Genomic DNA, 72,089 nt, shown 5'->3' with positions numbered 1-72,089 from the left:
CAGGGGAATAATTTGAGCAAATTTGGTAGAGGACTATTAGATGTCACTACATACCAAATTTAGTAGCACCATAAATTTATGAACAAGAAGATTTTTTAAAGTTTGCACAAAATAGGCCTTATTTAAGCATATGTTCATTTTTGTGACCCCCAGGGCAGGGTCAACTTTGTCCCCAGGGGCATAATTGGAACAAACTAAGTAGAGAACTATTAGATGTCACTACATACCGACTTTGGTAGAAATAGGCCTAATGGTTATGGACAAGAAGTTATTTAAAGTTTGCACAAAATAGGCCCAATATAAGCATATGTTCAATTTTGTGGCCCCTGGGGAACGGTCAAATTTGATTCCAGGGGCTTAATTTGAACAAACTTGGAAGACAACTATGAGATGTCACTACAAACCCAATTTGGTAGCCCTATGCCATACGGATATGGACAAGAGGGTTTTTAAAGTTTGCACAAAATAGGCCTTATTTAAGCATATGTTCAATTTTGTGACCCCCAGGGCAGAGTCAAATTTGACCCCAGGGGCATAATTTCAAGAAACATGGTAGAGGACTAAAAGATGTCACTACGTTCCAAATTTGGTAGCCCTAGGCCTTATGGTTATGGATGAAAGGATTTTTAAAGATTCACAAAATAGGCCTTATATAAGCAAATTTTCAATTTTGTGACCCCAGGGAAGGGTCAAATTTGACCCCAGGGGCATAATTTGAACAAATTTGAAATGTTCACCACAGGAACATTCCTGTGAAATTTCATCAGAATTGGACCAGTAGTGTAGGAGATGTTTATAGAAAAAGTTAACGCACACACGGACGCACGCACGACGGACACAGGACCATGACATAAGCCCCGCTGGCCTCTGGGTAGTGGAGCTAAAAATCAAAATGGCCGACCGAAGCGGTGTATCAAAGCATAGAAGGCACAAGAGCCATTTGAAAATTCCACGCTGCATGCATTCTTTCAATCCGATTTTAAAGAACAAAATAACCAAAGCATGGTTTCGTAAATAATTGATGAACTTATAAGCTAATTCGTTAATGACTGTGAATCTAAAGCGGTTATAATAAACATTCAAGCTCAGTGTCCGGAAGAACAGCTGAGACAAGGAAACAGTAATACATCAGGCTTGAAATAAATAATTAAACACATACAGAGATATATAATAATTAATTTTATAAATAGGGGGTATAATAAGAATTAATTGTTAAACTATGCAGTAAAATAAGAATTTGATCCAAATGTTATCTGGAGCTCTAATTGGTCCTCTTTCTTTAACGAAACACCTTCAAGAAGTGCTGGACAGTTAATGTTTTTGTTCAATTTAATGTATTTGATGGTTATCCATGACTATTACAACAATAATTGTCATGACCTCCGGTTTTCGTTGGAAAGTAGGTCATGTTTATGTCAGTGATGCTATATAATGCTTTTTAAAAACATAACTCACAATTATGTTAATTTATTTATGGATTAATAGTACTTTATCAAATGCTTTATATGCTGCTTATTTTTTAATAAGTCCAGCCAGTATGCTGTCAAAACATTGCCGATTCAAACTCAGTTTTTGTTGTTATGTCCAATAATACACAGTTAACTATAGGTTGACATATGACACATGCATGTTTTTCTAATGTTTCACTTCCAAAATTCGTATGTATTCATTAAGATGGCCGATACTACGGATAGACATGATAATGAATAGCTAGTTCATTAATAGCCTGTATTGCAAAAAGGATCGTATGGCCAAAAGACGAATAATCAAATGGTAATTAACAAAATGATGATTTGTATAAATGAGAGTTAAGTCACAACAGATGATAAGTGTATTTTTAGAAGCCACAGTAAGAAACAGACAAAAAATGTATCTAGGTAGCAATTAGCTACCACAGCAATTTGCCTCAACATGATTCTTATTAAGCATGTTATCAATAAGACTGAATATTGCTAGTCACTTTTGCTTAAAGCGGTACAATTATTGGTATTGAAATATACATTACAATTGAAGATGGTAATATATATTTAAAATACTTGTGATCAAAGTCAACACATTTAGAGCAGCACAGACGACTGTGGTCTTGGCAGAATTTAGTTAATTGTTCATCTTTGTGAACATCACATGTTATGAGATAATTCTCCATTTTCGTGAAAAGTGGCCAATTCATGATTTCATCCTTTCCATAAAGTTTATTAACCCTTTACCCAATAGATGCGTATAATCCTGAGTCTATCGATTCCCCGATACATGCGTTTATTACCGTCTCTATCGATTACCGCATACATGCGAATTTTTCCGTCTCTATCCATTACCAGATAATCCCGTATATTCCCAATGTCCATTTTCAAATGCAAATTCTGATTAATATTGACAACAAAAGTGCTCAAGAAAACTCATTAACACAGACATCCAACATTTTTCTAAAGTATCAAATGAATTTCAGCATATGTTTCTATTTAAAGATTTGATGAAATAGGTGTCCAATCGGTACAAGGATAGTCCAACACGAGTAAATAACTTAATGTGGTGTGCGCGCATCGTGTACAGTTCATGTAATTTACAAATTGTAGCAGCAAATAAATACATGTATATGCCCATGATAATTTCATGTCCAGTGTTGGTCTTGACAAAAAGCGCGCGAAAATTGGCGTGGGTGTATTTATTTATACACAAAAACTGCGTAGCGCCGACAACATTGTAAAAGCTTCGTAGTAAATTTCCATTTGAGTATCGGGGTATCTCGCAAATGATTTTGACATTTTCCTGAATAAAATAAAAGCAATAAACACTGTATCATTTTCATAATTTAGTTCCTTCAATATTGCAACAATTATTGTACTGTATCTTATTGCACACAAAGTGCCGTGTACAGTTCATATTCTTTTACAACGACCAATTAACAGCGTCATCTATATTTAGATTTTATGCAACATGTACAAGTCATTTTCTGGAAATTGGGAGAAAGTAAAAGTGATTTTTCGAAAATAAACCAACGTTTTTTTTTCCATTTAATTTGTCATAATTATTAATATTTTGTGTTGTCTGTGTATGTTTGTTTGGTTCTCATTTGTTTTTAGCAAATCTTATGAAAATTAATATCGTAATGGTTAATGTTTAAAGCAAGTCCCGTTTCCGAGATCATATACGAGAATTACTTCGACATGTTAACTGACGTATATAATTATTGTTTTGACAGACGACACGCGTTTATCTAAAGTTTGTGTTTTTGTAATACACAGGATATTGGATTATCGCTGCTTGATTGAGCAATAAAACAAAGACGCAGTCGGCGGATTTCAGTAGGCCTTTTGTATATATATACTGACCAACATAATAATAAATAGTGCACGTGCTTATCTTATATTTAGGGATAAAACACACAGGATACTAGACACTTTGTGCTTGTTCGGGCCATAAAACGCAATCCCGGTGGCTTTTTTCAGTAGCACACGTGTCCAGAAACTAACGAGTTCGGGTAATTAAGCACAGAGATTATGATCTGAAAACTGCATGGAGCCTGAAATGAAACAAAATGCCGACAAATCAAAAGATTAACCGCCTAATGTTTCAGTATTTATTGTCAACAAAACACTGAATACATTTATGTTTTACTTGAAACAAGAAATATCTTTAAAAAAGATATACGGCGTTGATTGTGGTCGATGTTTATGAACGATCAAAAGTTATCTCTATGAGATAAAAAGTAGCGGATGCCTTTTTTGTGCGCAGTTCTTAGCTACATCATAAGCAAATCAATTACGGGGTGTTGCGCCAGATTTCGTGGCTTATTTTGCTTTATGTGATATTATTACTCAGATATCTATATTTACAGAATAGAAAAACACAAGAAACATGAAAATAAACGAGTGCATATAGGTCAGCTGGCAATACTCGAATCTTATTTAATTGCATAATTATAGTATAGCGAATTATTGTGCTCATGCTTAATAAACTGGTCTAAATGGATAAATATTTCTAATTAATTTTATAAAAATTGGTCCTTATCATGCAAATGTTGAAACCATATCAAAAATCGATGATTGACATACCACAATAATATCGCCGAATATCTTTATTTAGTATCTTTCTGATCAAAACAGACTTCAAGTGCACAAAGTTTACGAGACGGCGTTTATATAAAGATTTCTGCAACTGACCGCAAACTGACCTTGATACCTTGCGGATTGGAATGCAATGCATTACAGTCACTACGTTATTGTCAGTAAGACCGGTGTAACACAATGATCGCTACCCCTTCTGCGAACTCCGGTGATGAACTGTATATAAACTCTGACTTTCACAAATGGCCGCGCATTGACCCGAACCTCGCGGGTTGAAATGCAATGCAAGTAAGTACTAAATATGACAACATAGCCTTTAGTATAAACGCTTTTGCGCTGGTAATTCTCTGAAAATAAAAGGTGAACGCACAAACTGTATTTATGTCGAAAATTGATTGTAAAACTGTTCTATCTATTGAGCCTTTTAATTAGAGATAAAATTGTTTCATGCAGTAAAACAGTGTTACAAAGACGCGGATATGTTTCCAATGTTCTGGTGTTATACTCAAATCAGCCAATGGAATAAATGAAGTGTATTCATTCGTACCTAGCCGCGGGAAATTTTATTTGAGTATTATTGGACACTTACAAAGTTCAAGTCAGGGTGAAAAGCTGGCTTAATACAGCTTACGCCGAAAAAAGTGTGACTTTGTTGTTCATTCAACATCATGCGTTCTTTAGAATACAAACTTAAAATTTATATGGTTGGAAGGAGAATTTATTTCTCTACAATATTTACATTGACACAAATGATGTGAAATGCAAGGAACTAAGTGAAAATTAAGCCTAAACAAGACAGGTGTAACAGTTGAGAAGTTTTCCAATATTTTTCAAATAAACCTATTGAGATGGTGTAGTCAGGCTTATCAGCTGTATATGGAATCACTGTTATCAGAACAGCAGGACTGGTATTGGCCTGGGGTGGCAAATCAGATGAGGGGTCTATCAGGGAAAGGGTTAAACCACAGACGATGCTTTCTGTGATCCTTAATACACTGTGCACAGTCAAAAGTATTGCATTTTTTACAGTAAAATACTGCATTAATCTCCTTATTATGCTCTTGGCAGATTGAACAACAACATTCTTTATCCACAACATGGCCTTCAGCAACAGAATCTACAGAAATTGTTGCAATGTTTAATAATGAAATTTAAGCAAACTTAAAGGTTTTACTATAGCCATATAAGGAAAAATGCCCCGCCCCCTGGCAGCCATGTTTTTCAATCAAAGGGCATCATTTTTTTAACTCTTCCAATATATTATTAAGATAAATCTCCTGACCACGTTTCATGAATATTGGACAATAAATGTGGCCTCTAGAGTGTTAACAAGATTTTACTATAGCCATATAAAGCCATATAAGGAAAAATGCCCCTCCCCTTGACAGCCATGTTTTTTCAAGCAAAGGTTACCATTTTCATACTCATCCAAGATATCATTTGGACAAATTTTCTGACCAAATTTAATGAAGATAGGAAAATAAATGTGGCCTCTAGAGTGTTTAACAAGGTTTTACTATAGCCATATAAAGAAACAATGCCCCCCCCTTGGCTGCCATGTTTTTCAACCAACCGGCATCATTTTCAAACCCTTTCAAGATATTATTGGGATATATCTTCTGACCAAGTTTCATGAAGATTGGACAATAAATGTGGCCTCTAGAGTGTTAACAAGATTTTACTATAGCCATATACATGTATTCATCATTTTTAACATTTTCTGTTTGATGTTGGCAACACACAAGTTTTTGTCAGGTATTATGGCTTTGTATAATGTTTAAAAATCAATAATCTTGAGTTTTCCTGTTATTCTAGTCAGTTCTTTTTGTATTGAAATTGCCTACAATTATGTTTACATGTTATTTGAACGATACACATCTTTATGATTTGAGCATTTTGTATTATTTCATTATTTTGCAAAGTACTGAGCAGAATAAAGATATAATGGTCAGGACAAGTTGCTTTTTGGTCAGGACAAGTGAAATTATGGTCTACTTGTCCGACTGGACAAGTGGCTTCAAAAGTTAATGTCGAGCCCTGGCATAATACAATGCAATAATTTACACTGATATAAAATAAGTAATAATACGCTACCTGTGATTAAGCTCAACACATCTAGAGCAGCACAGCTGACTGTGGTCTGGGCAGTACATTGTTAATTGTTCACCCTTGTGTATGGCGCATGTTAAAAGAGAAGTCTTCATCTTCTTAGAAGGTGGCCACTTCATTATTTTATCCTTTCCATAAGGAGATTTTTTGAAAAACAACCAACCATGCTGTCTGTGGGAGTTTATACATCTTCTGCAGAAGTATTTAGGGCATGTTTCACAGTAAAAATCTGCATCTATTTCTACAGACCGCTCTTCCTCGCAAATTGTACAACAATAATATTTAGCCGCCATTTTGATTATAAAAGTTCAACAAATATGATTTTATTACATTAAATCAATAGATAAATTAATGTTAAAGTATATTTCTTACAATTAATATCCCAGAAAACACACACTTTTAATGTTATTAAATACAGTCAAGCTGTAAGGAACATCCAACTGAACCGAAACCATATAAAATGTAGTTCAGTATGATAGCAGTGTTACTATATATACTTTCATGGGTTTATAGGCTCATGGGAGTATTGCTAACTTTAACCTTCTAAGAAGAACTATGGAACGCCGTCACTGTCTTATAATAACAAAACTTGTGATATTACGTTAATCTGACTGTGCATGAATGCATGTAACCATTATATATATGCATTATCACAATATAAATACATACAGATCAAGCATTAATATATAAAGATTTAATTTTCTTATGTATAGATAAAATGTTAAAATACACAGATATGAATGTATTATACACAGATAATCTTCCATTGTATAAAGGCATTACTTCTTTATATGAAGGCAAAATATCTTTATATGAACATATATCATTATGTAATAATGCATACATGCCATAATTTTTCAGACCAATTTCGGGACATTGAGTTAAATTGTCCGGGACTTTTGCCGATTTTCCGGGACATGTATAAAATGTAGCGATATTAATAGACATATGCATTTTTGGTACGTTTTTTTTGTTTCGCATCGTTAATTGCAAAAGTTCGAAAGCCGATTCGAAATACACTTGATCTATTTACGTCAAATTAAACATTACTACTTCCGTTACTAGATACAAGCCACGTGTTTTCAGTGTAAGCGTTCTAAACATAGATGGTGATGTCACTGCGTTATTGTTATTAAGACCGGTGTGTAACGCGTAGTTGTTGATACACCTTTATTCATCTATAACATTTATATAATAAAAAGAATGACGTTTGTATATGCTTACTTTTTTACTCAACTTCTTTGTCGGTTAAACGTGCGAACATAAACTGCTTTTAATTTTTTACTCAGCGATGTTGGACTTCAGATGTGTGAACAACTATCCTTTGCCCTTACGCAGCGGGAAATAATGACGTAGTAGATTAAAGTCAATTAACAACCACATTAAACAATGCCGCCTTTTCGGTTTGACTGCGAACGTGAGACAATCCATATGATAACAGGACCCCTGTTATTTGATCGATTTTGACACGTAGCGTAGTCTGCCTATTCGGGTAGGCATTGTCATGGAGACACTGCAGTTAGACACAGATTAGAGGTGCAGTTAAGCCTAAGATAAGGTACATGTATATATGGATTTTGTAAATTCCGGGACATTTGACAGATTTCCGGGACAGCGGGACAAGTTCTTCATTTCCGGGACTTCCCGGACAATCCGGGACATATGGCATGTATGAATAATGATAACGAATATTTTCTCATTATATATAGGCATAACTTGTTTATATAAAGGCAAAATACCTTTATATAAACATAAATCGTAATTATATAAACACATATCGTCTTTATATGCAGATAAAATTTGAAAAATACGTTAAAAATCTTAAATTAATTTATGTAAATATGTAATCTCAATATATTAAGATAACTACATTATTAAATAAATCCATACTAAGTTAAGATGCTGATGAACATCGAAATAAATTACATTAATACAAAATTGCGTAAGCAATATATATATATATATATATATATATATATATAATCTTAATGAATTAAAGATAACATTAAAAATATACGAAGCTTTTATTACACACGGGAAAAAAAATTGATTTACATCATTTCACAACAATGGATAATGGATTTGATACTTGAGAGAATTGGAGTGAAAGAAGTAGTGATACAGCGCTCCAGACAGGAGAAGATAACAACGGACATCATATCACTTATGTCACTGTGTGACTTTAATTGCTTGGGTGTAAATGATAAAACAACTATCATAAAATTGCGTTTTGAATGTGTTTGTTATCAGAGTAAGCCCTGGCAACATAATACTAATTTATGTTCATATAAAGATCTTTTGCCTTCATGTAAAGAAGTAATGCCTTTATAAAGTGGAAGATTATATATCTATATATAAGAAACGTATATCTTTATATTTTAATGCTTTATCTGTATATATTCAAAACATGTATTTATATATTGTTATTATGCACATATATAATGGTTACAGGCATTCATATAAAGATATTTTGCCTTCATATATAGAAGTAATGACTTTATATAATGGAAGATTATCTGTATATAATACATTCGTATCTGTAAATTTTTACATTTAATCTATATATATAAGAAAATTATATCTTTATATATTTATGCTTTATAAGTATATATTTGAATTATGTATTTATATATTGTGATTATACATATATATATATATATATATATATATAATGGTTACAGGCATTCATGCACAGTCAGATTAATGTGATATCACAAGTTTAAGTATTATAAGACAGTAAAGACGTTCCATAAAAGACCTGGTTTGCAGATTGTTACACAGGCCAAATCTTTAAGTATTTCTACAAATGATATGTTACGTTGTTTATGATAATGTTGATTCTAAGCAGAGGAGATAATCATGTGATAGTGAAGATGGCATTTCCATGCTTAACTAAGACAAACATTGTTTGCCGTTTTATACCCTTTATTACTTTTGTTTATTTTTTTTATGACGCTCACTTTCCAGCTCAAATCAAGGTGATATGTGTTTATTTCGTAATGAAATTTGCTTTATACCTGGAATTTCCTCAACGCAACTTTTCTTAGTGGATCTAAAATTAGGTCATCCAGCTAAGAAATTTTGCAGCGAGTAAAGTCAAGATATAGAGCAAATAACAATAACATATAAAAGCTAGTAACTGTCTTGCTATCAATGTGGTTGGAAATTGAGCGGTATAAAAAACAATTTATACAAGTTATAAAGGGTAAAATCTGGTGAAAAATACCTTTCTATGTATGGATGTCTCCATCTTGATTATCAGGTGATTAACCCCTCTGCCACGGCTGACTGTTTTAATGCCAATTGTCAGCTTTTTCCTCGAACGGTATTCACACTGATTTTTCATATTACTAATCTTTTAAACAAGGGCTGTTTGTAAAACATGCATGCTCCCCATATGGGCTGTCAGTTGTAGTGGCAGCCATTGTGTGAATATGTTTTTGTCACTGAGACCTTGACCTTTGACCTAGTGACCTGAAAGTCAATAAGGGTCATCTGCCAGTCATGATCAATGTACCGATAAAGTTTCATGATCCTAGGCCTGATTATTCTTGAGTTATCATCAGGAAACCATTTTACTGTTTCAAGTCACTGTGACCTTGACCTTTGACCTAGTGACCTGACAATTAATAGCAGTTATCTGCCAGTCATGATCAATGTATCTATGAATTTTCATGATCCTAGGCGTATGCATTCTTGAGTTATCATCCGGAAACCATTTTACTGTTTCTAGTCACTGTGACCTTGACCTTTGACCGAGTGACCTGAAAATCAATAGGGGTCATCTGCCAGTAATTGTATGTACATTACCAATGAACCTATGAAGTTTCATGATCCTACGCGTAAGCGTTCTTGAGTTATCATCCGCAAAGCATCTGGTGGACGGAGGGACCGACGGACGGACCGACATGTGCATAACAATATACCCTCTCTTCTTCGAAGGGGGGCATAATAACATAGCCTTATTTACTTTTGTAAATTTGACAGTCTGCGTGAACTACTGTACAAACTTTGTGACATTTCTGTACAGAGTCTGTAACACACCTGGCCAATATGAATACATTATTCATTTATTTTGTTCAGAGCGTACACAGTCCCAGAATCTGCCTCAAACTTTGTACACATAAACAAATTGTTGCAGAGCAGATTCACAATGAAGCAGAGATTAACTGCATATATTTTCATACCAAACATAAGTTTAACGCTCTTCACTTTTACAATGCAGAATTTTAGCACTATACATTTTAGAATGGCATAATTTTAGAATTTGGTCCAAAAATGAGGCTGATTGTTGGACTTTGAAAACTATTGATACAGTACTTCAAAATGAGACTGATTGTTGGACTTTGAAAACTATTGATACAGTACTTCAAAATGAGGCTGATTGTTGGACTTTGAAAACTATTGATACAGAACTTCAAAATGAGGCTGATTGTTGGACTTTGAAAACTATTGATACAGAACTTCAAAATGAGACTGATTGTTGGACTTTGAAAACTATTGATACAGAACTTCAAAATGAGACTGATTGTTTGACTTTGAAAACTATTGATACAGAACTTCAAAATGAGGCTGATTGTTGGACTTTGAAAACTATTGATACAGAACTTCAAAATGAGACTGATTGTTGGACTTTGAAAACTATTGATACAGAACTTCAAAATGAGGCTGATTGTTGGACTTTGAAAACTATTGATACAGAACTTCAAAATGAGACTGATTGTTGGACTTTGAAAACTATTGATACAGAACTTCAAAATGAGACTGATTGTTGGACTTTGAACACTATTGATACAGAACTTCAAAATGAGACTGATTGTTGGACTTTGAAAACTATTAATACAGAACTTCAAATGAGACTTAGATAATTAAAAAAAAACATACTTATGATTCTGGCTTCTAAATGTTTATTGCAGGTAACAATTGCCATACACAAGAATTACAACATGTACATGTATGCTCAATTCATACATTTATAGTTCACCTGTACAAAAAATTAAGACTGGATGATGAGCATAAAATGACAACATGGGACTGAGCCACAAATTCAGCCTTACAATATTCACTCCTGAAAATTCAGAATTACTTAAATTGATAAATACTGTTAAAGATGAAAATGACCAGAATATTTGGGCTAAGGATTGACATTCAGACGTTATGTTTAAATCACTTTATGATAGTTTACCTTGAACCACTTAAGTACATGTAGCTGACAAAGAGCAAGGCAATGGAGAGGCAGGTATATATACCCCACGGTGATTCTTTTGACTCTTAAATGGTGACCTTGACTTTGAGTTTAAGTGTTTGATAAACTTTTAACAGCAATCCCTCAATGGATATATAAGAGATAAGAAGCATTTATAAAAAATGAAATCTAAACTATTGACCTTCAAGTGTGATCTTGATCTTTATTTAGCATGACTAACTCATGTTTTCCGTAAATCACCCACAAACACCTTAACAGTGTCACCAAGTTTCATGAAAACCATTGAAACGGTAGATGAGATATTGAGTGAAAACAACAAGAAAAGGCTCAAACTTTTGACCTGAAGTATGGGTTAGCTTAACTGACTCGTGTCTTTTGCACATCGTCTCAATTACCACAACATTAAGGCCATGTGTCATGACAATCCCGGATTGGTCATAGAATATATTGAGAAAATACACAAATAGAACCTCTAACTTTCGACCTTGAAGTTTGACCTCAACCTTGAGTCAGCATAATTGTCGCATACTTTATTCACATCATCTTAATATACATGTTAGCCTAGTTGTATAAAATCTTCCAAAGGGTATAGAAACTATTGGGCAAATACTAAAATAGAGGTTCGAAATTTAGACCTTTAAGTGACATTAACCTTTTCTGTAACCAACACAACTGCCTCAAGCCTTATGAACATGATCTCAATGCTCTTAACATTTACGGAAAGTTTAATGAAAATCCTTTAGAGTGTATAGGAGCGGATACAAGAGGGCCACGGATAGATTGAAGGAAGGACAGACAGCTATAAATGATTATATAACGTCTTGGGAAATATTCATTATTATTTAACATGAACTTCATTTTATGGTGATAAACTTTTTTAGAAAAGGTGCTCATGATCAGATAAAAAACAATTTGTGTTAAGGAGATGAAACCATCAGGTTCGGACACGTTGATGGAGTGACAGAGTAACCGACAGTTCAGAAACGATATGCCTTCTACAAAGACCATACATATACACTAACTAATTTAATTTTGGTTGAGCAATGCATATGCTATAAATTTAATATGAACCGATACTGAACAGTCGTTTATCTGATAAGTGTCACATTATTTAAAGTTTATATCAGTAGGACTGTAAAATCTCACAACTAGTTACCCATTTACACAATTTAAACACAATCCTGAAAACTGCTAGAGTAAATCTGTAAGTCTCTAAGGGCCCATTACTTCTCCCAAAATCAATACACCGGAAAAAAACTTGAACTTGACCTGTAAGTCATGCAGGTAGACTCACACACCAATAATAAGGTAAATATATAAAAGGGTTAATGAAACAAACTCTTGAAACAGATGCCTGACAGACACACTGAAAGACAGAAAGTTCAACTGCTCTATGCCACCATACTAAGAGCATACAAATAAGAGAAGAACTGATGCCCTCACAGCTAAAGGTATATAAATGCTTGAAGACATATCCTTTTTTATTTTTTATACCACATTTATATAGCGCCCTTTTTATACTCGAGATGAGCGTTCAAAGGCACTTTATAGTTTTTTCCCTGATCACTGGGTCATAAGTCGTCCGTTAACATCTTGGCACAGTATGCAGCCACGGCATATTGGTTTATTTCCCTCACAGGTACCCATTTATACACCTGGTCGGAGAGGAGCAGATGTGAGATCAATTTTTTGTTCAAGAAAATTCCAGTGGTCGGGGCGGGATTCGAACCCGGGACCTCTCGTTCCCTACGCCAGCGTCCTACCATTAGACCACTGCTCCCACAATCCTAAGTTTTTAACACCACTTGATCCAGATTCCAACATGCCTTGATATTATGCTCAGGTAGCGAAAAACAAAACTAACTGTAAAGCATACTTTTGTTGCACACATATTTAAACAAGAGGGCCATCAGGCCCTAGGGCGCTTACCTGAAAGCCAAAGGAACTAGACTATTCTGAAAAAAATGCAAGGTGATTCATGAAGATTATTTTGGACCAAAAAAGTGACTTTTAACATGTTTTTTTATATTTGACCTTGTGACCTAGTTTTTGAGCTCATATGACCTAGCTTCAATCTCTGACAAAATTTCATTGGGACAAATGTTCTGGCCAAGTTTCATGAAGATTGGCCAATAAATGTGGCTAATATAGTGTCAACAAGTTTTCACTAAAGCCATATAAGGACAACTGCCCCCCCTGGCGGCCATGTTTTTCAACAAACCATAACCATTTTCAAACTCACTCGAGCTATTGTTAGAACAAATGTTCTGATCAAGTTTCATAAAGATTGGATAATACATGTGACTTCTAGAGTGTTAACAAGGTTTTGTAGTAAATAGCCATTTAAGGAAAAATGCCACGCCCCCTTGCGGCCATTTTTTTAACTGATCTCAACCATTTTTTAACTTAGCCCAGATATTATTAGTTCAAATATTCTGACCAAGTTTCATGAGCATTGGACTACAAATGTGACTTCTAGAGTGTTAACAAGGTTTTACCATACAGTAATATGCAGCCATATAAGGAAAACTGCCCCGCCCCATGGCGGCCATGTTTTTCATTCAACTGGAACCATTTTCCAACTCGTCAAAGATATTATTGGGACACATTTTTTGACCAAGTTTCATGAAGATTGGACTAAAAATGTGACTTCTAGAGTGTTAACAAGGTTTTACTAAAGCCATATAAGGAAAACTGCCACGCCCCCTGGCGGCCATGTTGTTCAACCAACCGGAACCATTTTCGAACTCGTCCAAGATATTATTGGCACACATGTTCTGACAAACTTTCATGAAGATTGGACTACAAATGTGACTTCTAGAATGTTAACAAGGTTTTTCTCTAGCCATATAAGGAAAACTGCCACGCCCCCTGGTGGCCATGTTTTTCAACCAATCGGAACCATTTTCAATCTCGTCCAAGATATTATTAGGACACATGTTCTGACAAAGTTTCATGAAGATCTGACAAAAAATGTGACTTCTAGAGTGTTAACAAGGTTTTACAATAGCCATATAAGGAAAACTGCCACGCCCCCTGGCGGCCATGTTTTTCAATCGACCGGAACCATTTTCGAACACGTCCAAGATTTTATTGGGACACATGTTCCCACCAAGTTTCATGCAGATTGGACTAAAAATGTGACTTCTAGAGTGTTAACAAGGTTTTACTATAGCCATATAAGGAAAACTGCCACGCCCCCTGGCAGCCATGTTTTTCAACCAACCGGAACCATTTTCAAATTCGTCCAAGATATTATTGAAACACATGTTCTTACCAAGTTTCATGAAGATTGGACAATAAATGTGACCTTTAGTGTGTTAACAAGGTAAATGTTGACGACGCACGATGCACGACGGACAAAAGGCGATCACAATAGCTCACCATGAGCACGTTGTGCCCAGGTGAGCTAAAAATATATTTAATAATTAACTTTAGGAATATTTATTTAATTATTTAACAAGTAATTTTTTGTGCAAGAAATACATTACTTTCTGTCATAACTATAAAATGCCAGACACACTATTTTTTTCCAGTTTGGACATATTATTATGAAGTTTTCAACTGTAAATAAAAACTTAACACAAATACTAGTACTGTTTGTGCTTTGTAGATAAATCGGTAACTATCCCCTGTAATACAAGAGATAAAATAAAATAAAATGCAAATTAACTTTCAATTCACTTTGTTAAAACAATTATTTATAGTTGTTCATTTGTGTTTTGTTTTACATGTTTGCTTAAGCAAGTAATCACTACCCTAGTAAAAAACTTTCAAAACATATAAAATCTTGATAAATTAAAAACAAGAATAAACAAGGGCTGTTTGTAAAACATGCATGCCCCCCCCCCCCCCCCCCCCATAAGGGCTGTCAGTTGTAGTGGCAGCCATTGTGTGAATACGTCTTTTGTCACTGTGACCTTGACCTTTGACCTAGTGACGTGAAAATCAATAGGGGTCATCTGCCAGCCATGATCAATGTACCTATGAAGTTTCATGATCCTAGGCCTAATTATTCTTAAGTTATCATCAGGAAATCATTTTACTGTTTTGAGTCAATGTAACCTTGACCTTTGACCTAGTGATTTGAAAATAGGGGTCATCTGCCAGTCATGATAAATGTACCTATGAAGTTTCATGATCCTAGGCATAAGCATTCTTGAGTTATCATCAGGAAACCATTTTACTGTTTCGAGACACTCTGACATTGACCTTTGACCAAGTGACCTCAAAATCAATAGGGGTCATCTGCCAGCCATGATCAATGTACCTATGAAGTTTCATGATCCTAGGCGTAAGCATTCTTGAGTTATCATCAGGAAACTATTTAACTGTTTCGAGTCACTATGACCTTGACCTTTGACCTAGTGACCTCAAAATCAATAGATGTCATCTGCCAGTCATGATCAATGTTCCTATGAAGTTTCATGATCCTAGGCATAAGCTTCCTTGAGTAATCATCTGGAACCATTTTACTATTACGAGTCACAGTGACCTTGACCTTTGACCTAGTGACCTCAAAATAGGGGTAATCTGCCAGTCATGATCAATGTTTCAATGAAGTTTCATGATCCTAGGCATAAGCGTTCTTGAGTTATCATCCGGAAACCATTTTACTGTTTCGAGTCACTGTGACCTTGACCTTTGACCTTGTGATCTGAAAATCAATAGGGGTCATCTGTCATTAATGTACCTATGAAGTTTCATGATCCTAGGCCTAAGCATTCTTGAGTTATCATCCGGAAACCATTTTATAAGAGAAAAAAAAAACGTTTGTAAACATATTTTGTGTTGAAAAGTTCCACTAGCAATACTAAGTGTGTGTGTATTATTATGTCTGTTTTTAAAGATTTGTCACTAAGTTATGCATGTCACTTTTCCAGAGTCTATTAACGTACTTTGGCCCCCTGTGACTTCTTTGTGATCACACCTCTTCAATTTCTTTAATTTAGAAGTATATACAATAGGTTTACTGGTACCTTAGTACGTATACTTTTTCATTTGTATTTATTATTTCCATTTGTTTGTGAACAACTTCGTAAACGGTATTGAAGATATTACAAAATCACAAACATATTATATTGATGTAGAGTATTTTTACGAATGTTCAAGAATCATACCTCCTTTCAGTCTATTAAGACACAACTAAATGTAACACATGTTTATTTAAATGTATTGAAATACACCAGTCTACTATCATAGGTATGTTTTCTGTATATCAAGCTGATATTATCAGCAGCTAATTGCTACCTAGAAGTATCCAGTGATGATTGAATCAAGCGTGTCACCTATCACTCACAAGATGCGATTGACACAATTGAGGACACTTCATCCATGGTCAATAAATTTAAATAAACTCTTGTTTACATCGATTGATTAAAATATTTTTAGTTTTGAAAAATATGGTTTTGTTTGCGCAAATAGCACGATACTAGAACTTGACTGAAAAGTAACGAAACAACCCCTACTGCGAGATCATGAAAATTGAGTCATAACGTTATTTTTAATTTTTTCACTAGGTTTTATATTTTGGGGTCAGCGTGTCATTTGTATACGGCAAATCAATGAAACGATTGAATATCCATGCACAACATTAAATGCTGACTTGGCTAATAGCTTGCAACCTTGATCTGAATATCACATGTTATAGAAAATGACACCTTGACTTTATCATCCCGCGTTCTATAAATTGAATATCTTCAACACAGATACTATTTGAATTATCTTATGTTTAGGTCACCTCGTCACATGAATGATCGCATGTTGTCAAATCACCTGCTATGCATATACAGGTCAAATGCAAGGACGTCAACAACACGTGTTTGGGGTTTGTTTATCCAAATTTATCTTGATACAGTCTATTGACGAGTGTTTACATCATTTATTTATCTCAAACTAAGATAGTTTCAATATAGATTGCCATTTTATCAGCCAAGATACATATTCAATATAAAGCAATCTTCGGACTATGAGTTTTCATACTCTGCATTGATTGTAGGGTGTATGTAAACAGTACCAATTACAATGAAGTGCCAGTAAATGTCTTAATAAGATCATACGTTTAATCATACCATAGTAAAACACCCAACGATCCTTAAACAATATATGTGAATAAAGAAAGTTTATATACATTATATGGAGAGAAGTTCAGAATAACCCTGCTTGTATTTCAAACTCAATTAAAAGTCAGTAAACAAGATTGATCACACATAACTTAGAGTCAATAAATATAAGTCTTCAAGTAATGATGTTGCACCTCTAGATTTACAATCAACTTTTATTAAGTTAATAATCAAGTTCAAACTAGTCTTTATGACAAAGGTGATGATTGTGGTTTATATTGTGTTATTTTTATTTTTTGGAAGGTACTGTCCAACAATTGACACCAATAAATCCATAATAAGCGCATCCCTGGGTATAAAATAGTTTTTTTTAAATGCTATATATACTTATTTATTCAACATGTTTTAACACTGATGTTTATGTGTGCCATACATGTGTTATATTATAACTTTATTGTGATATATACGTACAAATGTGGTTCACAATTATTGTGCAAATTGCAATAATTTCAATACAAATGTACAATATTTCACATCTAAATGTCAAAGAAGAATAAATTGTATATTTTAAACATTCTTAACAACAAAGCAACCTGAATAATGTTTGTTTTCATTAGTCTCCGAGTGCAAATACCTTGATTTTCAATAAAAATTGTATACACAATTATGTGGCCGCCATTTTGGAAAAAAAAGGCCGCCATGTTATTTTTTTTGGTGGCTAACAGGTTTTTTGGAAAGAGCACATATTAAGGTACATTCATGGAAAATTTGGTGCTTGCTTACAACTTTGCAAGATTTTGCTGATAAATGAACCTAAATCCCCAAGCTATACCTTTTGAGCATCATTATTATAAGTGTCTCAGTCTGACATGTTATGCACTGGTAACAGTGTCACCGTCTGACCAGCTACAAACTAGTACCATTGTCTCAGTCCGACATGTTATGCACTGGTACCAGTGTCACCGTCTGACCAGCTACAAACTAGTACCATTGTCTCAGTCTGACATGTTACGCACTGGTACCAGTGTCACCGTCTGACCAGCTACAAACTAGTACCATTGTCTCAGTCTGACATGTTATGCACTGGTACCAGTGTCACCGTCTGACCAGCTACAAACTAGTACCATTGTCTCAGTCTGACATGTTATGCACTGGTACCAGTGTCACCGTCTGACCAGCTACAAACTAGTACCATTGTCTCAGTCTGACATGTTACGCACTGGTACCAGTGTCACCGTCTGACCAGCTACAAACTAGTACCATTGTCTCAGTCTGACATGTTACGCACTGGTACCAGTGTCACCGTCTGACCAGCTACAAACTAGTACCATTGTCTCAGTCTGACATGTTACGCACTGGTACCAGTGTCACCGTCTGACCAGCTACAAACTAGTACCATTGTCTCAGTCTGACTTGTTACGCACTGGTACCAGTGTCACCGTCTAACAAGCCACAAACTAGTACCATTGTCTCAGTCTGACATATTATGCACTGGTACCAGTGTCACCGTCTGACCGGCTACAAACGTGTTCCATTGTCTCAGTCTGACATGTTACGCACTGGTACCAGTGTCACCGTCTGACCAGCTACAAATTAGTACCATTGTCTCAGTCTGACATGTTACGCACTGGTACCAGTGTCACCGTCTGACCAGCTACAAACTAGTACCATTTTCTCAGTCTATGTACTGGTACAATTGTCTCAGTTTGATGGGAGACATACTGGTACCATTGTCGCAGTCTGACATTCTATTATACTGGTACCATTGTCACAATTTGACATGCTACATACTGGTACCATTGTCACCATCTGACATGCTACATAATGGTATAATTGTTACAGTTTAACATGCTACGTACTGGTACCATTGTCACAGTCTCACATGCTACGTACTGGTATAATTTTCACAATCTGACAAGCTACGTACTGGTTAAATTGTCACAGTCTCACATGTTACATACTGTCTGGTAAAATTTTCACAGTCTGACATGCTTCATACTGGTACAATTGTCACAGTCTAACATTATACATATCAGTACCATTTTCACAGTCTGACATGCTATGTACTGGTACCATTGTCACAGTCTCACTTGCTTCTAAGATATACTGGTATAATTTTAACCGTGTGACATGCTACGTACTGGTAACAGTGTCACAATCTGGCATGCCACATACTGGTACAATTATCACAGTCACAGATGCTAAGCACTGGTACCATTGTCACAATCTCAAATGCTACCTACTAGTACTATTGTCACAGTCTCAGATGCTAGGTACTGGTACAATTGTAACAGACTGACATGCTACGGACTGGTACCATAGTAACCAGTCTGACATGCTACGGACTGGTACCATACAGTACACTCCACCCGTTTTCCCCAATTTCCCTCCATACTCCGCGGTGATTGACCTGGAGGGAGATTAAGAAAATCCCGCCAGACGCGGCGTTTGCATGATTTTGGACGCGGCGTTTAACGATCAGCAAAACTGATAAGCCGACGCGGCGGCCCTCGGCGTTGGAAACGCGGGGGAAACTCCGCGTTTTACGAAATAACAATCAATTTCATTTTGTTTGACTTCCTGATTTTCAAATAAAATTACATTTATTACAAGTACATACATGTACATGTAGTATAATATTTACAATTAAAAAAACAACCAAGATAGATTGATCCCGATGTGGTTGTAGAAGTAGTTGTTGTTGTAGAGAAAACTCGTTGATTTACGACAAACAAAATGTCGTCTTTTAACTAATACTTACCAATTAATATAAACACAGTTTGCAACATTGTTTTTATTTTGATAATTTAATCCAAAGTTTTCAGGTGAGCAGGTGATTTTCTATACTGAACATGTAAACAAATTACCAAGGACCCTAAAAATCTCGCAAATCTGTGTGAATTGACAGTTTGACGTAATCAAAGAAAAGCCGCTTCTTGTCTAACTTACTCAAGTGAACACGTTCAACGAATGCATAAGGAATGGTTTTAATTGTCGGAACAAAGTCAATTCTCTGCTCGCTAATGCATTTATTTTCTCTTTGAAGTTAGGTTATCCCATTGATTACTAAAAGAAGGTGGTAACTATTGAGTTGATAGCTGCATTTAATATTCACAGTTGTATTCTTGTCGCGTAGACATTCAAAACAATGTTTACCAGTAATTATGGACCACATCGGCAGAGTGACATTCACACATGTTAATCCCTTTTGTCAAAACACCGCAGACAGCAGTCTGCACAATAGGTCAGTAGACAAGCTTTGCGTGTTTTCATAACGTCAAACACTTAAAATCCAGTTCCGCCCAGATGTCTTCTTTAATCAGTTTACAGTACAATAACTGTTAAAATAAATACTCTACTAAAATACTGTAACGATAAAGATTCGGCGTGTATGATTTGAAATTATTTTGGAGGAAATATCAACTTATTCGCTATATAATTTTGTTAAAAAATACCAAAGAAACTTTTAACAGAAATCAACAAAATTCAATGTTCTCTGCGCTATAAAGTTTGTATTAAAAAAATCAATACACGCACGCTTTGCAGGAGTATACCTTGTGCATTGCAGCATAATTTTCGCGCGCTTTTGTGGGGAAATATACATGATGACTGTATATTGGAGGCATTTGTAAACGTCGTGTTAACATTAAAAATCGTAGTGTGTTTCGGATTACTAATTATTATTCTCATTTGGAAATTTTACAGAACATTTATTCTTGTCTTATATGTGTTATGATTTAAATATTAATTTGTCAAATGTCTTATATTCATTCATATTGTAGACGTTCCTGTGAATTAAAAAACATAATTTTTATACGTATTAATTCTCTATACAATTATCTTTCTTTTATACATGTACTACAGTATTTAAACAATTCATTATAACAATGTTTTTATTTTTTGGCATGCCCAGTAGCACACTGCTAACACAGCGTTGCGCAGCGGTCACTGATAAGAACAGAAATTGTCTGCATTTACCGACTAGGCTAAAGTAATACACGCCGCGGGAAGTAGAGAAACCGGCGTAACGCCGAGCGTTTTATCGAGTTCACCTAGCTCTCTCAACGCCGCGTGAACACTCGCTAGCAGAAAAAAAACCGCGGAGGGAGCGCGTTTTTTGGGGAAAACGCGTGGAGTGTACTGTAGGAACAGTCTGACATGCTACGTACTGGTACCATTGTCACAGTCTCAGATGCTACATACTGGTATAATTGTAACAGTCTGACATGCTACGGACTGGTACCGTTGTAACAGTCTCTTCATGCTACATACTGGTACAATTGTCAGGGTTTCAGACGCTACGTACTGGTACCATTGTCAAACTCTCACATGTTACATACTGGTATAATTGTAACAGTCTGACAAGCTACGAAGTGACACAATTGTTACAGTCTCACATGCTTAATACTGGTATAATTGTAACAGTCTGACATGCTACATACTGGTACCATTGTCACAGTCTGACATGTCACGTACTGGTACCATTATCATAATCTTAGATGCTAAGCACTGGTACCATTGTCACCATCGGACATGCTACGTACTGATATACAGTAGACTCTGCCAATACCGGACTCTCTGAATACCGGAACTCTCCCGATTCCGGACGGTCGGGCCAGTCCCGTATTTTCTCCTTATATTTCTTTGTTAAAAAATGTTGAATAAACCGAACTCTCTAAAAACCGGAAACCGGACGGGTATCTCCGTAAATTTGGTCATTTTCAACGTAAAATACATTGAGTATACCGGACAGTCTAAATTCTCAAGATGCCCGAGGCTTGAAAATAACAATACCTAGTCAGCACAGCGAGCGCGGTGTCACACATTTTGCTCGCGCAATTATCGATAATCGGATTAAACATGCAATAAAGGTGTCAAGTCGTTACCGCGCTATGGGAGTCCGATTAAGTAATTATGTAAAACAAACTGTGAATGTCTATAATAGACGTGCGGTAACACCAAAAAGTGATTGACTCGATCGTTTTATTGATTATTTATTATCGCCTATGATAAACAATTAAATTAAAAAAATTAATGCATGCCGTTGCGACGATCACTTTCTTGTGATCTTCTCGGGTATTTTAAAAGATCTTATAGCCATGTTTTTAACAATATGGCTGTTAGATATCCATCCATCTGTATGCAAATTCATTCATTGCAGACGCGTAGAGCTTACAATAAGATAAAACTTTAAGAATTAGAAGGTTTTGAGATTATGAATATCTTAAAAAATAATTATGACACTGTTTTTTGCTTGTGTGTATGTTTTATGAAATGTGGTACATGTATGTATTGAATAATAAATCGTGTATCTACAACAATCTTATTTGTGTCGTCACTCGCCTATATGACGAATGCCATGTATGTACATGTATAAAGCACCACGCTCACTTTGGGAGTAATCAAAACAAGTCGGTATGGATTTTTTTTGCTTTTAATCGATTAAAAAAAAACACATTTTTTAAGAATGCAATTAACATCATCAGTACCTGCGTTAGAGTTATCACAAGGTACATGTAAATGGTTTGTTTTATTTTTATGTGATTCTGTACACAATGCATACCATGTTTATTTCGGCAATATGCATACTCTTGGTAAACCGGAACTCTCTGAAAATCAGACGATCAGGCCGGTCCCGAGACCGTCCGGTTTACAGAGAGTCTACTGAAATTGTAACAGTCTGACATGCTACGTACTGGTACCTGACATGCTACATACTGGTACCATTGTCAAAGTCTGAACTGCTACTTACTGTTACCATTTGCACAGTCTAACATGTTATGTACAGGTATTATTGTCACAGTCTAACATAAGACATACCAATACCATTTTCACAACCTGACATGCTCCATTACTGGTACCATTGCAGCGAAAAAACTTTATATAAAGTACAGGAAAAATGGCATTTTTCCAGTAAGGAAAAAACTAAAAATTTCCCAATTGCTGTCAAAAAATATCCCAATTGAAGAAAACTAAAATAACAATGCAACTGCAACTTTTAACTAGTTTTCTTATGCAGCGTTATGGCTAGAACCTAAGTAAATATAATATTGACAACTTTACAACATTTAATTGTCAATTTTCAAGTATTTGGGAGCAAACAATTCAAATACACAAATTTTCCCAATTTCTGGGTTTTTCTCGCACAATTTTCTGAATTGGACTGGTACCAGTTCTTTTCCCAGTGGGTTACAAAAATCACAGCATTGTCTCAGTCTGTATGTACTGGTGCAATGGTCACAGTCTGACATGCTAGGTACTGGTACATGTACCATTACACTATAATGTTTGTATTCATTTTCAGAGCAAAACGGTTGCAACTGCACAACTGTTTTGCAATGAAAATAATTTCATTTTTTGTTAACACCCCGCTTCAACTTACATACATTTAGATCACTTTCGAGGGGTTACACAATGATTGAATGATCATCAGTATGTTTCTCAGTATTTAACATTCCTGCCAATCCCTCTTAGAGTAATATTTAAGTCTACCTTTAGTTTCAATTAACATCACACACATCAGGGTGTTTTAATTAATAATACATGTATCACTGCTTACACATAGGCTTTTTATATAATATTTAAATGAATAACACTACCATAAAAGCCCATAAGAAACATTGAAATATGATTGAATATAAATAATGCTAAATTCATGTAAAAATATATTACGGTAAAACAGTATTAGATATATATAGCAAGACAGTATAAAAAATACTATTCTGCAACAGAATGTGTCATTATTTGTTTCAAATTTTGTTTACTTACATGTAAGTTCAAAACCTTCTTCAAAATGTGAATCAAACAGAAGAAAGGGAGAATAAACCAATGTTTCTCTCATACAAGTGTATAATACACAAAAAATTACTACATTTAAACAAAGTAAGCATACTAGTATTACGCATTTGGAATTTGAGTTGAAGCCTATGTTACTATTGTTACTATTTTGTATACCAGACTATTGGTATATTTAATATTCTAGTCTGATCGGGATATAGATTAATCCAACCTCATGGCATATTCACATCATTCAGGGATTTGTTACAACATTTTACCATTGGAAATGGTAGTGAGATATATTAGCAACGCAAGTCCAAGGGAGACCACTCAAAATTAAAACATTTTACCAAACTTTTACCGCTGAAAGTGAGATATACGAGTACAGCCATTCAAAAGATAGATCACTGAAAATAAAATGTACAAAACATCTCTGTCTTTTAGACATGAACTAAAGACATGAACATGTCATAAACATGCTTTGATGTTGGTGTTTAATTTATGAAATTTATGGAACACTCATTCAAAATAATTTGACAGATTAAATCAGGTGATAAATACCAGTCTTGATAATTATTTGATAATTGCTGAGAACAACTTGCAATTAATAAATTACAATGTTCAACACAAATTTACAGCACACAGTATAACATATGGATTTCTTCTTAATTGGGTTAGAACTGAAAACCCTTGTCCAGTTTATTTAACTTCTTTTATGTGGTTACAAGGAAGAGATCAAAAAATGGTACTTGAAAGGACAGGCAACACACATTTGACAGCAGACAATGACTGACCATTATATAAATAGCATATATCTACGAACTTTCACTTTAGTTGAGCATGCAATATGTGATTGGGCTGCATGCCACTGAGGCTGTGACTGGTATTGATATCAATATAATCTTACCTGACCCGACTTTGCGACCTTGCGGCTTGTAATTCTTGACTTGACAACTATTCCAGGCACTGTTACTTCCACTTTAACAGAAGGTTGTTCAGTATAGGGTCAAGTGTTTGGATTGAGTTACAGTCCCACTGCTCATTATACAACTGTTTCATCTTTAATCACTTTTATCACAACAAGAGGGAGGTAAGTACATGTCCAGTGTCTAGCTAGAATTATATTTATGTAGCCTACTAGACAACTATTCCAACCACAGTCACTTCCACCTAGACCAGGGGTTTTTATCTGATTTTGGGGAAAGGGCCTGGCCTTTTTTTAGAGGAAAAAAATCGCGCAAAATGCCGGATTTTGGGGGAAAAATCACGCGAAACGCCGGATTTTGGGGAAAATAAGGAAAGTCTTAAATAATCAATTCAACATAGGTTGCTGTTTTAAAAACAAAATCAAGGCAACAGATAATTTAATTATGCAATATGTTATATTTTCTACACTGGATCAGGTTAACTTATGTATTTAAAGTTTAAAAAAAAAAAATTTTTTTTTTTTTTTTTTAGGGGAAAAAAATGAAGTCTGGGGGAAAATTTACCTGCTGAGGGGAAAAAAAATCTGAGGGGAAAGGGCCGATTTTCGGCCGGTCCCAAAGAGGGAAAAAAAGCCCTGACCTAGACAGTTTGGATGTCAGTACATGTCTAGTGTCTGACTCGAGTTTTCTGCTGCTTACTAGATAACTATCCCAACCACTGCCACTTCCACCCAAACAGGAGGGGCCAGTATAGTGTCAAGTGTTTAGCTTGAGTAACAGTTCTGCTGGTCACTTTATAACTGTTCCAACAAAAGTCTCGTCCGCATAGACAGGATGGAGTTCCGTGAATGTACAGCAACTGGCTCAAGTTCTATTTCTCTTGCTTACTATGCTTGAGACCCTTGCTTGCCAAAGTGCCCTCTGTACATCAACTGTGTATTTGAAACAGAAAAAAATAATTAGCTCATTAATTATTTCCCAAAAAGGTAAACACAACTCTGTGAATACATACTATTAATGCGTTAAAACTTCTTCAGCCACAAAACAACCTATCAGATTCTCAAATCAAGTGTGAAAAACATGTAATTGAAATCAACTTACCAACATTGCTACCCGATTGCTACCCAATATAATTTCACTGTTTTATTAAAGTTTAATTATAAGTTAGTATAAAACTGAACTCAAATAAAAATGATCTCAATAAAATGTGTTGCTATGTCTGCTTTACATAAAAGCTTTAAATCATGGATACAGGATGTTGAAGTCTAAATCACAAGTGAAAAATTGTGTTTTTTTAGAATGCAAAAAAAGAAGCTCAATGAAAATATTTGTGTTTTGTGTGTTCCTTGGCTATTCAAGAGCTCTTTAAATATTACATTTATCAGCTACTGAGGTGTTTTCATGGCTCTATTGATAGTGAAACAAAATACCCCAATTAAATTGATGAGATGTCATCAGGGCATTCTCGTTCTTAATATAAATAAAATCATTCTCTACTTGCTTGGGTGACGTAGTATTGTAGTGAAAATAAGATCACTTCCAACAGCCTTGCTGTTGGGCTAGCTGTTTAGCGACATGGTTTAAGTGTCTGACTACCACTCTGGAGGTCGTGGGTTCAATCCCCGGCTTGAGCGCAGTATTTTCACATTAGTATATTATTATTTCACACATATAATTCACTGCTTGCTTGGAGGACAAAGTATATCATTATGTCACACCAAAGGAGAGTTCTCTGTTGCAATAGGCATTAGGCCATCTGAACTTAAAAATTTTATTCACTGAACATATTTTTTATATAATTGTAACAGTGTTGTTTTTTGTCATTCACATTCGGGTCCGGTAAGTAGACCCATTCCCAATGGAAAAAAGTATATATTTTTCCCAAATGGAAACTAAAAATTCCCAATGGAAGGTTTGCAAAAAAAATAATTTTTTTAGATCTTAATATTTTGTTATCTCCTATCCAAGTTCAACCATAGTAAATATAATACTGTACAAACTTTTAATCTCAATTTTGAAGCCTATTTTGCAAAACAATAACACCAATTTCCCAAATTTAGTCAAAACGCCGCGAATTTCCCCAATTCAAAGGGGCCTGGGCCTAGTATCACCAACGTTCTCAGCTTTGAAACTCAACTCAGAAGTTGAGATTTGAGTCTGCAATCACCTGAGAATAGAGATCGATGGAGAGCTCACGAATGAACTCAAAACTCATCTCAGTTGAGACCGACTCAACTTGCAAACTCGACTCAAATATTTATTATATGTTAAAGATGTAAGCATCGTTCCTCAAAAGGAGATTAATTTTAACATTTTTACGGGAGATAGTGTCAATTTCTTTTCGTCTGCGACAATGCCTAGGTCTGATAATTTTTCCGAAAATGAAAGGCTCTGCCTGTTTGAAAAAATTATTAATCAATAGATGAGCTTTACGGCCAGCTGAAAAGGCTCAAACGGCAAGGCGATGATAGCTGAAACGTGGAAATCTATACTTACAGATTTGCGAAGGTAATTAGATAGTGCGTGTGCAAATTATAATAACAAAGCAAACTATTTACTGTGTCTAACATGTGATATACATCTAGATGAAAATGCTTTAAGGCCTTCAAAAATAATGAATGTATGCATTAAATTCAAACATAAATATGTTCAGTTTTCTGCCTCACTGCACTAATTTATGCATGTTAAACCCATCACATGCTACAAACTCATAGAACTTAGTAGGAAGACCCAGTTAAAACAACTTACATCACTTAAAATGATATGGTTGCTGAAAATGTATTATATTCGTCACCTCACAGTTTAATCCATGTTGTTTTCCACTTAAGTGTAATGGTTTGTATTAATTGTTTGGATTCTATTGGAAATATGTATTTATTTAATGCATTTCTGTGGTTTATACTTGTGGTATGACATCATCATTCCAAAAGGAAACTTACTGTAGATTAACAGTTGAAAAAACATTTTAAAAAATGTCATATTTTGGAACATGAAATATTTGTACACATTTTCATTGAAAATACAGTCCACTCTCGTTATGTCCAAGTCGGCAGGAATAAGAAAAAATATCGAGATAACGAGAGTTCGAGATATCCGATTTGGCGTTTTTAAAGAAAAAATAAGACGAATATTTACCTTGTTTTTAACATAAATATACCTGCTAAGTGGTCTAACTAAAGCCGTCACCGTGTGGCGTAATACTCTCTACCTGATATACATGTATACATGTTTTTACGAGGCATAATTAAATTTAAATGCTTAAAATGACATTTTAAGTATTACATAATTGCATGAACACATGCGGTTATAATTTTTCTAAACTGTCGAGTAAACATCCGGTAATGTTGCTATTTATAGTTATGATGCAATTGACGTCCAATCAAGACGAGGGTTTTCCATCTGAACATGCGTAAATCACGTTCCAGAATACTGAACATTTTGTAGTTTGAAATGCAAAGTTCAATCGGTTATAAAATAAAAAATAAAAAGCCATTTTGAGTCTTTATTATCTTTATTATCTTTATTACTCAACATCCCCAGATCTAGATACAGGCTTGAAGAATTCAGTTATGCCCTTCTGCTTAGAACAGACACTCTGCAGAAATTGTCTCTGAACAATCAATTCCACGTCGGCGGCCTTCCTCTGGCCGTCGGAGTGCCAAGAGATCTGCTGAAGATAGCGCCTGATTAAGTCACATGCCTTCAGTGCCTCGCTCGCAGTGACAGGCACTGGTGCAGGATCCTTATCATCTTCGTCGGACTCATCGGTTGGTGCTGTCTTGGAATTGATGACGTCGCTGATGATGTCGGAATCCGTCAGTGATTCTGTCGAGGTGAGATCCCTGTCGAAGTCGACGAACTCGCTGATGTTGACTGAAGAACCATAGGCAAGGATCAGCTGTGCCAGTGGGATGTCGTCCTCGGGGTCTTCCTGGTCCGAGTCCAACTCGTTGATTGCCGTCGGGTCTGCGCTGAAACCGGCGTGTTTGTAGCAGTAAGCAATAGTCGCTGGTGTGACTCTATCCCAGGCTTCTCTGAGCATGAACATTGCGTCCAGGACGGTAATGACCACCGTGTTGTTGTTCTCAATGGCCACCAGCTTCTTGGAAACAACACGTTTTCTGTAGTGGATCTTGAGGTTCTTGATCACGCCCTGGTCCATCGGCTGCGTGATGCTGGTGGTGTTTGGTGGCAAGAAGACGAGACGTATAGCCTTCAGGTCTGAGACGTCCGGGTGGGCGGGGCAGTTGTCTACAATCATGGCGATCTTGCGACGTTTTCGGAACATCTTCTCGTCGAGGGTCCTCAGCCATTCGGTGAACACGTGTGACGTCATCCACGCCTTTTTGTTTGCCCGGTAGGTGGTCGGTAGATGATGGATGCTCCGAAAACAGCGAGGCTTCAGGGACTTGCCGATGATCAGCAGAGGCAACTTTTCTGTGCCGCTCATATTGGCACAGACCATGACCGACAGCCGTTCCTTGCTTGCCTTTCCGCCGTGACACGCTATTGACTTAAACTCTAAAGTCTTCTCTGGCAGTGCCCTGTAGAAAATGGCCGTCTCGTCGGCGTTGAAAATGTCGTCGGCAGTGTAAGTCTCTAGGATAGTCTGTAGCCGGGACTGCCACATGGTGTACGCTGCATCGGTCTTGTCTACGGAGTTTGCTTCTCCGCTGATTTTCTTCATACACAGGCCGTGCCGATTTTTGAATCGCTCTAACCAGCCGCCGGAACAGTCGAACTCGGTGCTGAAGACGCCGAGTTGCTCAGCATACAATCTTGCCTTTGCCCTCATGGTCTCGCCGTCGATAGGTGTATTCTGCTGTCTGGCGTTTTTGAACCACGCTAGCAGGGCCGCTTCTATATCAGGGAATTTTGCTGTCCGCGCCTTTTTTCTTGCGAGCTCGAGATCGCCGGTCAGGAATTTCGCCTTAATCTTGTCCTTATTCTTAATCCACGTTGATAGCGTATTTTGTGGGATGCCAAACTCTTCTGCTATCTTCTTCTTGATCTTGAGACCTTTCTCGACTTCTATGATGGCCTCGTACTTTGCCTTAAACGACTTATTCTCAAGCTTCCGCTTAGTCTCCCTCTTGGCCGATCCAGATATCCCCCCAGGTTGGATACTGGGTCCTTCTCTGGATTGCTCGACCGACAAATCAAAATATTCTTTCAAGTTAGCCATAATAATGACTGTTCGAGTTCAATGACAGAACAACATTCTGTAAATTTGCGACGGTTTATATACGCACACATATAACTCAATGCATTTTGGAATGTTGTTTGTAAAAACAATTAGTCTTTCGGCCTTTCGGCAGGTTGTGCATTAATTGCAGTTAATTGATGTTAAAGTGACAGTAAAAGTGACAGGCCTTACTCAAGTTTTAATTGCTAACGACATTACACACGTGTGATCATTGATGCAATCAACGGATCGATTTCCTACCGCACAGTATCGGGGGCAGCCGGGCGAAGCGGGGCGGTGAAGTATCAAAGAAAATTTTTCTCACCTTTTGCCGACACGGGGACAGTTATTCGCACTTCGAGATAAACCACAGTAAATACATGTAAAATCGGGACTCGGGACAAAATTTTATATCGACATATTGAATTATTCGACATAACGAAAATCGAGATATCCGATATTTATTTATATAGATAAAGAAGGAAAAAAGTTGGGACATTGAGCTTACTTCGACATATCGAGAATATCGAGATATCCGATGTCGACATAACGAGAGTGGACTGTACTGTAATTAAATCATAGACTGCTCCACTCGCAAACAAATTAAATTCTCTCATCACTCATGTACTAAAATTTATAATGTACTGGTTAGCTAGTATTTGTCGGACAGCAGTTTTTACCAGACGTTCTATTTATTTTGTGTATTGTAACGCTGAAACACAATTTGCTTAGTTGTTTTCTTGAAGTTGATAGAGCAATGTTTTAAAAAGCTGCATTATAGTTAAACAATTGCAATTGTTGCATTTGCTTGTAGATGACAGACCCAGAATGTATCATTTCATATTCATGCAATATTTTTTATTATTAAGAGAGTATTTCAAGAAAAACGCTATATTTAGTTAGAGAAATACTCGTTGACCAGTACTGAAACCAAAAAATATCCTCTAAAATTTTGTAATGACAATATATGAATGAAAGAGTCAGAAGTAATTAAGACTGGTGTGGAATGCCAGTATGTAGCCTATGTTTCCTATGGATACATTTGATATAATTTTATTTTACATGTTATTTATGTTATTTGGAATAATTGGTACATGTAATCCCATGCCTGTTGTACACACACATATATATATATATCTCTTTACTCAATTTTACCATCATTTTTAATTGGTAAATAACAATTCACTTGTTTGATTTTCAGCACCGGGAGCTGCAATGCGATAGGACTGTTGAGGAAATTATTAAAATGTTTTCCAATACCAAAACAAGAGGTACACTTTTTAATAGTGAATAGTTAATGCACACAATGTAACAGTCTTCAGCTTAGTTATTTCCAAAGCACTTGTCTGTTTGGGCGAGTTGCCTTGCAGTATTACTATCCATAAGCACTTTCAACAAGCAAGTGTCTTGGTGAACGCATGAAGCACATTGAAAAAACTGGAAACCATACAGAACTATGGTGTTTTGTGTTTTATGATAAAATAGCAGTATGTCTGTTATATTGAATTGTGGATTTTGTGGTATTTTGTGGTATATATATGTGGCATAATTTTTCGTATAATCACCAACAATTGTTGGATCAATTACTGAAATTGGTTAGAACTTATCATTCTTTTTGTATGCCCCCTTCTTCAAATAAGAAGGGGTATATTGTTTTTGGCCTGTCTTTCAGTGTCTGTGTGTGTCTGTCCCCAAACTTTAACCTAGGTTAAAGTTTGGTCATAACTTTTGCAATATTGATGATAGCAACTTGATATTTGGCTTGCATGTGTATCTCATGGAGCTGCACATTTTTAGTACTGTAAGGTCAAGGTCATCCTTCAAGGTCAAAAAAACACAATCCAAGGGAAGTTATAAGCTTCAAAGGGAGATAATTTCTATACCCACCAAATGATAAATAGAAATTTTATTTCAAAGCATTGCAGTAGGGGGCATTGTGTTTCTGACAAACACATCCATTGTTTTTAAATAATGAACATGAAATGTTGTTGTCTTGTAAAATACAGTACAGCCAAAGCGGAACAAACGTATTTCGCGATCCGCAGCGGCAAGGCAAAACGAGTCGATGCCGCATCAGTTGTTGAAGCCGCGTCAGTATGCGGCGGCAAGTCGCATTTCGCCAGAAAACTTCGCATCTGTCCGCCATGGCATGCCGCGATCCGCGACATGATGCGGGGTCGATGCGCATTATGAAATAAAAACTCTTTTTGAAGTAACATTACTATTCCAAATCAACGAACATTTCGTACAATTGTTCGTAAAAAAAACTTAACCAATAAAAAATCAGTGTTCCTTATAGCAATTGCTGAAATTTCAACGTCAGATGTGGTCTGGTAAAATAGATGTTTGTAGATACAAAATGCTCGTTTTTATTATTATTTTGCATATCTATTCATACGACACGTGAACACTAAAATGGAGTTCCTGTGTCGTATGAATAGATGTATTCGCGGGAATTTATTGTGGCCACAAATAAATAAAAACGAGCATTTTGTATCTACAAAAATCTATGTAATCATACTACATCTAGCGTTGAAATTTTGGCTATTGCTATAAGAAACACTGATTGTTAAGGTGTTAACTTTATTTAACGAAATACTTAACGAAATTTTCGTTGATTTTGAGCGTTACACATGTAGAGACTTTAAAATTATTAGTTACATGTAGCTAACAAATTTTGAAAGAAAAATTATAATAATAATTAAAATCATAATAAATTTATTGTGCGCGGATTGTATTAGCATGTGTAAGCATAGTTAATGTGTCTGGCCAATTAAGTTTGTTTCCTGCCCGTAGTGTATGTATTTCACACATAAACAAGGTCACGTAATTATGTTATCGCACATACAAGTGGTCAAGGCTCCAGCATATGGTGGATTTATAATTCAATTGCATGTTGGTTTTGCTTTTATATTTAAGCTGAGAAAATTAGCAGTTTGAAGCCACATCAATAATTTAAGACGGTGACGACGTATTTGTTGTTTTGTTAATTATCAGCTTATTATAACTATTGTTTGAATATGCATATATAAACACGTTTTATTTTGTTCATATTATACAGTTAATATCGCTACTAATTACAGGATAATCCCGTATATTCCAGTTTTAAAGCAAATGCTAGTAAATATTTACGATACACAAACATTCTCGATAATTCCTTAAGTATCAAATACATTTTGGCATTTGTTACTATTTATAGAGATGATGAAATAACGTCTAATCGTGGCGTTTTTTTCCCCACTAAACACACGATTACGCCTGACGTGCTGTTCATGTATTTATACAACACAAAATACACCCAAACTTTCCAAACAACGTTCTACATGTGTGAAAAATTTTCGCGCGCTTTTTATGAAACAAAGGATATTTTAGCACTGTTTATTTGACGCTAGAATTTGCCATTAAAATTTGAAAGTGTGTTTCCGATTACAAATGATAATTTGATAATCGAACGAAACATTAACAGTTGCGCGTAAATAATTCTACGCTACACATGTATGTACATGTAGGTGGATATCTTTTCACTCGATCCGCCGCGTATGTATGCGGCGGATTTACTCCGCGAAAGTACGCGAGGTTAATACAGACTCGGCGTCGTTGCGCAGATCGATGCCGAGTGCCACGGCGATACGCCTCGTTCACACACGATTCCGCCGCCGCGTACTAATAATCTGGCCGTGGCATAGCCGCGGATTATGTTTGTGCCCATTGGCTGTACTGTAGCACCATCAATTATTTTTCTTTACTGTTTCAGTATGGGACAAATTCAAAAGCTCCCAGAAAACAGGAGGTGGGCCTGCCAAGCCTTTAAAAGCCTTTGAAGAATTAATTCTTCAATTTTTAATAGACAGGCCCCAATTAGATGGGATTATTGAAGGTCTCGATACTTCAGGTATATTATTGTTATGTCAGTTATGTTCTTTGTGGAGGTCCAGAAGGCCAATACGTCTTGGTCGTATGCTTATTCATATACAACATGTATAGTATTGCACTAGTATTTTTGATTGGGTGTTTTGAATCGTATTTTTTTTTTGATTCTATAAAAACAAGGGCTGTTTGTAAAACATGCATGCCCCCCATATGGGCTGTCCGTTGAAGTGGCAGCCATTGTGTGAATACCTTTTTTGTCACTGTGACCTTGACCTTTGACCTAGCAACCTGAAAATCAATAGGGGTCATCTGCGAGTCACGATCAATGTACCTATGAAGTGTCATGATCCTAGGCCAAAGCGTTCTTGAGTTATCATCCGAAAATCATTTTACTATTTCGGGTCACCGTGACCTTGACCTTTGACCTTGTGACCTCAAAATCAATAGGGGTCATCTGCGAGTCATGATCAATCTACCTATGAAGATTCATGATCCTAGGTATATGCGTTCTTGAGTTATCATCCGAAAACCATTTTAATATTTCGGGTCATCGTGGCCTTGACCTTTGACCTAGTGACCTCAAAATCAATAGGGGTCATCTGCGAGTCATGATCAATCTACCCATGAAGTTTCATGATCCTAGGCGTATGTATTCTTGAGTTATCATCCAGAAACCATTTTACTATTTAGGGTCACCTTGACCTTTGACCTAGTGTCCTAAAAATCAATAGGGGTCATCTGCAAGTCATGATCAATCTACCCATGAAGTTTCATGATCCTAGGCGTATGGGTTCTTGAGTTATCATTCAAAAACCATTTTACTATTTTGGGTCACCGTGACCTTGACCTTTGACCTAGTGACCTCAAAATCAATAGGGGTCATCTGCGAGTCATGATCAATGTACCTATGAAGTTTCATGATCCTAGGCCCAAGCGTTCTTGAGTTATTGTCTGACAACCACCTGGTGGACGGACCGACCGACCGACAGACCGACCGACCGACCATCATGAGCAAAGCAATATACCCCCTCTTCTTCGAAGGGGGGCATAAAAATCAACACATTTATATGTCATTTAATCAGTCATAAGGCAGAGAAGGCAACTGCCTATGGGCCCGCAACTTTAATGGGCCCCATGAGACCTTGATAAATAGTTAAATATGTAAATATACAGACTACAGTGAATGTTTTTTTAAACTCATAATCCAGTTATTATAATATGGTACATGTATTGGAATAACAGTATTATAATGACATTTATACCTATAAAAGGACATTGTCACATTTTATGACTTGTCAGCCTTGGAACTGGAAGGTTAATTTAAACGAGTGAAATCGACTTGACACTGGCTTCTTATAGAAACTAGGCAGACTAGGGGCCTAGGGTGTGGGCCCCAAAGTTGTACTGCCTATTGGCTTCCACAGTGATAATCCAGCACTGCATATAATCATGTTATTATTTGCAAAGTACAGAATATTCTTGTTTTATAATCATGTTCACATGTTTCTGTATTTCATTCAATATGAAAAACATGAAAATTGATGAAAACAACAGTTACTGTGAAACATTAAACAAAGTTTTTAAAAAAAATGTGAGTTTGGTTGATGCTTGCATTATGATGGGATAAATACATGTACAAAGCTAGATAGCTATTGATATAAACAATACATTCTGTATTTCTACAAACATAATATACATTTGTTTATGCAATTGAAGATTTGTTTATTTAATACAATTTGTATTAAAGGGGAATCATCATCAGTGGTGCCATCATTGAAGACATATGAAGACACTGAAAATGTCATTCCAGTGGGTGAATATTCAGGTAAAACTTTCAACATATAAAGATTTCACAATTTACTAGTAATCATTATCATATCACATTTTCTTAGGAATGAGGATCTTTTCTTAATACATCTTAAGTTATTATTATTACAGAATCCCATGGATACAAAACAGAAATATTAAAAGCACATCCCCTGATATGTATGCATTTCTAAGTTATGATGTTAATGCGTTCAAATATATGCCAGTTTGTGCATTCTATTTTATGTTATACATTCCGTTTAAGTCTATTACCATGCAGATGTAGCAAAAAAACATAATCACTAATTATATAATTTTTCATTGCAGTCAAGATGAAAAGTTCCATTTGGAATCAAGCTGTAAGGACTGTATCAGGTATTCAATTAATAAAATAAAAACTTTAAAGATTGAAATATTTTTTCGTTTAGCTAAAGGCAAAACTGATAACAACAAGTGGGTGTCTGTAATATTATTACACGGATGTGTGTAATAATTTTAATGGTTTCAGACAAAAAAACCTGGGTAGAACCAGTACTTATTATGAATGTATATTAATTGAATATAACAATAAATTAAGTAATTTTCCTGGGTAGGGTTAGTAAAATCAGCAGTACCAGTACTTACAAAGTAGACATATTAATTTAACAACATATTTACAACATAATAAAGTCATGTTCCTGGGTAGAACCAGTACTTGACACAGAAATACATGAGTACAACACGAACATAATCAAGTTTCCTGAGTACGGTTAGAAGAACCAGTAGTACCAGTACGTACTTACAAAGTATACATATTAATTTTAGCATTCAAAATTTTAAATAACACAACAACGAAATTGTTATCCAGATCCCCCGACATCGACATCTTCTGTTGTCCAGTCAAAGGTGTCTGCTGATGTGAGCTCTAAAATGAAGGAAAAGAACAAAAGTAGTTCAGATATTTTTTATATATTTTTCTTAAATTTAATGTACCTGATAAGTAATATAATGATATATTGTGCGTTTGTTTAGTTTTTAGTTCCCCTGAGCACAACGTGCTCATGGTGAGCTATTGTGATCGCCTTTTGTCCGTGCATCGTAGTCCGTCGTTAGCATGTACCTTCTTTACACACTATAAGTCACATTTATTGTCCAATCTACATGAAAGTTAGTCAGAACATGTGTCCTAATAATATCTTGAATGAGTTCGAAAACGGTTCTGGTCTGTTGAAAAACATGGCCGCCAGGGGGCGAGCAGTTTTCCTTATATGGCTATAGTAAAACCTTGTTAACACCCTTGAAGTAACATTTTTGTCCAATGCTCATGAAACTTTGTCAGAATATTTGAGCTAATGATATCTGGGCTGAGTTCGAAAAAAACCTATAGAATTCATTTTATTATCCAATCTTTATGAAACTTGGTCAGAACATTTGACCCAATGAAATCTTGGCAATAATTAAAACTGAGTCTTATGAGCTCAAAAACTATGTCACTAGGTCAAAGGTAAAAAAAAAATCAAATCAGTGCAGTAGGGGGCATTGTGTTTCTGACAAACACATCTCTTGTTTGGTCTTATATTCATGACTCAGCTTGCATTTTTTTCAGAATAATCTAGCTCACTAGATACACACCAACATAATTTTATGATTCTTTAGCAATACAAACTATGCTTTATGTATGCTAAATTAAATGGTTAATCTTTTAAACAAAAACATAGGAATTTACTAATAACTAATGATTTTTAATGCATTAATTACATTTCAGTATCAAAGAGAGCAAGGGAAGCTGTGGAGGAAGACCTGAACAGTCTGGAAAAAAAACGTCTCTTGCTGGAAATTGTTCTGCTAGAGCAAAAAATTGCTCATGACAAAGAATTGCACAAGCTGCGAAAAGATATGATTTCAAAAGATCACTTGATACATTTTGAACTTTAATGAATATATAGATAAAACATATAACATCACAACAGTAATTCTGTAAGACGCAATAAAATAGATATTGTGCATAATTAAAAATTTTTAGTTATGAAATGTTTTCATAATTCATCAGATGCAATTCATTGTCATGAGCAATCATCTCTTCAAGCAGAACAATTTCCAACAAAATATTTTCTTCAAGATTTTAAAAGATTTATTTATATTAAAACATTATTAAGGCACGATTGGTCATTGTCGGCTCGGGTACTACTTAATTCTAAATTGTGCCCCGGGTATATTTAAATTTACCCCAGGTATGGAAAATTAATTAAACCTATAAGGAAATTCTCAGGCTAAATTGCTCCATATCGGCTTTTTTTTCTTCAAATTAATAATGTTCATATCTATGTCAATATTTTTTTAAATTGTCTCTATATTATCGAAACTAATACTCAAAACAGCATGTTGAGGCAGGTTTTGTTCAAAGAGAATTTTGTTTCGTATTGCTTAGCGCGTTTTTTGACACTTGATAAAGGGTGGGAATAAAAATCGAGTACCGTAATTACTCTATGTTTTCGGACACTCTAAGTTTTCGGACACCCCATTTTTTAGCAAAAATAATTATTTTTCGTGACTCTTAATTTTCGGACACACGAGTTTTCGTCCATAATTAATGTCTCTAAGTTTTCGGACAGTATATTTTACAGCGTTATTTTACCAAATTTTGGTCCTGTTTTCGATATCTAATGACACTTTGATCAAGGGGTTTTACAACCAGATTAACATCTTAAAGCATGGCAGGTGCATGCCTGAGGGCAACGGACCATTACATTTGCGTTATTGGGTAAATAACCTTGTAAGCTGGTATTAAACAATGGTTTCGCCCGATAGTGTAATAAGCGTTGTGACAATTACCACGGGTAGTGCCTATTAACAGTTCAATTATCTACCGAAATTGTACCAACCCTTCTCAGTAAAATAACTGTGACAAATACTAAGCGCTTCAACGTGTGATGCACCCTATTGCAAGTTTTACGAACAAAGGAAGGAGTTAGACAACAATTATCGGAAATGACCAAACAAAGAATTCATAGTTTGCTTTTTTAATGCGTTAATTACAGGTTCATACTAGCGAGTATCGGTACATCACATGCTCATCTTTGAACTCGTTGGTCAAAGTACAACCTTGCAGTAACTTTCTGTCAAATAAATAAAGCATTTAAAATTATTTAAAATGCAGTGCAAAAATAAATAACTGTTATTTATACTATACGGCATGGTATTTTACAAGCGCGTGCTATTACCGGTAGTCGTTGATACAATTGACGCTTTTTTCGGACACTTAAATTTCGACTCTAAGTTTTCGGACACCTGTATTTTGTGAATATTTTTCGTATCTAAGTTTTCGGACACGAAAAAAAATAATTATTTTTAAGTGTCGAAAACACATAGAGCAATTACGGTAGTCTTAATTTGCCAAGTATTTTGTAGTATATTTTTAGTACCTGGGTTACATTTAAGTATACTTACAGAGTACCCTGCTTTCATTTAAGTAGTACCCAAGAGGACAATGACCAATCAAACAATCAACCATATTTGTTGATCGCTGAATACTTAAATACGCAATCAAGCATTATTAAGTATTGCTAATTTCGTGTAGATTTAAAAAACAACAACATTGGATTGTTTATTTAGATTGTTAATTTATGAGTTAAGTGTGAAAGTTAGCTGTATTGTTAAGTTTATTGTAACTAAAAAATAGTTTGTTTTATAAATGCTCATTTGTTTTATTACTAATAAAAAAAAACAATAAAAAAAAAAAAAAAATCAAAATATATGATTTTGATTCCAATTTGGATTTCTTGAAAAATTTGTTTAAATTTTCCATGTGTATGTTTTACATAAGCGGGTGGTGGACGGACGGACGGACCGACATGTGCAAAACAATATACCCCAGAGCTACAGATAAGCTGCGTATTTGCGTAAATACGCAATAAAAAATCGGTGGATACGCATTTTTTTCAAAATCTGTGCGTACCGGTACGCAAAACAAATCGCCGATACCCAATTCTAGCCGCCTTCTATGCGTAATGAAAAATCACGTTTTGTTTTGGCCGTTTTGAATCAAGTCTTAATCGACAAGCGCTTGTTTTTATCTGGTATTGTATTTACCAATCGTTTAGATGATAACAAATGCGAGTCAAACAAAATGGCGTCTCGAGACAGACGAAAAGTTGTGCAAAAAAATACATAAACATTTAGATTCCATTGTCGTGGTAAATCAATCTAAATATAAAACAATTGCAAAGGGCATAGTTGATAACTATAATGAATTTTGTTTGGGGCATTTTCGGTCAAAATACACTATATTATACTACCACAATACCGTTCCAAACCCCTATGATGGGGTGTGTTGGGGTATTAAAACAAAAGTACTGGCCCATATTATTGGAACAAAAACAAGTAGAAACACATTTGATGAGTGGGTTGAGAAATTCCCTTGTCTTCAGATTGTTGAATCTGATAGCAGAAAGATGGAACAACCTATACTGCGATTGAATACATAACAGTGACTTTATGTAGGTACGGTTTTGAGATGCTAAATTCACGTTTTATTGCAAATACCCAATTCACTTGTTTGTTTTGGTACAAATACCCAATTTTTTTTTATATGAGCGGGCATCATACTTTTGGATACCCAATCACGTTTTCCATTACCCAATTAATTCTTATTTTGAAGGGTATTACCCAATTACCCCAAAAAGCTTATCTGTAGCTCTGATATACCCCCTCTTCTTCGAAGGGGGGCATAAAAATGGATTTGTTATTTAAATTGTTGATTTGATTATTTTTAAATTGTTAGGCGTAACAAAAATAATTGTTAGTTTCCGGTGGCCCGACCCTACCTAATTTTTTGCCGCCGGTCCTAATCTTTTTTGAGCCCAAAATTCGAAAAAAATCGGACCGCGTATTTTTCGGCGACGGTCAATAAACTTGTCGAACTTGTCTACGTTATCCGCATATCATTTTTATTGTTATTGAAGCGCACATGGTAGCTGGCCAATCAGCAATGAGTTTGCTCACACATGATATTGGGTCATTCATGCACAGACACTGTACACTTGGAATACACAGTCAGTTGATCTTGTCGTCTGCCAACAATATAGCGGCCGATGGCAAACGTCGTATTTAAAGATTAGCAAATTAAAAGAAGCGTACCAATAAATAAATTATTTCTAAGCTGATTACTTAACACCTTTCTCCCGACTATCGATCTGAATTAAAGGATGATAATTAAATAATTAGTTCTATTTCGACGATGTTACACCTTTTTGCCGATTATCGTTTGAAATTAAAAGGTGATAATTAAGTTGTTTTTTACCCACAAAAATGCTATTGTAAAGCAATATGGCAACCAAATTGTATATTTGCTAGGTTTTGCAATGTCTGCAGTCAAACGATATGCACATTTTAATTAATGTGGCAAACACGTACAATTTTTCGGACTGTCGTTTTCGGATACAGTAATTATTTTTCGTCGATTATAATTTATTTTCGAAGTTCTTTATAGAAGAAATAGAATGATGAATGCACATGCGGTGATACGGACGGTGTGGTTTATAATATTTTAAATTGTATTCACCTGAAAATACAATTGGAAAGACTATAAAAAAGAACAATTAGTAAAGGCTCTGGATGGGTTGGTGGATCTGACCTTTATTCCTGTTGGGATTCCTGCGGCTGCGGTTCCAAAACCCCCGGCCGAATTTTCAGGATTTCAAATTTGGAACAATCGACACCCCTATTAAATGTTCATCTATAAAATAACTTATGTTTGTACTTTGACAAGTACCATACTAATTATTTGTATATTGAAAAATGTATGTTACATTATGATATGTGATATGCCCTTGTTGTCATTAAAAGAATATAAACAAGTTGATAGTAAATGTATATATAATTATTTCAAAACCAGTTTTCGCGCAGCTCAGCTGGTCAGCTCAAAGAAATTTTGGGACAGCGCTAGCCCTGGTAGATAGACCTCACGACACCAGTACATAATATAATCTGAAAATGTGGTCCTTTGGAAGCATAAACTGCATCCAAGAAATATAATAGCACACCCAGTTTGATTGGGTCTGTTTATGTTGATAATGTTACATGCAACACCACTCGCGTCCCCCAAGCATGGCTTTTGGGCTATTTAATATATTATAAATTATAAATAATATAGTATATACTCCATGATTCCAAAGGAACGGATAGTATAACAACACTGAATTCCTATAGACACTGAGGGTCAAGCTTACTGCGACTTTAGTAATGCCTTTTATTGGTAATAAAATGGACTATTAAAGCCGCTGCCAGAAGTCAACATTAAACTCGGAAATAAGGAAAGCAACAAATGCAAAATTAATGAACAGCAAGTTTTTATTTCATTAAAGCATTTAAATAAAGCCATATTGCATTACATACATCATCAAATTTATTGTACATACAGTTATACACAAAAAAATGAGAAGAAGATGCACCATGTACGACATTTTCTAAAAAAAATATTTTTAAAAATAAAATTATTTGCCTACCTACCTACCCTAATTTTTTAGGCCATGTCAGTGGAAACAAACATATTTTTTTGTTAGGCCTTAGGTGAAGGGTAAAGTTTGTAAATTAGCTGTGTTGTATAATACATTCAAAGTAACACGTGATTGATATATGATCATAATTTGTTGTTGTTGATAATAATAACTTATTTATAAAAAAACAAACAATATCAATTCACATTCCATTTGGATTACTTTACTCATTTGTAATATTGTTCTCGTGTTTATGGTTTTATTTATGGGTGTTGAAGGTGATTCTTGTATTATACAGTGGTATGTATTGCTGAAAGATTATCTTAACCCATTTATGCCTTGTGGACTTCTCCCATCCTTCTAAAATGGATCAATTTATTTCCAAAATTAGGAATGTCTAGTATATTTATTTCTATATTTAGAATAGTTCTTACAGAAATTCCTTTAAGCAAACAGCGAAGACCCGGATGAGACGCCGCATCATGCGGTGTCTCATCTGGTTCTACACTGTTTGCCAAGGCCTTTTTTCTAGAAGCTAGGCATAAATGGGTTAACTACAATGGTTGTACAAATGTACGTCTATTTATAAGTTTTCCACAGACATTAAAACATAAACACATATAAATAAAGACTTATTTTTCATGTTAAAGCGGGTATATACGATTTTGTCAAATATTTATGAATTAATACAAACTGTGTAAAAAACTTATTATATATATATTTCAATATAAATTAAAATAAAAGTTAAGAAGAACATATGTCGAAAAATGCGAAATAAGCCAGATATTTAATTCTGAAATTGAAAACGGCTGTACAGCCGAATTCGCCAGCATGTATACCATACATGTACGATGTGCATCTAAACTTAGTTTAACGGTTTATTTGAATTCCTGCAACGATATCTATTCATACGACACACGAACACTATCTCCAATCCTAATACAAAGACGAATGCTTCGGTTATTGTAGGAAAATATGTACGTCACTATCGGCTCGGGGCGCTAATTTGTCTTTGCTGCATTTTATGAAATTCGGCTTTAATGTATAATTTTTCTTGCCTATTTTGTGTTATTGTAACATATTTTATCAATATATTACAATTAAACACATATAAAAAATCGTATATACCCGCTTTAATATTTTTAATCGTTATGATAAATAAATGTGATGAATTTTACAATTAATTATATTTATATAATTCCATTTCTGTTGTTTTTATGATATTTAACAGTTGTAAGACAAGGCTGCATTTAATGTTGTATTTTTGACGGAAAACAGTGCTATCTAGTTAAAAAGTACACTCAATATTATCACTAAAGTTGTTGTTTTTGATTTTGTAGTATAAGTATTTCCATTTATGTAAATAATTGGATCTTTTTATTGTGAAAAGAGATCAATCTAATTTATTGACAAACGACAAAAACTAATTTTGTACTCACAAGAAAAACCAAATAGTAACAAGAATAATTGTACCTTTGATAATCCTACTCTTGAAAGTAGGTCGCACAGATGTAATCTCTGTAGTGTTCCCTGCTCTGGTTGTTAGCCTCGGTAACATTCATGGGGTGGTCGTCAGATGGCGGCGTCCCTCTCGCATACACATCCTGTCTTTGTATGACTATGTTGTGTAACACAGCACACGCCATGGCGATGCGGCATGCCTTCACCTCGTCCACCCTCAAACCATAACTGAGACAGGCAAATCTACGCTTCAGAACGCCGAAGGTCTGTTCAATCAGCACTCTTGTTTTAGTCAGTGCTCTATTGTACCTAAAAGGAATCAAGATACAATAAGATTTATTTAACGTAGCACATTATAAACAATGAACTGCTAATAGCTTTTTCCGGACAAACTAAAGAACATGGAACATGTATACATAACAAATAATAGCAGCTGTAAAATGAAAGCACAAACTAGTAGGTAGATATTGAGATCAAACATACGAAGAAAGACATAATAAATACAACACAATGACACGTTAAAAGACATATATTCAAATATTATATCATCTCTTGCTATTAAAAATTGCTCATGTAATGTCACTTCTGCAATATTGAAGCTATCAATTTTATATTTGAAATGCATGTGTATCTCATGGAGGGGGACATTGTGTTTCACAAACACATCTTGTTCATACCAAGATGATTGTCAAAGGAAACAACTAGGTAGAGTATCTTTAATTATTCTGAAATTGTATTTTCTTTTGGCTAAAATGACCATAGCCTACATGGTTATAAAACATAAGAACATACCGGTACACAAAACCATCAATCAAATGGTAATAAATAATATTAAGCTAGGCGAATAAAACATATATATATAACAAAAGCAACTCAGATATACAAAAAAATAAGACTACATGTACCAAATCAGTTATAAAACTCAAGCAGAAGCAAAGCATAGTAAAATATAAAAAAAATGAGAAAGCAAATAAATGCGTAGCATGCACTACAGGAGACATAGAGAACACTTACATTTTCATTTTTTACTTACAATCATGATATTCATAATTGGTAAATAATAGCGAAATAAAACAATGTTACGTTTGTTGTAGAATAAAAATAATTCATTAACGTTTTAATAATTATACAAGAATGATTACATTTCCTGCGATTGTGTTTGTGCATGCAGATAAGGAGTCAGAAGAAATGTCCGATAGTAACCCATCAAGCTGACCTGAATAAATTTAAGTGTGTGTAAGAATGTTTTTATTAAAAAAAGTGTGTGTGCAATAATCAGCGTTTTTTTATAACAACATATAATTACTATTCTCGAACGCGGCGCAGATAGAACTCTCTCTAAATATTCGGCTGTCATGGACACTGCCTGGCCACTGCGCCACAACGTCAGTGATGAGGAACTGCGGGTCACATATCATCTGAAAAAAAGTATTGATAACGACACTGTTCGTATAAATATATTTGTTCACATATGTTTGATATAAGCAGTTGCCTGGAACTTATTATTATCTACCTGAATGTTTACGGAGTGATTTCCTTTCCTGTTTACGAAGTCCATTTTGTTACTGAAATATAGTTAAAATGTCAAACTTAGGATTAAATTATAAATAAGTTTTAGTATTTTCCAGTCCACGACTTTGGGTAACAGTTTTTTAATTATGTTTCTTAGAAAATAAAGACACTAAATGAACTTTTTTGTAAGGGATTTAGACAAAGATGGAAAGTTGTCTTCCTGTTAATGTTTACTTGGCAACCAATCAACTGTTATACAAATGAATCTAATAAAGGAAATTACCAGCGATGCTGCAAAACTCTTGTTTTACTCTAGCTTTGTCGTATTCAGAAGCAGGAAAAAATATGAACTGATGCATATGCCGACATAGAGCATCCGTCACCTGATTGATCACTCGCCCCAAGGAACATCTTGACACGCCGTGTATAGCTGTTCACAGTAGATGATGACAGCCCGTCGCGAAGAATTGGAAAGCTGTCAACACTGACAGCAAAGTTGGCACCGGCAATGACCGACTAGTTGGTGTGTCCAAGTCATTGAATACAACTCCCACGATGAAATGAATCGTTTCCGGACAAAATCTGTATCTTTCTCTGACCTCTTCGGCCGATAAGACTTCTAGCGGGTTGCTTCGGTCAGCAAAACCGCGTTCAATCTGCTGACGCCTTCTCAAACGATTAATGCGATCAACAAAAGCGGCCAAGTTTTATAACTTGAGATAGCGATGGGCACAAGGGAGGCAACTGCGTACGGCTCATTTATTACTGAACAATTCCTGCGCGAAATCTCGTTCATAAAAATAGTGCCGATAGGGGGTCGGAATTACGTCGTTTTTAAGGTGGTTTTTTATTGGATATGGTTAAAATAACCACTAATCATATAAGTTAATACATTTATGTTCGCGGGCAAAGCACTTTCGTTTCCACACAGTTGCGTTGAAGATTAAAAGAAAGCCTAAGAAAATTTCCGAGATCGAGAAAAATAGGTAAGGTACATTGCCCAGTAGAAAAATTGCTTTTATTTTGTAGGTTAATCATTCTCCTTTCCATTCATGCCACTAATTGCTTTGCAAAATGCCGTAATTCTGCTGGTTGTTGCTAATGTATGGACCCTGCTATTGACCCATTTCATGAATGGCAAGATGGCCGCCGTTGTTGAAAATTCATACGACGTAAATATCAATTGTTCTTTTTTTGCTCTGTAAAGTTGCCAAAAAATGTGTTGTACGTGCTAAACATCATTGAAGGATATATTTATGCCGACATTATATCGTAATGGTAGATTTCATTCGTATATCTGTAAATAGACGTTTCGATAAATTAATACAAAATACAGACTTGCACTATTCGGACAGCAAGTATTTCGGATATTGCATTAATGATACAAGATACAAGAATCTTTATTTAACGTTGGATGTGAACAACAATTCGATACAGTCACTGTATTTTAGTTATATTATGTAGATATATTATTTCTTTGATTTCAATTATTCTTTTTGCAGACATATGTTTGATACTAATAAGTCAGAGTCTCAGGATTGGGAAGAGTTTGACTCGGAGTCTAACAGTGAGCATTCGGAGTCTGACAGTGAGCGGTCGGAGTCTAGCAGTGAGCGTTCGGAGTCTCACAGTGAGCGTGTATCACCGCAGCCAGGTCAATTTACACAGGACCGGGCTGCAAAAGCTGAAAAGTTGAAGCTTCCACATCAGGTACTAGATAAAAAATAATATGCAATTTTAACCAATAAATATTTTTCTTAGTATATAAATGACATTTCAGCAGAATGACATTTTGAAACATAAACCCCATGTAATTTTATTTTATGGCAATGTATCTGTCATTTTGAAATACATTTATTATCAACATTAATTAATCATCATTATTGTAATTCACTAATGTTTATGCATTTGAAATATATACTGTTATACTTTTAAGAAGTCAGATATCACAAAATGTAGTTTAAAAAGACAGATATCACATAATTGAGTTTAAGAAGACTGATATCACAAGATAAGGAAGAGCAGTCTTTTTTTTATTCTAAAGCTGTAGCCTAATCTAGTCTACAATCCCTCGGAAATTTTCATAAAAAGGCTACATCCTCTCAATTTTTTTCATTATATTCATGCACTTAACCCAAAAAAAGAAACTTACACCTGGAAACATTCCCCTATGACTAACATTGCGTGAGTTGTATCCCCAAATTTTGGGTTTCACACACTTTTTCCTATATAATATGAAGGCTAATGCCCCTTCCCCCAACAGCCTTAAAAAAGCCTTGAATGGTAAAAACAATGAACCTTTAAGCTATTTTCCGTTTAAGAAAGTCCCTTCTTAAAGAAAATCCAGTTGAAGCAGAAAGTTTTGTCCCTGATAAGCCTGTGTGGACTAAACAGGCTAATCTGGGATGACACTTTAGGCTCATGCATTAATTCCCGTTTTCCCAGAGTGCGGCTCAAATGTTCATTTACATGTTACAGAGTACCGCAAGAAGCTGCCGTTTGTGAATGCGCCCCGATAGAGGAGATTTAGGCAAAGAAGCTGAAGGCAGCGGGGGGAAAAGAGAAGAAATCAGGAAGAAATCGCCATAGGCGATAACTGAATATAAGATTTTTTAAACCATTGGATAGGTTTGTTAGTCACCTATCTTAGGAAAAATACTTACAGATACATTGAAGTTCAAATAACTAGTGTTAGGTCTTATTTAAATAAGAAGAATTTTGGTTTTTGAATCTATTTAATGAAGCAAATGATTTTACTTTTGTTAAACATGTGTGGCAGTGAACTATTGTCTTCATGTTAACCTTATTTAAGTATTGGCTGTTGTTCTTGTGGTGTATTTATAATTTGAGGACTTATTTTACCTAATGGACAATTTATTTTAATTGAGTTAACAACATATAAAACTTGTCAAAACTATTGAAAGCCCCCATAAGAATTTCATTGTTTTGTAGTGACCACTATGTCTGCTCGTGACACTGTCAGTCTGACATGTGAGAGTGCAGTTGAAGTGAAATGATTCATCAATCATTACTTATGAAAAATTTCAATCTTTGGGATTAGTTTTTGCCTATATGCTACCTTTGACTGACAAAAAAACCAACATCAACAATGTTTGTTTTTTTATTTGAACAACTCGTCATCGTGATTGGGAGGCATGTGTCATTTTAATTCATCATTATGTAATGTCGGGTAATTGGACATTTCACAAGTATTTATATATTGTGTATGCACAACTAATATTAATTGTGTCAACAAAAATTATGTGTTAGTTCACCATTAGTTATCATTGAAAATAAAACCTTAAAAAAGCTGCAGAGTTGTTGTTGATAGCAGTAAAGACAAAGGCTATTCACGCAAATAAATATATATTTGTATGCCCCCTTATTTTGCCATAAACTGTGCAGTAAAAAGTGCAAGACCAATAAAAAATATGTGTTATTAATATGTTCTAATGTGTTTTATATCTAAAAAGGCATTCACATAGATAAAAATAACTTATAAATGGCCAAAATAGCTGGTTAAATGCAAATGTCAGTTGTTTGCTGGCAATGAACCAGATTTTTGGCAGAAAAAACAGCAGAAAATTTCACCTATTTTTTTACGTGTTTTAAAAAAATCATAAAAAATCTATTTTTCATCCAAATAAAAAAAAGAAAGACATCATTATGTTTGTTTTAAGTAGTATAACATCAATGCCAAATATCATTCAAATATTCCCATTTTAAAAAAATCATTGCCTCTTGCTACTTGAGACAGGTAGAACGCTTGCTTGCTCAATTATTTTTGCTCAAAGTCTGACTCAGTACTCAAAAACGTTTCGTGATCACCAACTTGAGCAAGGCATTTACACTCATCTCAAAAGTTGAGCAAAATCTCAAAGTTGAGTAAAAAAATCGACTTAAGTATGTTCGTGATACTAGGCCCAGGTCACCGAACGATACTTGAAGAAAAGGGGAGCAACTCATTCATCTGTCTTGACAAAATGTAAAGTTTACGATTCATTCGTTTGAGAAATAGTAATTGTATGAATCAGACCATCGTAAATATATCGCTATTTTATATAAATAGATGTAATAAACACATATTCACCTTTGTCATTACATTATGAGTTTTATATTCCTTACTTAAATCCATTTGTCTAGTTCGTTCACTAAATGCATTGTCAAACGGTGCCATTTTAGGTTACATTCAACTAAAACATCGAGTATCTCTCCTTAGTGCGTAATTTCTAAAGAGTTCTTCTTCCCTTCTTGAATAAAAGCCATTTAAAAATCTAAGGCTTGTATTATGTGCCTATTTCTAATATCCACATGTTTCTGCAGTATGTTGATCACGTCAATTGCATTCTAAGTTAAAAAAATGAACTTTTAATTTGCGTTTTCTGTTATATGGGGCTTTTGTCGAAAAATGCTTTGTCGAAATATGGCTGCCAAGACGATGTTTGTACTGGTGCCTGCATTCGTATGACATGCCATTTTATTAAAATTAATGGAAAAAACCATATCGATCGTTAAAAGTATTACAAAAGTTTGCAATAGGAGAAAGAAAGGCTTGAAAATTGCTATAAAAGTTTGCAGTATCATGCCATCATAATGCGATCTTTTCGGCATTGAAAAAAGTGTTATTTAAATGGTAAAACCACAGATACTGGAATGTTAATCTTGCAGAAATTCATCTGCAATCATGATTATAAAACTATTTTAATGATTATTCGACCAATGTCCAGTGTGACCATTGGAGTGCTAGACAAGATGAGTGATAAGAATATTATGGACAAAATGAATGGGCATGTAAGGGATAGGATGCGGATCCGATTGGGAAGAATAAGTGTTAAATTTTCGAGTTACCTTACTAGCAAATACGATGATCTCCATATATTCAAATTTCAGGTGGAGAACAAGATTACAAAAATACGATACGCATGCATTCCATTCACATCATTCTCTCTTGTTTCGTATGCTTGATCTTTTATCCCTTAAGCCACATATTGCTAAAAAATCAGTGGCAGTCTTGCTCTAGGCTTGAAGAATGTTAACACACCGTTAAGAACTTTATTTGTTCAAATATCTCAGTTATTGAAATATATTTGAAAAAATCTTAAGTGCATAAAAGACGAGTGTTCTTTCAGTTTGTGCCGATACCTTAATTAAGGTATATGAATACATCCTTGAACACGTCTGAAATCGGTGACAAAATTTCACGTTGCGTGAAGTATAACCGTGCATAACCGTGCAGTACACAATGAATTTTTAAACAAGAACACAGGCTTATTAAATAAAGTAATTTTGATGTATTTCACACTTCCATAAGCAGCATAAAATCTGTATTTTATGTACTCGTTGAAGTTCTTGTTTATAAAAGTTCTTGTTCCAGTCAAATCTCTGTGTATTTTTGGAATTGAAAGTGTCGTTAGATGGTTTTACCAAAACATACTGTCATGTATGGCGTATTCTGCAATAATTATAATGTCAAGTAAAATAGTTGAATGAAATCCGGGACCTCTGCGAGTAAGATATAACGCGCTTCCTCTGTGTCTGTCAGGCTTAAATACTGTTCAGCCTATTTAAAGTGATATTATGGGCATCTAACAATTTATAGGTGTATATCGCAAACGTTTTTTTATTTTTGGTGTTTTCACTTCATATACACTTATATTTGTTAATGCAGCATCAACATACTATAATGCTAAAACAAGATCCCGGAAAGAGAAAAATAATGCATTTGAATATGAAAATGATTTGATTTCAATGTGAATCTAAATTTAGTTTTAGTACAGATTCGTTCATACGACACAAGGACACTATTTTGTTTGGGCAAGTCATGTAGAATATCGAATATAATATATATTTTTATAAACAATTAGAAGAAAGATGAGTTGCAGATAATTGGTCAGTAACCACAATTTAACTAACTCTTTTGGCCTGTTAATTCTTTTAAGCTCAAATCAACAGTGAAAAATGCCCATAATATCACTTTAAAACGCCTTGTAAGAAAACACACGTACTTTAAAAATTATCATTACAATGCATTCTAGACGCTTTACTCTATTACTAAATGTATTTCCTTTACAGCCCAACCGATTTATACAGCTATGTTCCAGATCTGAAAGGTTACTGTAATACATGATTGAATTAATACCTTAACGATATTGGGAGTAAATATTTCAGTGTTTTTGTTTTCAGTTATTCATTTAACATCTCCAGACTTATCGGAAAGTTACAGTCGGGTCCATCTGTTGAATCTTCATACTAGTATTCAACAACTGACCTGTAAGTGTGATTATGACTCTTTAGTTATGCATACATGCATTGCACTCGACAACACCGTCTTCGAATAGTGATGCTTTTTAGTATTTTATTTCAGATGTACATCGATGATGAAGTTACAATCTGGACAAGATCTGACAGTCGCAAAAAAAACTGAATCGCCATGGTAACGGTTATTTTATCGAAAATTCTGCTATTACCGGTATGTGGTTATTATAGTGTATTTAACAAATTACAAAATGCTTGCTCGTTGTAATAATAACGCAATCAAAAATATAATAATGCCCCTCCCTCTGAAGAGTACTTCCATTGCTTCGGTTATCATCGGTTACCTTCAGTTATTATCGGGTATCATCGTTAACCTTCACTTATCCTCGGTTATCATCGGCTATCATCAGTTAGCATCGTTCTCATCGCATCATTAAATATACCCCTTTGAAGAATTCAATAGTAGTATAATGATTCTTTGACAAAATATATACCGGTAATTTAAATGTATAATCAATAAACAATGTTCAATATATACAAACAATCACATATCAGGCATTAAACTAACGAAAAACGCATTGAATGTTTCTACACGACACTTGATGACAAGACACTTGATGACATGACACTTGATGAACCTTCCGTTGGTATGGGCACCGTTCTGTGAAAACGTAGCGTTTTGCATGTGCGTAAAGTGTCTTCCCAGATTAGCCTGTGCCGGTCAAGCGTTCACTCGCCTTATGCTGTTATATGGAGTTATACGACGCAGATCTCCTCCTACATGGACTAATGACGAATAGCGTTCCACTCTACAACATAAAAAATCAACATGTGAATTAAACAACACTTGTGTTGTTGATGTTTAGGGTGTTTTTTGTTTTTTTTATTTTGTGCTTTTTTTAAGTAAAGAAATACTTATATTATGAATCATTTGGCTCGAAGTTCTTAGCTCTCAAAGTTTTCTTGTCGGTCCACGCGATTTCGTGCAAATGGGAGTCGTCTAAGAAATGCAAGGGTGGGGGGGGGGACAGTGCACTGCAACATGGTATTTAGCCGTTGATATTTCTCTTAAACGCAATCAAGATAAAATGCATAGTGTGTGGGTGTATAACGTCTTTATCAATGCACCGGGAGACTCCCATAAAGGGCCATCACCCCCTAAAAGACTTTTCGGCTGCATTATGATGTATAATGATAGATACATAAGACCTCCGGTTCTGAGACGAATCTGTTTTTTTGAGTGCCCCCCCCCCCCCCCCCGTGAAGCCCTATTAGACTTCACGTTGGTCGAACGTCTAATGCAAACAAAGAGTACTAGAACTCTATACTTGAGAGTGGTCACAAATCATTCGAACCCGTGGTGACAGTGTGTTACCAGGAGGACACGAATCTGCTAAAATAATTTAGCCGCGCTAATGAACTCGGGGCTGTATGCAGTCCGCACGTGCTTATTAGTGACGTCACTTTCCGCGTGTACGATATTTTTATATCAAAGTAAGTCCTTTCTCAGTGAAAATCTTAGCGAAAGGCGGAACGTTTTGTCCCTGATTAGCCTTTGCGGACTGCATTATGCCCTGTTTTCGCAAAGCGCGATTCAATACGTTAATGCCGACTGCACAGGCTAATCTTTTGACGACACTTTACGCATATGCATTAAGTCCCGTTCTCCCAGAGCGCCGATGAAAATCTTCCAGGTACCTCACCTTTATGTATCCAGGCAGGTTGGACCAAAATCCGTAGTTTGGCAAGAGTTCCTTCCCCTCGGCGCGGCGAACGAATCTCATGAATGAAACACCGCCAATTATGTAGATGAGAAACAGGCAAGCAAATCTGTGGACGGCAATCAGAAAAAATATTATAAATGAATATTTAACGTTTTCAATACAGATTTTATCAAATTATGAAACTTCAGAAATATTATCAGGAGATAATTTATGTTTACTGATTTGGAGGAGACCCTTACCTCACACTCGGCCAGTTTCTGCCCTTTTATTTATTACAAAAAATATTTATTTTTTTGACATTTGATCATTTATAAATCTCTCATTAAATTGTAATTAATTTATTCCTTATTGTAGACATTTTTAATGGTTTAACAACAATGGGAATAATATATTCTAACAAATATTAATGACATATAAATTAATACGCAACAGGGAGCATTCCAGATACGTCCGCGCGCTCGAAAGTGCCCTTTTGAAAAAAAAAGCTCCCTGCCCTTATGAAACCCTAGCTGGAGAACTGCTTGGCCCATAATGTTTCGTGAAACATTGAAAGGTAAATAAAAGTTAACCTCATAGCAACACGATTCAGATTCAATAGCAATAAACAGGCAAGACACTTCAATTTAATGAGCAGATAATTAAATAAAAGATATGCGTAGGGGATATGGTGTCCGCCTAGCGATCGGAAGGTCACGTGTTCGATCCCCACTATGGGAGCGTTCATTAGATATCCCCCAATAGACATCAAGTACTGGTTCTAGGCCCAGGACACGGACTCGAGAGCGTTAGGTTTTGTATGCAATCGAGCTAAATAAATAGGTTGAACTAAACTAAACTAAGGCAAATTTACATAGCGGTTGTGTGATTCAATCTATGTCCATCTTTAGCCCCATAAAATAGTTAAATTATTGCAAATTAATAACACTCGTATAGCCCAGTTACTATTAAAATGTTACGATCAACCATTTTACCGAGACTCATGCGTGTTTCAGAGAGAAATATCGTCACAGGATGGCCTACTTGCGTCAGTAACCGTTAAGTTTATTCCGTAGTGATGCCTATACCACGTGACTTTTTAAGATCTGTGTTGGGAGAATAAAGCGCGACCCAGTTAAGATTTTTAATGATGCCTTTTTAAATATTTCACCATTTTCAATGGGATAAAGTGGAGAGCCCAGCCCGCTCATTCGTGAGAGTTTTCTTTAGGTATATTGATCTTTGAAAACAAATAAGTATTTTTTTAGTAAAGTGCAACAGCGCGTTTGTAATATGAAGTCCCCACACTGATCCGACATTTTCTAACCGTTCAAACGCGCGGTTGCACTTTACTGAAAAAAAATACTTATTTTTTTTTTAAACATCGTGATACCTATAGAAAACTTTTACGAATGAGCGGGCTCTCCACTTAATCCCATTAAAAATGGTGAAATATTAAAAAAGGCATCATTAAAAATCTTAACTTGGTCGCGCTTTATTCACCCAACACAGATTCGAAAAAGTCACGTGGTATAGGCACCGTGGTTATACGACTCCTCGCTTGATCAACCTATTAATTTTATTATTGGAATATCATATTACCTATTGAAGGATCGTATGTTCAATCGCTTAATTGATAGTTTCAATATGTATGTTATTAGCAAATTGTATAATATTGATCATTAAATGCTCAAAAACCTTGATTAAACAATGAATATAATTCTCGCTCTGGGAAAACCGGGCTTAATGCATGTGCATAAAGTGTCGTCCCAGAGTAGCATGCGCAGTTAAACACTTTTCGCATGTACATAGTATTTTTGTTTAGAGAAATTCTCGTTCAAACAAACAGCCAGTCTATGCGGAAAGTGTCGTTCCTGATTAGCCTTGTGTAATGTACATGCTACGCTGGGATGACATTTTACGAACATGCATTAAGCCTGGGATGACATTTTACGAACATGCATTAAGCCTGGTTATTCTAGAGAGATGCCCATATTGTATCTTTATATAGGACAATATTTTATGAACTTTTCGAATTAGCACAGTATTAAGTGTCGACCTATTTTTTACCATTCTGAGCAATGTGTAAATTGCTTTATGAGAACAGCATAAAACGATAACGGCCTGCACGTACTTCACAGGCTGTTCAGATTGTATGCGGTTTGCTGCTCATAAGTATCTCATGGTTTGGACATGTAGCCTTTACAATTTAATTTAAGTAATAAAGGTAGTCAATTCCTATTGATTTCTAAGGGACTACGTGTACACGCGTCAAAGTGTGTATCTGCGCAGCACAGGATTATGTGACCCGGAATAAAATTGTTCCTTACATAATGAGAAACACCACTCCGCCACTAATCCCTCCTCCTCCCCCTCCTCCTCCTGTACAAGGATTCAGCGGCCCGGCCTCGTTACACGCCCCCGGACATGCGCACACCGTCTTCAATGTCAGCGTCTGTAGGCGCGATCACAAAAATCTCTCTTTTCATGGCTTGCATAAACTTATTTTGGCAGTAATAAACTTGCATACTCTTATTTTGGGAGTAATAAACTTACAAAAACTAATTTTAGGAGTTATAAACTTGAAAACACTTATTTTGGGAGTAATAAACTTGCATAAACTTATTTTGGGAATTTTAAACTTGCATTAAATCATTTTGGGAGTTTTAAACTTGCGTAAACTTATTTTGGGAGTTTTAAAACTTGCATTAGCTCATAAAGAAAGTTTTAAACTTGCATAAATGTAATTTTGGAGTTTTAAATTTTCATTAACTCCTTTTTGAGTTTTAAACTTGCATAAACTTATTTTGGGAGTTTTAAACTTTCTTAAACTTCTTTTTGGAATAAAAACTATTATTTGTTCATCTCAGTAGTTCCAAATTGTCAGTCATCAAAACTTGTATCAATGCTCAAGACTGTCATTATCCTACACGTGAAGTCATTACTTAAAAAGTTTTCATTTAAAGGGAGGCTCCGTTTAACATACATAATACATAAACATTATCGAAAGGTCTTAATTAGCAATTGTAATTGGCACAAAATATTGGTGTTTGGTGAGATTGAAAGTGTATGTTTGTTCATTCTGTTAGGTTTCATGATCAGTACATACATACGTTAAACCCAGCAGCTTGAGTATTGTTGAGTATTGTTTTGAGTTGGTAAGCACACTTTCTATTGTTGTATGTTATGTTTCGTTCCGCATCATGGGGCAGTAACGCATATGTTATTTTTATTAAACTGTTATTCAATGTTCATGTACACGATATTATTTTGAATCAATATTTCAATATCTTTAATTTACCTATAACGAATAAGGGTTTATTCCTAATTCGTCATACAGTGCTGAAAGATTTGATGACACATTGAATTTTGTATTTTAATTCATTAAAAAAAAGGTTTGCATGAATGATCTCTAGTTTTTTTCAAGAATAATATCCCCAGATTTCAGTTGAGAATTCATATTATTTACAAACTGATAAAAGTGGATGAAGTATTATGTTACCGTGATCTGAAATTGATTGTATTGTTTTATACCATTGATTGTATTGTTTTTTATTGTATTGTTTAATACGAGTTTCCGTTTTTAAATAAAGTTAAACCCACATATTTGAATGATGTGACGATTTCAAACCGTTCTCCATATAAAGTAAAGTCACAACTTGTATATGAGTAATAATATGCATGTATTCATATATAAAAGATATAAACATATATTTATACGGACGTATGAGTGGATGAGTGATAAACATGCGTGTGTACGAGCATATGAGTGATAAACATGCATGTGTACGAACATACGAGTGATACACATGCATGTATATGTACATATGAGTGATAAACATGCATGTGTATGAACATATGAGTGATAAACATGCATGTGAACGAACATACGAGTGATACTCATGCATGTATATGTACATACGGGTGATAAAAATGCATGTGAACGAACATATGAGTGATAAACATGCATGTACACACACAAACGAATGATAAACAGACATGTCTACGTACACATGAGTTAAGTCCAGTAGCCCCCTGCGTAGTCATTATGGGTTTACATGCATGTAAGTCACATACCAGCTGCACTGTTGTGGCACTGCAATTTCAGAAAATGATTTCATAAATTGGTTTTACTACCCACAATGCCCTCGCAGGGCGGTCTAGAACTCATATGTACGTATACATGCATGTGTATCACTTGAATTTATGTATGCATGCATGTTTAGCACTTTAATGAATGTAGGCATGAATGTTTATCATTTTAATTTGTGTATACATGCATGTTTATCACTTGAATTCGTGTATACATGCATGTTTATCACTTGAACGTGTGTATATATGCATGTTTATCACTTGTGTTTATGTACAAGCTATTGTATATGTAAATATGATTGATAAATGTTCGTGTATAATGTATAAGAGTGATATCAATGCACGTATTCATCAATACAAGTGATACGCATGCGTGTATACGTACATATGCTCTAAGTCCAGAAGCACCGCCGCCCTGCGCAGTCATTATGGGTGTGCATGCATGTATTTCACATTCCAGTTAGACTGTAGTGGTGCTGCAATGTCAGAAAGAAATTTCATGCAATTCTCTTCAAAATCTGTAACTGCTTGTACGTCAACAATGACTGTGCAGGGCCGCTTCGCTTCACTTCTCAATTTAACACTTATGCATGTATGTATACATGCATGTTTATCACTTGTTTTATGTACAAGTTTAAGTATATGCATATATGACTGATTAACTGGAATTGTTATGTATGTATGCGTGATACAAATGAATGAATGTAACATACATAAGTGTTAAATCCAGAAGCAAAGCAGCTTATATCGCTGTCCCTTAACTATCAACAAACATCAACGGTGAATTTCAATAATTGATTTCGTTCTTGGAAAACGGGGTTTAATGCACCTGCGTAGAGAGTCGTCCCTTATTAGCCCCTATGCACATACATTTGGCCCGGTTTTCCAAGAGCAAGAATCACACCCTGACTGACCCGACAATCGGTTCAGTTTTCGCTACAAAATGACCCGGGTTCAAACTCCGAAGAAATATTTTTTCATGTAACTTATTTTCTTAATATTGTTACTTTCCGAATGATTTAAAAACCATAGTATTTTTATACATAACATTAAATTTAATTGGAAATAAATGCTTCACGGATTTATGTAAACAAAATAGAAAACGTCACATACATATGTGAACAAGTAAAAAAAATACGTGTATATGTGAAAAAAGTCAAGCAACTTCATGTGAACGAGTCTAACAACTTAACGTATACATCTTAACTGAGAATTTTAAGGTCTTTATCAGATAGGAGACTTGCTTGTATAAATCAAAATTAAAGCACATTCTTAGAAATTCATATTTAAAGAATATTCTTATATAAATGTCTAAGAATTGATTGATGAATACGAGCCATGAACGTACGTGGGGAGTTAATGACCCGCACTGTATCCAATCAGAACTTACGTGAGGAGTTAATGACCCGCAGTGTATCCAATCCGAACTTACATTAGGAGTGCATGACCCGCGGTATATCCAATCCGAACGTGCGTTAGAAGTCCATGACCCGCAGTGTATCCAATCAAAACTTAAGTGAGGTGCTCATGACCGGCCGTGTATCCAATCGGAACTTACGTTAGAAGTCCATCGCACGAAGTAAATCCAATCAGAACATAAGTTAGGAGTTCGTGACCGACCGTGTACTAAATCAGAACTGAAGTGAGGAGACCATGACCGGCCGGATATCCAATCTTAACTTACGTGATAAGTCCGTGACCAGCCGTGTATCCAATCAGAACTTGACCACCGTGTATCCAATCAGAACTTACGTGTGCAGTCCGTGACCGGCCGTGTATCCAATCTGAACTCACGTGAGTAGTCCATGACCGGTCGTGTATCCAATCAGAACTTACGTGAGTAGTTCGTGACCGGGCGTGTATCCAATCAGAACTTACGTGAGTAGTTCATGACCGACCGTGTATCCAATCAAACCTTACGTGAGTAGTTCGTGACCGGGCGTGTATCCAATAAGAACTTACGTGAGCAGTCCGCGACCCGCCGTGTATCCAACTTCCAGACCGGAATCTCCCGCGCCAAACTGCGCCGTCTGCTGGTCGCCAATGTCACTCGACTGCTCGATAGTGTTAGTCTGTCAAGCCTGGAGCAGACGACACATTCCAAGAGGTTAAAGGCTACTTTACACTAAATCAGTTTGTATCTTCCGGCGACCATTCGAATGAAGTGACTATTTCGAAAGAGTCAATTTTCTCTTCCGCTTTAAAAGTGATTTAGCGATCGTGATCATGCTTTTTCTGATTATTTCATGACTACATTTTGAAATCTGTTTATTAGAAACCTGCTGTGGTGATCCCTATATTGCTTAAAGCTCGATTGTTCATAGTCGGCTCGGGTGCTTGTTAAACGTACCCCGGGTACTCTTATGTAAACTAGCATTTTATCCGGGTAGGAAAATATACTAAAACGTATCCGTGAATACTTACGCTAAATTCACGTTTAATAACATTATACTTAATCATTCGTTTACCAATTTTAATTAAAGTTTTAGACCTGCGATATGACTTTTTGATTTTCTGTTGTTGTTTTTTTGTTCGGATATTTCCAATGATATTCTGCATCCAAAATAAAAAGAAAGCCACAACAAGTCAGTTTTTAAGGCATTTCATTCCAAATTACAGCCTGTTTTTTTTTTTCAAAAAAATATTATAACCATTTAATTACACATGTCGGTCCTAAGAACATGAATATTTGTAAAGCAATACTCAGTTTAATAATTAGTGAATGCAATATAATTTAGACATATATATTTTCAGCTCCATATTAGTATCGCCATCTTCTTTGATTTGGACCAAATTATAGTAGTTTTACGCACATACTTGGGGACAGTTCGAGGTGACTCAAAGTTTCGTAAAATGGCGGAATTTAATACCTCCCATTCACATTGCTGATTTTCCCAATGTCAGTGTTTTCATCACAATTTTGCGACAATGGCGCGGAACCAATACTTTTCCCAATTAGGCAAAAAAAGACAATCGCTGGAACCGAACAGTCCGGTCCGGGCGATGTTCATTTTCGAGTGAGTCTACTTTACGGGTACATCGAAACAAGGTAGATATGAGTAAACTGAGCTAATCTTAAAGGATTCGGATTTTTAAATGTTTTTTATATGAGTTATGTAGCTCCTTACCTATTTATAAGCAATAATGGAAACAATCTCTACGACGCTTAAATTTTAAATTTAAATAAAAATTATCATATTTGACGTTTGACATTATAATAATGACGTCATGAGCACTTGCACTTATTATTTGAAAATAATGTGTGTGTGTTTGCTGTTTTTGTGTGTGTGTCGCTGCTTGTATTTTAAATATAGATCATCTTGATATCAAAGTGTTTGTTTTGTTTAATCTGATTCTACTTACTATAAATGATAACGTTATAGTTCCGAGTAATATGACCTACCAACACATATCGACTGATATAACAATTTCCTGTTGAACTGATATAAAAAATATATCTAGCAGAAATATATATCAAACAGATATCAATGTACCGGTATGATAACACATGATTAACATACATGTTATTAATCAATTGCAAAGCTCAAGCCAAGGTTGAGGAAAATTTAAATTTTAATATGTAACTTGTCAACAAGCACGAGTTTTGCTCAACCAGCATGAACAATGGCGAACTTTTAACCCATTTATGCCTAGTGGACTCTCCCATCCTTCTAAATTGGATCAATTTATTTAAAAAATTAGGGATGTCTAGTATATTTTTTTCTATATTTAGAATATTTCTTACATAAATTTCTTTAAGCTAACAGCGTATACCCAGATGAGACGCCGAATCATGCGGCGTCTTATCTGGGTCTACGCTGTTTGCCAAGGCCTTTTTTCTAGACGCTAGGCATAATAGGGTTAAGGACAGAACAGAACATACATTTATTACGACTTGTGCATAGTACATCGTCAGTCTTAACCATGCGATAGTACACATATATTAGAAGATCGAGTTCAGAGGATTGATCATAGGGTTAATAGTCGTGTACATACAATCTAACAAAATACATGACGTGGTTTGAAAAAAACACAAATATTTATGAGAAAGGATGCGTATCATCTTGTAAATATTTAAGGAAATAAACCAAACTGGAAAATCAATTATCTTACGCATACCACATGCCAATAATAATAGTTAGACATAGAAAACTGTGTATCCTCCAAATATGATAGCAAACAATCGGACAAGTCTGTTTTACATGTGTATAAAGATACAAATATATTTTAGTTGTGGAAAATAAATATGGAAAATGGATCATCTAACAAATATCAAATGGATACTGGTGACCACGCATGTCGTATAAATGTAAGCCAAACCACGTGTTTACTGCGTGAAATAAATATGCCGCGGTCTATGAAAACGGGGCTTAATGAAAGCGCGTTAAGTGTCGACCCAGGTAAGCCTGTTCAGTCCAGACTGGCTATCATTGACAACACTTTCCGCTGTAATGGCTTTTTGCGTTTAAAGGAAGTATATTCTTTACAAAAAATCAGTTAAAGCGCAAAACGACCTTGCGGACTGCACAGGCTAACAAGGAACAGGCTAACAAGGGATGACAGGCTAACAAGGGACAGGCTAACAAGGGACAGGCTAACAAGGAACAGGCTAACAAGGGATGACATGCTAACAAGGGACAGGCTAACAAGGAACAGGCTAACAAGGGATGACATGCTAACAAGGGACAGGCTAACAAGGGACAGGCTAACAAGGGACATGCTAACAAGGGACAGGCTAAAAAGGGACAGGCTAACAAGGGACTACAGGTTAACAAGGGACGACAGGCTAACAAGGGACGACAGGCTAACAAGGGACGACAGGCAAACAAGGGACGACAGGCTAACAAGGGACGACACATTTTAACAGAGTGCTACTCAAATACTATGTTATGATGTATTTGATGTATTAAGAGAGCAAGATGCTGGTAGCGAAGCATTTAAGCATGTTTATATCAGTAAAAAATGATATATAGTGCGCATTTAACAGTTATATAATTGTATTTATAATGTATATTTGTAATATTTTGCGTATACAACAGTTGCAATAAATCATATTTATAGTTAATTAGTTCATCTATATTTATACAAATACTCTATTGCAGTTGCTGTGTTTTTTTTTTGCACATTTTTAATTGTTGTACGGCAAATGTTTTGAGGAAAAAATTGGTTATTAAAGCGAGATTATACGATTTGTTATATGTGTTGAATTGTTATATATTGATCGAATATGTTAGAATAACACAAAATAGGCAAGCAAATCTATACATTGAAGGCGAATTTCATATAATGCAGCAAAAATAAATTAGCGTCCCGAGCCGATTGTGACGAAGATATTTCGTACATATCTTCCTAAAATAACCGAAGCATTCGTCTTTATTAGGATCAGAGTTAGTGTTCGTGTGTCGTATGAATAGATATCGTTGCAGAAATTTAAAATGAACCGTTAAACTAAATTTAGATTCATATCGTACATGCATGATAAACATGCCGGCGAATTCGACTGTACAGACATTTTCGATTTCAGAATTAAATATCTGGCTTATATACGACACTTTCCGCCTAAACTTGATTTTCGGTAAGGAGGGACTTCCTTGAAACTAAAAATACCATTAAAGCGGAAAGTGTCATCCCTGATTAGCCTGTGCGGACTGCACAGGCTAATCTGGGACGACACTTTAAGCACATGAATTAAGCCCAGTTTTCTCAGAACAAGACACCATTACGCACAACAATCGTCGTTTACGTAATTTCTTAACAATGTTACCGCCGAATTCTGAACTGCATCGTAAAACAGAACTGCATCGTAAAACACATTACAAATTTAATAATTTTCGCTTTTTGTGAATAAAAGGGATGTTTATTTCAGAAAATGCGTTTCGAGAAGAGGAACAAAATTATTATGTTGTAATTACTTTTACTTAATGTCACCTATACAGGCGATTCTAAGCACGTTAGAAGACTAAGGTAGACAAGCGACGTGACATCGCGTTTGACAAATACACATTTAAATGGGGGAAAAAACATGATTACGCTGTAAATTATCTTTCACGTGGCCGACTGTAACGTGCATGTAAATTAATAAGATGTCATGTCATATGACCATGTTAAATTCATTATTAATTATTAGAAAAGTGCCATCGCTCTCTCTCTGTGTTTTTTTATTATTTGCCAGAAATAAGCCAACAAATACGAGCGAAAAACTAACTTATGTGTTACGTCTTTCATCGACAGCTTAATGCGTTTTTATGGCTCAAAAATAGAGAAATCATTATTTTATGCCTATTGAGCAATACAAAAACAATAACAACATATCCATAAAAATGCATACAATGTTTATAGCATGCTCAGAATTATTAATATTGGCAATGAGTCAATTTATATTCGAGTGAGTGCGTGTGTGCGTGAGCGAACGAGTGAGCGATCGGTCGATCAATTTAGCGAGCGAACAAGCTATTAAGTTCGTGAGCGAGTGAGTGAGTGACTGAGCGAGTGAGTGACTGAGCGAGGGAGTTAGTGAATAAGCGAGGAGTCGAACAGTCGAATCAGAGAGGGGTCGAACAGTTGTATCTATTCCACGGTCTACATCAGAGAGGGGTCGAACAGTTGTATCTATTCCGCGGTCTACATCAGAGAGGGGGTCGATATCGCACTAATGTCAAATCTATTAAATCGTAAATAACAATCAAAGCCACGAGTTTTAGGGAAGCCAAACCATGAACGTTTGAGGACGACCGCAAGTTATGAAGCGGAAGAGGTAAAATCTTCAATTTAATAATGGCTCCACTTTGAACTTCGATGACTCCGATGCCCTTTTTTATTGCTGTTTCGATACTGAAGCGGGAGTTCGATTGAAATAAATCACACATGTTTTCAATAAAAGACACTTGATTAGTTATTCATAATATTCAATCAAAGGTAGATACATGTATTTTCTTAACATCGATGGTTGTAAGACTACCTCCACATCCGAGAGATACTAAATTCAGTGCGTATTTACACAAAGAGATTGTGTTGAAATCATTGTTGCGGCGCAAGTGTACACGACACACAGATAGCATGAGCTTAACTTTGGGAAAACGGGACTAAATGCATGTGCGTAAAGTGTCGTCCCTGATCAGTCTGTTCCATCTGACTAATCAAATACGAACATTTTCGCCTAATGGAGTTTCGCTAAGAAAAGGATTAACACGATGAAAGCGGAAAGTGTCGTCCCTGTGCAGATTAATCAAGGATGACACTTTACGCACATTAATTCAGTCTGTTTCCCCAGAGCTGTGATCACATTTATAATAATATGTGTCGCGTTCTGAGAAAACTGGGCATAATGCATGTGCGTAAAGTGTCGTTCTAGATTAGCATGTGCAGTCCGCACAGGCTAATCAGGGACGACACGTTCCGCGTTTATGGTCTTTTTAGTTTCAATGAAGTCTCTCCTTACCGATAATCAAGTTTAGGCGGAAAGTGTCGTCTCTGATTAGCCTGTGCGGACTGCACAGTTTAATCTGGGATGACACTAAACGCACATGCATTAAACCCAATTTTTTTAGAACACGGCTCACATATCTTTGAAATCGATTTATCATGTTGACGTTCTAGATAAAGCATCCACTGCTTTTGATTTCAACAATAAAAATAATAAAACATGCCACTTTTCACTGAAATGTTGGCAATGAAATAACCTTGATTTCTTGCAACTTTTAAAAACTATTTATTGCCATGATTCGCTTGTTCAGAAAATACAAGCGTAACTGCGCCTTGATGATCTTTGATGCATGCGAGAGTTTAATATGTTTCCCTATTTATTTGACAATAAGAACTTATGTAATTGCACGCTTAAAACAAGAGCACCGCCTTGCGGGTGCAGACCGCTCATCTATTTTCTTTTTAAAGGTGAAGGGACTCTCATTTTCAATCACAAAGGAGGGAGGAGTGGAGTGAAGAGGGGTGTATAGTGTGGGGTTGTGGACATTTATTACATTATCTTCCAAAAAAGCGAAAAAAAAAAAAAAAAAAAAATCGGGGGGGGGGGGGGGGGGGGGGTTGGGGGGGGGGCGATGGGAGGGGGGGGGTTTGGGTGCGATGGTTGGACGGTATTTCAAACATAACAGTTTAAAAAAAAAAAATGGGAGGGGGGGGGGGGGTATAGTGTGAGGGTGTGGTGGTAATTTGTGAGATGATCTTAAAAAAAAAAAAAAAAAAAAAAAAAAAAAAAATGGGGGGGGGGGGGGTGGGGTGGGGGGGGGGGGGGGGGTGGGGGGGTATAGTGTGAGGGTGTGTGTGGTCATTTGTGAGATGATCTTAAAAAAAAAAAAAAAAAAAAAAAAAAAAAAAAAATTAGGGGGGGGGAGGGGGGGGGAGGGCACGGGGGATGGTTTGGGTGGAGTCTATTGTGGTATGACAGGTAAGAGTAGTTTCATCAAAGTATCAATCAAATCTAATCATAAATAAAGAAGTTATGGCAATTTTAGCAAAATTTAATAATATGACCTTGAGAGTCAAGGTCATTCAAAGGTCAAAGTAAAATTCAAGTTGCCAGGTACAGTAACCTCATGATAGCATGTAAGTATTTGAAGTTTGAAAGCAATAGCCTTGATACTTAAGAAGTAAAGTGGATCGAAACACAAAATTTAACCATATATTAAAAGATAATAAGTCAAAAAAGGGCCATAATTCCGTAACAATGACAACCAGAGTTATAAAACTTGTCCTTTTACTGTACCCTTATGATAGTTTGTGAGTGTTCCAAGTATGAAAGCAATATCTATGATACTTTAGGGGTAAAGTGGACCAAAACATAAATCTTAACCAAATTTTCAATTTTCTAAGTATAAAGGGCCCATAATTCCGTCCAAATGCCAGTCAGAGTTACATAACTTTGCCTGCACGGTCCCCTTATGATAGTTCATAAATCTTGCAAGTATGAAAGCAATAGCTTTGATACTGTAGGAATAAAGTGGACCTAAACACAAAACTTAATCAAATTTTCAATTTTCTAAGTATAAAAAGGGCACATAATTCTGTCAAAATGCCAGTCAGAGTTACATTACTTTGCCTGCACAGTCCCCTTATGATAGTTAGTAAGTGTTGCAAGTATGAAAGCAATAGCTTTGATGCTTAAGGAATAAAATGGACCTAAACACAAAACTTAACCAAAATTGTCAATTTTCTAAGTATAAAAAGGGCACATAATTCTGTCAAAATGCATGCCAGAGTTATCTAACTTTGCCTGCCCAGTCCCCTCATGATAGTAAGTAAGTGTTCCAAGTTTGAATGCAATAGCATTGATACTTACTGAGAAAAGTGGAACTAAACGCAAAACTTAACCAAAAATTTCAATTTTTTAAGTATAAAAAGGGCACATAATTCTGTCAAAATGCACGCCAGAGTTATCTAACTTTGCCTGCCCAGTCCCCTCATGATAGTAAGTAAGTGTACCAAGTTTGAATGCAATACCATTGATACTTTCTGAGAAAAGTGGACCTAAACGCAAAACTTAACCGGACGCCGACGCCAACGCCGACGCCGACGCCGACGCCGACGCCGACGCCAAGGTGATGACAATAGCTCATAATTTTTTTTCAAAAAATAGATGAGCTAAAAATGGGAAAGATTTACTGTCTGTTATAATGTGTATTTACTAGTTTCGAAAGAGTTGATGACGATCTAATCATAGTTTACGTATCGAGACACGTGTTCGGCTGTAGATCATTGAAGCTTTACATGTGGTTATTGACCTATTTCTGAATTCCGCAATAACAAAAACGCAAAAATACTAAGACAAACAACACGTTTCTTTAAAACAACCGATTTCCATCTATTTTGCATAAAACTTGATAACAGACTAAGTGTCGAAGTCTTAGTTTTAATTGTCAACATTAACCAAGAGATGTCGCATAGGTTTCACATTATAGGAATGACGAGCAAGCGTGTGCACAGGACAACGAAAACAAACCAACTTTTATTTCAACGACAAATCAGACGAATATCACATACATGTACATGTCATTGATACTTTAGCTATCCGTTTCCGACAGACTTAAGTACATACGTTAATGCGATGAAGAGAGGACGAGCGGAGTAAACGGGTAGATAGGACAAGCTGCATTCATAAATACAATTGAGCCGCGCTCTGTGAAAACGAGGCTAAATAAGTGTGCGTTAAGTGTCGTTCCCGTCTAGCCGTGCAGTCCGCACAGACGTATCAGATACGACACTTACCACGAAAACTAGATTTTCGCTAAATAGAGACTTCCTTTAAACTAAACAAGAAATATCTTTAAAAAAAAGATATACGGCGTTGATTGTGGTCGATGTTTATGAACGATCAAAAGTTATCTCTATGAGATAAAAGTAGCGGATGCCTTTTTTCTGCGCAGTTCTTAGCTACATCATAAGCAAATCAATTACGGGGTGCTGCGCCAGATTTCGTGGCTTATTTTGCTTTATGTGATATTATTACTCAGATATCTATATTTACAGAATAGAAAAACACAAGAAACATGAAAATAAACGAGTGCATATAGGTCAGCCGGCAAAACTCGAATCTTATTTAATTGCATAATTATAGTATAGTGAATTATTGTGCTCATGCTTAATAAACTGGTCTAAATGGATAAATATTTCTAATTGATTTTATCAAAATTGGTCCTTATCATGCAAATGTTGAAAACATATTAAAAATCAATGATTGACATACCACAATAATATTGCAGAATATCTTTATTTAGTATCTTTCTGATCAAAACAGACTTCAAGTGCACAAAGTTTACGAGACTGCGTTTATATAAAGATTTCTGCAACTGACCGCAAACTGACCTTGATACCTTGTGGATTGGAATGCAATGCATTAAAGTTAGGTAACAATTCTGCTGCTGAAACGACGGCTTGTTTACGCCAACTGTACACAACCAAGGCAACAGCTGTGCCTAAAATATTGATATATCGACAAAGTGACTAAACAAACTATTTACTCCATCAGACAAAAATAGCATAGATTCCAATTTTTTCCTTCAATGAAAAGATCGCAACCCCTTCTGCGAACTCAGGTGATGAACTGTTTATAAACTCTGACTTTCACACACTGGCCGCAAATTGACCCGAAACCTCGCGGGTTGAAATGCAATGCAAGTAAGTACTAAATATGAGAATAAAGCCTTTAGTATAAACGCTCTTGCGCTGGTAATTCTCTGAAAATAAAAGGTGAACGCACAAACTGTATTTATGTCGAAAATTGATTAAAAAACTGTTCTATCTATTGAGCCTTTTCATTAGAGATAAAATTGTTTCATGCAGTAAAACAGTGTTACAAAGACGCTGATATGTTTCCAATGTTCTGGTGTTATACTCAAATCAGCCAATGGAATAAATTAAGTGTATTCATTCGAACCTAGCCGCGGGAAATTTTATTTTAATATTATTGGACACTTACAAAGGTCAAGTCAGGGTGAAAAGCTGGCTTAATACAGCTTACGCCGAAAAAACTTAGCAGGTGGTTTTCGCAAGGTTTTATCAAAAACTTCTAAAGAAATTTACCCAGCACCTTAAAGCCATGATTTTGAGAAAAAAATTAAATAAATATGAGTAACAAGAGTCAGTGCATTATCATCATCATAATCATAATATCTGTATAAATTTCATAATAATCGTCATCATCACCATCACCATCATGACAATCATGACAATCATGATCATCACCACCATCATCATCATCATCATCATCATCATCATCATCATCATCATCATCATCATCATCACCACCACCACCACCACCACCACCACCACCATCATCATCATCATCATCATCATCATCATCATCATCATCATCATCATCATCATCATCATCATCATCACCACCACCACCATCATCATCATCATCATCATCATCATTATCATCATCGTCATCATCGACTCCACCACCACCACCACCATCACCATCATCATCAGCAGCAGCAGCAGAAGCATCATCACCATCATGATCATCATCATCAACATCATCCTCTTCCTCCTCCTCCTCATCATCATCTTCAACATCATCATCATCATCATCATCACCATCATCATCATCACCACCACCACCACAACACCATCACCATCATCATCATTATCATCATTATCCTCCTTCTCATCATTCTCATCATCATCATCTACATCATCATCTTCATCATTAGCTATGATCATTCTTTTTTTTCTCTCAAACAGAAAAATACATGTAATATATTGTATAATGTATATAAATGATGGGAAGATTAAATATTGTCATTTACAATAGACATTTGTTGTACACCATATAACACTTGCCTGTGTTTTATGTTCTTTCGGAAACGTACTGTTATAATTTATTGAACATGCTGAGACCAATTTGTGTCAATTATTATCTGTCTTTTTTTAACACAGACCAACTCCACACAACTCCACAAAACCTTTTTTTTGTAATATTATTTATAATAATTATTTATTTAAAAAAATGTACACATGTTCTTAAATATCATTTATTGTGAAATCCAAATGTTTAAATATATCATTACCCCAAAAGAATAAATAAATGTTTTACTGTAAAATCTTAGTATTGAGCATCTGTTTACAGGCTTTTAAGTCTTCTATTTTGATATGACAGACGTGGTTGCATTTAATTATTAAAGATCTATATGCCTGATCTGATAATAAAAATCTACTGGAAATAAATTTTTGATTAAGCAATGAGCATTATGTTTTGTGTTATACTGCTGTATTGGATGTGCGTTTTGTTTCTCATAGATGGTGACTAATTCCCCAGAAGTGGTTGTCACACTCTCCTCATTATTGCTTGTTATTAATCGTTACAATAATCTGACATGGTCAGTGGCATCACAGTTAGACCCCAAAGAAGTGTTTGTTAAGCTTGAGGTCAATGTCAAATTAAAAATGAAGTCCGGTATATAGGATATGTCACAGACGTGACGAATACCCCCACATGACGCATTGAAACAGAATATTTTGCATGTTGTCTTAATAAAAAAAGCGAACACCATGCTCAATGTTTAAAACGCACTCAGTGAACCCGTGACCCCAGTTTTTGACCCGGCATGACCCATATTCGAACTTGACCTAGACATCACCTAGATATAACATCTGACCAAGTTTGGTGAAGATCGGATGAAAACAACTTAAATCAGAGAGCGGACACTTAATACGGAGCGACAGACCGACCGACAGACAGACCGACCGACAGACAAGCTCAACTTCGTTTGGTGGGGTATAATTAACCAAGACCTAAGCCAGAGTGAAAAATCTAAGTACAAAATGAGGTTAATTTCAAGGAGAAACGAAAGATGGGTAAATTTGGTGTAACCAAAATTTAGACCTTCTGAGTTTAAGTTCCAAAGTTGGTCAATGTCATAGTCAAGATGAAGCAGGTGATTTTAGTTTATTTAGAGTGTTCATAGAAACCATCCATGTCAGCGTTTAAGCATTGTAGAAAGCGAAAATGTCGTTAGATGGAATGCATAAATTTTAGTTAACCCTTTCCCACTCAAAGCAATGTAAAAATGGCTATGTGAAAACAGCATAAAACCAGAACAGCCTGTGAGAAACTCGCAGGCTGTTCAGGTTTTATGATGTTTGCTGCTAATCAGTATTTAAGAGTTTGAAATGAAGCCTTTTAAACTTGCATCTAGTAAGATAGGTCTTTATTTAAATTTAACTTTCTGAGGGAATACAAATGCGTCAAAATACGTATCTAAGTGGTAAAGGGATAAACAACAACAACAACATTTATTCAGCAATAAAGCTTATACGAGCTCTCAGCCAATATAAGCTCTTAGCCTACAAGAGATTGGACTCTGCAGCCTACAAGAGATTGGACTCTGCAGCCTACAAGAGATTGGACTCTGCATTAGTCTACAAAAAGTAGGTAAGCGTCAACAGCAACGTGCAGTAAGGTTGATATGGGTGTGTTGGTAGTCTTCAAGTACAACAACCAAGCAAGTAAGAAAGATATGTGTTCACTGTGTAGAGATGGAAGGATGGGTCAATCAATATGTACCTCCCAAATCTGTCAATGCAGGGGCATACACAATATTTTTGGTCTTCTCATAAATATATTAATTTTAGTACTAGACACATTTTGCTGTCACTTATTATTATTATTGTGATAAACGGAAATAACCACTGGTGAGGAGCGTCAAGCAGATCTGGTAAACGGAAGGGCATGCTTAAATGTTGACTGTGGAGAATAGATAGCTAAGTATTACAATCATCTACATCCTAGTTCATGCATACAACTACAACAAAATTAAACACCATAAAGAGTAAACCACTTTACAGTCATATCAGATAATTGCTAAAAATTGTTCTTTTTATTGGTACATGTAGCTTAGGGTAAATACAAACAGTGCGAATTATTATCAGAAAACACAAGTGGGACAGCCACATTCATTCTTACAAGAAAAGCCTAGCAAGGCAACATTAAGGTTATACAATTATCTACAACATAACATGTCTGCACATTTTAATACAATTACCTAACAATTGTTTATATTAATTTTGTATGAGAGAAGTTTTGCCTAACTGCTCCAGATGTATGTTTTTTGTTGTTAAAAACAATAAATACAGTA

At 35.5% G+C, this 72,089-nt stretch overlaps 3 protein-coding genes and 1 long non-coding RNA gene across 4 annotated transcripts in view; 1 reads left to right on the top strand and 3 right to left on the bottom strand.

Moving 5' to 3' along the window:
- Positions 1 to 6,610, bottom strand: part of LOC127862997 (uncharacterized) — an 81,867-nt gene extending 75,257 nt beyond the window's left edge. The window contains exon 1 of the mRNA XM_052402327.1: positions 6,159 to 6,610. Within this exon, the coding sequence (XP_052258287.1) occupies positions 6,159 to 6,466 (308 nt within the window). The 5' untranslated portion in view covers positions 6,467 to 6,610. The remainder of the gene's footprint in view (positions 1 to 6,158) is intronic.
- A 22,057-nt stretch (positions 6,611 to 28,667) lies between these two features.
- Positions 28,668 to 29,863, bottom strand: LOC127864634 (tigger transposable element-derived protein 4-like). The gene has a single exon (XM_052404489.1). It carries the CDS (start codon positions 29,829 to 29,831, stop codon positions 28,668 to 28,670), a length of 1,164 nt encoding a protein of 387 aa, XP_052260449.1. The 5' UTR covers positions 29,832 to 29,863.
- A 16,312-nt stretch (positions 29,864 to 46,175) lies between these two features.
- On the top strand, positions 46,176 to 48,721 carry LOC127863152 (uncharacterized). Its single transcript, XR_008040946.1, has 3 exons — positions 46,176 to 46,437; positions 46,954 to 47,161; positions 47,930 to 48,721. It is a non-coding gene; the product is annotated as an uncharacterized LOC127863152 (long non-coding RNA).
- A 2,886-nt stretch (positions 48,722 to 51,607) lies between these two features.
- On the bottom strand, positions 51,608 to 59,920 carry LOC127863104 (cation-dependent mannose-6-phosphate receptor-like). Its single transcript, XM_052402470.1, has 5 exons — positions 59,461 to 59,920; positions 57,884 to 57,974; positions 55,737 to 55,861; positions 53,410 to 53,536; positions 51,608 to 52,515 (listed from the first exon to the last, which is right to left on the bottom strand). The coding sequence occupies exons 2-5, from the start codon at positions 57,923 to 57,925 to the stop codon at positions 52,453 to 52,455; spliced, it is 357 nt and encodes a 118-aa protein (XP_052258430.1). The 5' UTR covers positions 57,926 to 57,974; positions 59,461 to 59,920; the 3' UTR covers positions 51,608 to 52,452.
- Positions 59,921 to 72,089: the final 12,169 nt, after the last annotated feature.

The sequence above is a fragment of the Dreissena polymorpha genome, chromosome 1 (genome assembly GCF_020536995.1).
Source record: "Dreissena polymorpha isolate Duluth1 chromosome 1, UMN_Dpol_1.0, whole genome shotgun sequence".
Lineage (NCBI taxonomy): Eukaryota > Metazoa > Mollusca > Bivalvia > Myida > Dreissenidae > Dreissena > Dreissena polymorpha.
This window is presented reverse-complemented; position numbering and strand designations above follow the sequence as displayed.

Excerpts from the sequence above, each read along its gene's own strand:
- LOC127864634 (XM_052404489.1), bottom strand. The coding sequence starts at position 29,831 with ATGAAGAAAATCAGCGGAGAAGCAAACTCCGTAGACAAGACCGATGCA.
- LOC127863104 (XM_052402470.1), bottom strand. The coding sequence starts at position 57,925 with ATGACTGCGCAGGGCGGCGGTGCTTCTGGACTTAGAGCATAT. Across the intron at positions 55,862-57,883 it reads CTTCTGGACTTAGAGCATAT|ACGCTGACATTGAAGACGGT; the intron begins GTACGTATACAC and ends TCGCGCCTACAG. Across the intron at positions 53,537-55,736 it reads GGAGTGGTGTTTCTCATTAT|ATTTGCTTGCCTGTTTCTCA; the intron begins GTAAGGAACAAT and ends TGCCGTCCACAG.